Consider the following 72,089-nt stretch of genomic DNA (forward strand, 5'->3'; position numbering starts at 1 on the left):
TCTTGGAGAACTAACCACAGATCTTCTGTGGATGTAAGCTGCCTCAAATCCTTCTGTCTTCTCAAGTAATCTCAGACAGACTTTACTTGACATCTAGACTTTGTCAGAGAGAAGATGGGTGTACCTGGGTCTCACTGGTTTCTGACAGTTCTGAGCTGATAGCACTGCTGGACAGCATCTGATCGCAAAGGGAAGTAAATATTTGTCTTTCATCTGCCTTGGCTGTCCACTGCATCTGTGGTCCTCAACGTCCTGTTTCTTTGTGCTTCTTCAAAATAAATTGAACTGCACAAGGGTAATCACACCAACCCTTTATTTGTTCTGTTTGCTCATTTTGCATATTGATAAAAAATCTTTACAGCATTTCTTCACACCTGCCTAAAGCTTTTGCAGAGTACTGTGTACTATGTACTAAATATGTGTGTCCTTAATTATTTTATTTATTTTCTGAGAATAGTCTAAACCATTTCAGTAAGCCATTATGTAATGTTATATAAAATCCTAGATGCGGTCTAAGGCAATACCAATAATAATGTGTTTATAGAAGAAATAAACATGAATTATTTTTTTAGGTGAAGAGAAAAATTGATCATCGGCATCTCTCTGACTACAAGTCAGTATATTCAATAGTACTGGGTTTAAATTTTAATAAATGTTTCAGGCTTGACTTTGTTTGATACTAAGAACAAGGTGCAGCTCTAGTGAAGTGTTTCGGTTCTAGAGCCATAACACACCATCTCAGCTACATACTGTATAACTACAGACCTGCCACCAGACAGGTGGCAAATGCATTTGTTGTTTTTGCATTAGTATGTAGTTATACTTGTTATTGTTTAACCCTTAACATGCCAGTAACAATTTCCAACTTTTGTAATTGTATGTGTTTACTTTGGGAAAACTGCTTGCTATTCAAAATGTTTTACTCTTTATTTTATCACACAGCTCTGCTTGAATATTTGTACACATAAATAAAATAAAGCTGCATAGCAAAATTCTTAGCGAGAAATTGGTACATAGATGGACCCAAACAAAACTTGTCAGTTTAAGTGAGCATATTCCAATGCAACATTATATTTCTTAATCCAACACTGATACAGTTCATTCAATGCTATAAGATTTTTCAATCAACACTGAGATGATCAAGACCTATTTATGTAATTATAAATCATGTTAATTTGTCTTTTTTAATATACCATATCACAAAATGTAAGTCAAAGCTACTAAAGTGAAGACCAGAAGGCTTTTGGACATTGCTACTTTAAATCCTGAGTTTGACCCTGAGCTTTCTCCACAGTCAGGCTTATTATTACTGGGCGTCAGATTTTCTGGGTTTCCCTCAAAATGAACAGGGCGACATGTGTCTTGAACCTTGTCGCAGCCAAGGATGATGTGTTTGGTCTCGTTGCGAATGCTCCTAATGCCACACAATCCCTCTTGTACATTTACACGCACAGTCACAAAGGAGAATTTCTTCTTGCTGATGCACAGGTTGTCAGAGTGCTGTTTTCCACCAGCCTTGGTGCACACTGCGTTCACACTCTCCCTGTCATCCTCATAGAAAAATGACTGAGTAGGTCTGCCGCACGTCTTAATCTGCTTGAGCATTGCGTTCCACACATTCTGGTCCCATGTCTTTGGAACACCATCAGGCAGATGCCGCTTGAGGAAGGTGGCATGGGCGTTGTTATTCTTTGCTCGCATGCATGGATTCGGGTTGACATCGACAGATGAGCAGAAAGAAAAAACAGAGGTCAAAAGGATCAAGGTGAGGAGCGTCATTCTCATGGACACCTGCACAGAATAGAACCCGCTTGTAGATGAGTGATAATCATTCAGATGAAATACTGTAACAGTCAAAATAAAGGACCTTCTATATAGGATATCATCATGAACACAACAAAATGTTTCTATTGCCATTAGTATAGTACTTTTTTGTGACCTGACATGGATTAATATATAGTTATATAACTATCTGTAGCCACAGATAGTTGATGAATCTATTCATGGCCACAATTTACTATATTCTATAGAGTATTTGCAGCATGACAATGTGCCCGGTCACAAAGTAAAAGTCTTCTTTTTGTGTATTACAATACTATACAGTACAATACTACAATAACTTATTTAACAGACTTTTAGATTTAATGAGTACACATATATGCAGAATTCATTAGACGAAGACTTATTTACATAAATAAATGTACATATTTGAAATATATATATTATATATAGTTATAATATATATATATATATATATATATATATATATATATATATATATATATATATATATATATAATAAAAAAGAATATCAAAAAAATACAAAAATAAGTCTATAAAAATACAAGTGTCTTGCATTAAATACAATTATATAGTTATTACAATTTCCTGATAATAAAAAGTTATTTGCAGTCTATGATGTCATAATGCCAGGGTAAATATAGCCTGGCATTTGGAACTGCTTGGCTGTGATATTTAAACTCATGTGGATCCTTAATAATCATTCATCTGAATAATTATGATAGTCATAATACAAAATGATTTGCCATAAGACAGACTAGTACAGATAGAAAGGTAAGAGAAAGGAAAGGAAGGTTAAAAGCTTCACTTACTTTCAGAGTCCCGCAGTGAGCAGAATAATGCTGAGATCAGCTGGAATACAAAACTCCAATATGTTTTTCACTCCGTTTTTAAGCTCTTACTTTATTGTTGTGTGTGTGTGTGAGAGAGAGAGAGAGAGAGAGAGAGAGAGAGAGAGATATGCTGAAATTTCCATAGCCTTTTTTGTCCAGTACGGAATATAAACTGTGTTCGTACAGTGATTGGTCCATATTTGATCGTTCACGCCCCTTCACGCTGATTGAGCCTTTCCTCTGTCTGTCATATTTACTGTCTTGTATTCAGCCAATGGGCGCTTCTTTTCTTTTAAAGTATACAGCTCACGATAGCGTGATTATTTGGATATATCCAGGCTATTCAAGAGCTTGTTATTACTAATCACAGGCGTGGTTTATGTGAATGTGTTTGTTGTGCTGCTTATATTAGTAAAGTCAAGTCATGAAGCTTTTATTGTCAGTTCAACCATATATAGCTGTTGCAGTACACAGTGAAATGAGACAACGTTTCTCCAGGATCATGGTGCTACATAAAACAAAGTCAGAGCTATGGACTTAAGTAAGTTAGTCCTAAATACATAAAGTGCATCTGTGCAACCTGGTGTAAACAGTGCAGGACAAGACAAGAAGACAGAAAGACAGTGCAGGACAAAAGACGAGAAGACAGAAAGACAGTGCAGGACAAAAGATGAGAAGACAGAAAGACAGTGCAGGACAAAAGACAAGAAAACAGAAAGACAGTGCAGGACAAAATACAGTGCAAACAAAAAATACAAGACGCTACACAAAAGACAATACACAAAAATAGTGCTGACCTGTGTAAATGAGACCTTCTGTCTGGGTTATTAATTTTTTTGCTTTCTTTCTTGACAACAAATCTAATGAGGCTATAAAATGCAATTTCACTCCACTGTTATTTTTTCCTGAGCGTCTAATACACTTTATGTTTTACATAATCGTCTCAAGCGTGAGATACACTGTATGTTTTAGTTTGTGGACAAGTGGCCATCATACACCTATATGTTAGATTTCGTTGCACACAAATGTACAGGATGTTATGGAGGCATGCAATTGTGACATCTTAGAATTGACACTATATATCTTGCAATTTTAACATTTCTTAAATTTTTTATCATGCAACTGCTTACTTTGTTTCTCACAATTACGAGTTTTCATAACATATTTTTTTCTCACAATATATACTGCCACATGCATTCCAGATTCACATATCTATGTGTATTGTTTAGTTTGTCTCTTTATCTATTCTTCTTATTGCACCTACGTTTTACACTTTTCATTTTTTTACTGTATTTCTTCTCACTACAAGGAACAGTCGTAAAACACATTTCACTACATCACTATGTATGTGACAAATAAAATTTGAATTTGAATTTTTTGCAGTATCTGAAATATGACTAACTGCAGCTAACATCTTCCAGCATGACAATGCCCCTGTGCACAAAGTGAGCTCCATGAAGACATGGTTTGCCAAGGTTGGAGTGTAAGATCTCAAGTAGCCTTCACAGAACTCTAACCCCAACCCCGCTGAACACCCTTAGGAAGAACTGGATCGACAGATGTGTACAAACTCTCCTTATCTGTCATCAGTGCTCAACCTCTTGCACTCTTTTGGCTGAATATTTACAAATCCCCAAAGCCACACTCCATAATCTGGTGGAAAGCCTTTCTATAGGATTGGAGGTTATTATAACAGTAAAAAGAGAACTAATTCGCTGTGTTAATGCCCATGGATTTGGCATGTGCATATATGGTTATGATCACCAGGGGTCAACATAACATTGGAAATATAGGCTAGATGACCAAATTAATATATATTGAACTAATTCAATTAATACTCTGGCTATTTTACCTAACAGTAGAAATTTTTTTAGAGTGTTTATGTTCAGGTATGTGGTAGATCAGTGGTTATTGTGTTAAACTACTGATCGGAAGGTCATGAGTTTGAATCCCCACAACACCAAGCTGCCACTGCTTGGTCCCTGAGCAAGGCCCTTAACCCTCAATTGCTCAGTTATATAAATTGAAATAAAATGTAAGTCAATCTGCATAAGGGTGTCTGCTAAATGCCAGAAATGTAAATGTTCTTAGTCTGTGTCCTAGTTAGTGGGTATTGATGCATTCATTGATAGACACTTCTATACTGCCATGTATTTATTCTTTTTTATTAAAATATTTTAATTTAGTCTGACACTATTAAAATGGCCAATATGAAAAAATGTTACAGCTGATCATTTTACAGCAGTCTTTTTTTTTTTTATAAGAAATATGAATGATGTGGAGTCAAAGAAGGATGAAAAAGAAGTGCATAATGTTTATTTACAGTATAAAAGGAACATATCTATACAAAACTAAAAAAACTAAAAAAAAAACCAGACTGAATGCAGACAGCATGGAAGGCAAACCGACTACCACCATCAATATCTACACAATATAAGCAATATAAAATACTGTTCGGTGTGTAGAATGATTTTTTTTAATCTACAGTAACAAGCAATACTCATTTTACTGTCACAACAAGATCAGTGTGGCAGAAAACATAAAAACCAACAAAGATACATACAGAGATTTACACAATAAAGGAGAAGGAGAAAATAAGGAGAAAAGGTCCAAAAAAGCAGCTTCGTTTTGGAGCACTTGTGGTGTTCTTTTTTCTGTGAGCGTCTCAAGGCCCCTAATGATGGGAATTCTCTGCAAAGCAAATAAATAAAATTCGATTAAAAATTAAAATACACAAGAACAGAAAATACTAAGCAGTTGCTTAGATAATAATTTTCCTGTAATTGTAATTAAGTGTTCATCATATAATTACACAATCATTGTGTTGTCAGTTAGAGGACTTAAATCTAATCGAATAGAATCATTGTAATCTAGACAATAGGGAAAGAATTTGTTAAATTATGTTTTAACACATTAAATGTTTATTATATTCTTGCCAGCTCACCTGCGTAGACCTTGAGCCGCTCTTCAACCACCGGTTCTTCAGCAATTTCTTGAACGATGGTCGAGACTTAGGCTTTTGTGCCAGACACCGTGATATAAACTTCTGGCAGTCTGTGTTTGAGATAGAAGATGACAGAGAGATGGAATAAATAGCTATGTGTAAAACCATTATGCTATGCAAAAGACCTTATTTTACAGGCCTAAATGTGATGTTTCTGCACTTTCTTACCTTTAGACAAGTCAGGAGGAAAGTGCAGGTGGCCAGCAATAATTTCTTCTGGTGACTCAAAGGGCCATTTCCCACAGAGCATCTGATATAGGAGGATGCCCAGTGTCCAGATGGTGGTAGGACGGCCCATGTAAAGTCTTTCTCTGAACCACTCTGGTGGGAAATACTTTTCAGTGCCTGAAGGTACAAGAATGAGCAACAAACATCAGCACTATCTGAAAAGCGACTCACCACTGCATTTTCTTTCATTATATCACATATCTATTATGGACTTACCTGGGCAGTAGGTATAGGGCGTTCCCTTCAGCAGGTCGCCAACTCCAAAATCAATAAGCTTCACCTGAAGTGTCTCGGTGTTGACAAGGATGTTCTCTAGTTTGATGTCATTGTGGAACACTCCTCTGGCACAGCAATGACAAGCTGCCTGAACCACCTGGACCATGATGTCCCTCGCCAGGGGTTCAGGGAGCTTACCTCCATGGAGGTCACAAAAGTCCATGAGGTCCATGCAGGGGCTTGGATTTTCTAAGATAAGCACCAGATAGTTCTGGACCACAAACCATTCCAGCAGCTCAAGGATATTCGGGCAACGGCGTGGCTGGGAGACCATCTTCATCAGACCGACCTCAATGGGAATGGGAGTGGCCTCTCCAGGCTAAAATTAGAAGAGACACAGTTACCATGGGTTTGGAGTCAAAACATCTGGATAAAAGAGATTTTAAATCTTCAGGCACTTGTTATTTGGACAGTATTGCTTCTCTGTTTCTCAGAATGTACTTACGATGGTTATCATTCCCAAGTAAGGGTCCAACTGGGAAACTTTTATAGCAACCTGTTGACATTCAAAAAACAATTAGAAAAAATGTTTACTACAAGGTATAATACTTGTCATGTTATGGAGGTCGGAGCAGATGCAAGTGCCAAGTTATTTATTTATTTATTTATTTTATTTCATTTAATTTTATTCAAGTCATAATTTTAAAACTTGGCAAGCAAAAAGACATTAATTAATTGAATCAAATAATCATACATTATTATTATTATTATTATTATTATTATTATTATTACGAATTTGTAATTATTAGACTAATCAGCTTCACTTTGTATGGAACTTGGAAAAAAAACAACTTTTAGATTCCTAAAATCTTATATATATATATATATATATATATATATATATATATATATATATATATATATATATATATATATATATATATATATATATATACTGTGTATGTCCATAATTACCTCAGTGCCATCCGACAGACGAACCCCTGCATATACTGCACCTTCACCTCCTTCACCCAGCAGCTTTCCTACTGAGTACCTTGACTTGATCTCCTCCATCAAGTACTCAGATCCTTTGTGCTCACCTGTGTTGTTAATAACAATTATACCATGAGTGACCTTTTCTTTCTTAGTTTTTTTTTTTTAGGCCTGTGTGTTTCTAAGCTTTTACCCAATAGAGTTAATGTATTTTAATACTTTACAAGGCTTTCCTTCCGAAGAGCTTTCGAAGGGGTGTAAGCGTTTAACTTGTTATTAAATATGTATATAAATCTCTTTTGTTGGATATTTTATCTGCCTCTGGTCCGTTTAAAAATAATTAAGCCTAAAGACCTCGGCTTCAATTTTACTGTCTTATACTGTAAGTTGCTCTGTACTCTGACTTACACTCTGCGCTCGCGCTGTCCATCTCCAGAAAAATTGGCGTCTCCACGCGCTGGTCTTCAAATGTCATTCTCTTTGTTGGTATCAGAGATAAGGACTTTCAAATAATAGTTTTTGTAAAAAAGACGAGAAGCTTTTCAGGACGGAATGCAAATAGTCAGTCAGCGTATTTTAAAATGTGTTGTGAAGGTGATTCGAACAATGACAAATATAAACATGTGATGTCACGCTGTAAGACGTAGCACGCGTCAATGTTTTGATTTAAATTCAGCGCATTTTATTCTGTTCATATGATGACATGATATTTTCATTATAAGTTTCAATACACCGTAGTTTACAAGTTTCTTTATTTCAAGTCTATTCGGTCATGTTGGATAAAAACACTTGCTGTGTTTCCTGCACACTGTTACTGTACATATCTGTGTATTGCGATGAGATGCTGGGAATCAGTAAAACACTTCAAATATAATGGACAAATTAGGAAAAATCTGTAAACTTAACCCTATTATTGTTCAAAAGCAAATATCAACTTTTAGCTTCACTTTGTCACTTTGCTTAAATCAGTGGACTTTTTATGAATACTGTACAAACAACTACTGTATACAATTAATAATCAGTCCAAAAAGAGATTTGTAACTTACATAATATCACATTCCAGTAGCATGTGTGTGTTTGTGTGTGTAGTCAACACACAAACACCTGAACCCCTACAATAATAGCCAGTTACTGACAATAATTTATGATGCTTAACGAGCTAATTTTCAGTAATGATGTCAGTTTTCACAACAATAATTCACAGTACATTCTTACCAAAAAGTTCAAATTAACATTCACTTGCATTTGAGATTTATTTATTTATGTTTATTTATTTATTTTTTTCTAATTAACAGGTCAAAGTCCTTTTCCTTTCAGTGCATTTGTTGTATGGTGAGATCTATCTATGTTTGTCCAGCAGGTGGCAGGGTTAGGGTTAGGGTTAGAATTAGAGTTAGAGTATCGAATAGGCCACGCCTACCCGATTACGCAATATCTGTTACGCTGTTCTGAAATCCCTGGAAATACTGTAAGTGCATCCCCGGTTTTGACGCATTTTTAGGACCCCAAGGCGACATCTAGGTGTAGATATCTATGGGGTCACCCCATAGATATATACCATAGATGTCGCCTTGGGGTCCTAAAAATGCGTCAAAACCGCCGCCATGTTTGTACAGGGCTCTTGTACTTCAAGTGCATGGATGATGCCGGACTTTTGTGCTGCGTTTGGATGTTCAAACGAAAGAAATCTAAAAACCAGACAGCAAGGGATTAAATTTCACAAGTGAGAATGTGTTTTATGATATTAAACGTTAGGAAATTATATTTCTGGTTCCGTTGGTTTGTTTTAGTCCTTGGTTAACGAGCGCAGCTAATAATCCATGCTAGTTACTCATTAGTTTTTGACAGTTAGGGAAACCGACAATGTTTGTAGATTCCGAAGCTCTTAATAAGGACATTAAAAATTGACCCATGCTTTTTTGTTTAAAGGTGAAAAGACCCAACTTTATGTATGTTCTGTAAGATTCCCTTATCTGTCAAACATATTTTATTAGATTGTCCTGGACTTTTTATTAGATTGTCCTGGACTTAACACAAGCAGAATGCTCTTTTATCAAGTTACTTCACTTAAGGACATATTTAATGACATTATGCCTGAAAAGGACTTGGATTTTTTTTTATCGTATGTTAATTTAAAAAAATTGTATAACATGACTTGCTGTTTGAAAAAAATAGAATAGAATTGGAAAATAGCTTTGATTGCTGGCATGGTATTAAATAAAATAATCTGAATCCGAATCTACAGCAGAAGTAGGCTCTGAGGACATATTTGGTCTTCGTGATCACACTGTTGAGACTCAAGATGACATAGACAACCATCACTTTAGCTTAATGTCACTGGTTGTCTTTAACTTTCATAAGTTGAGACAATATCATGTCGCAAAGGTTCATACTCTGCAACTGCAGAGCAAAAGTGTCAGGAAGAAACTGTAAGGTCCTGTTGTTGCAGGGATACTAAATAAACCAATACAAATAAACCAATACAATTTAAATGTTTAAATGAACATGTATAGTCACACCATTGTAGCAGTGTTGCATGCAGTAGGCTATAAGGTAAGTAGTGATTGTTCATTTGAAGTTTACTCAAGTGGAAGAATGTAACTAATAAACTTTGCATTATATTTTGAAAAAGTAGATTATCTTAATATCAAAACCTTAAATTTTCTCTGGACTCAATAATAAATGCATGTCTGACCTTTGGAACGAACCAAAAAAAATAGAAAATTGCATTCATGACGATTTATGGTGATTTTATTTCTTTGCCTACATTGACGCTGATGCATTAAAGAGGAGGGGGTCCCCTGTACCAAGATGGTGGCTCAGTTGACGCATTCGTTCCAATGACCTGCCATACACAAGGTGACATCCGTAGATATATATATACACTAGATGTCACCTTGTATACGGCAGTACATTGGAACGTATGGGTCAATAGAGCCGCCATTGGTTCTGTAAGTCTAATTTTCAGTTTTTAGGGTCTTGTATGAATTTCAGTGGCTTGGTTATAATTATTGACAGGAATGGCTGGGCCTTATTTATACCGGTTGTCTTGTGTCTGTTTTTGGCTGAGACCTTCTGTCAGGGAACAGGGTGTCTTAACAAATAAAATTCAGACATGTATGCAGGGATAACAAAAAGGGGTTTATTAAGGGAAAAAATAACAAAGGAAACTAGAAACACAGAAAAAGGAGCAAACCAAAGACAACAAACAAGAGACAAGGACTCATGAAACAAGACAACTGGTATAAATAAGGAGAACAATCATTGAAACACAAGTAGTAGGTGTGCAGAGGCATGAACAGATTAAGCAGGGCTCTCAAGTTTTGAAGACAGGCAAGAGTGACATATTTTAAATGTCTAGCCCCCTCTGTGCTCAAAGTGATGTTGAACAATTCCAGGATATGCTTTTTTTTCATTGGTTGTTGCGTTAAATTATACTCATATACAATAATGCTATTTTCTGACTGGCTATTGTGTAGCCTCTTTTTTTGATTGGCTGATAAGTGTTAGGCTCGACTAAGAACTCCAGGGGAGACGCGCTTGATTCCTGCCCGGTTCTATAGAGACAGTGGTGCAGACTGATACATTTTGGGCGCTGCGGCATATTAAATATATTCATTCATTCATTCATTCATTCATTCATTCATTCATTTTCTACCGCTTATCCGAACTTCTCGGGTCACAGGGAGCCTGTGCCTATCTCAGTCGTCATTGGGCATCAAGGCAGGATACACCCTGGACGGAGTGCCAACCCATCGCAGGGCACACACACACTCTCATTCACTCACACACTACGGACAATTTTCCAGAGATGCCAATCAACCTACCATGCATGTCTTTGGACCGGGGGAGGTAACCGGAGTACCCGGAGGAAACCCCCAATGCACGGGGAGAACATGCAAACTCCACACACACAAGGCGGAGGCGGGAATCGAACCCCCCAACCTTGGAGGTGTGAGGCAAACGTGCTAACCACAAACCCACCGGGCCCCCCCCCCCCCCCCCCCCATATTAAATATATGATAAATAGTACTGTAAGTTTTTCTGCATGAGAAATACAATGCGTGAAAATTGAGAGCCCTGGATTAACGATAGAGTGGGGCAAACACAGGTGATACACAAAACAAAACAACAAAAAAGCACAAGGCACAAAAACAGCCAGAATGTCCCCCTAGTGTCCAGGTAGGGAATAGTCCCTGACAATAATGGCATCCTTATTCAACACCAGATTCTATGCTAAACATCAGCTTCTATGCATTTTCTAAAATGTATTTGTAAAATTGCTGTTAGGTAAAGAGTAATTCTCCTGTAATGCTGTTCTCTTCAGTGGTTCCTGAAACAAGTCTACACTTCACATCACGCTTCTTACTTCACATGAATATAGCAAAGAAAATGCTTCAGCTTATTCACCTTCAGCTAAGTTGATAGCATGAATATATATTTATTTATATTTATATTATATTTATATTGTTTATATTGTTGAATATATAGTCAAAATAAAGCCAATATTACAAGAGGATACTAGAACACAGTGTACAGGTCTGCAAAATGTGTGTGACAGATTGGATTCAAGTATTTGTGTTAAGTGAAACAGATCATGTTAACCCTACAAATCTCAAAGTCTAATAATAATCTAATTCCAATGAAGCAAAATATTTCTTTTTTGTTGCATGGTTTTATTGCTGTATTATTACCTAGACTCTTTTGAAAAAAGCAACTGCATAAAAACTTAATGGAAAACACTCTGGTAAGAGGAAGTAACTATTTAAATAACACCAGAAGTGATCTGAAATAGAAAGTAAAAAAACAAGTGGTCAAGAGAACTCGAAAGATGTTACTTTAGTCAGTTAGTCAGCACAGAGAGCAAGACAGAGCTGCTTCACCTACATATCACTTCACACTGGTAATATACTTCCTATTCTTTGTTTTTTATTTTTTTTTTATTTGTAAAATGTTAATTAAAAAAACAGACATACTGTAATATATGGTGATGAGTATAGTACAGTAAAAAATAAGGAAAGGAGAAATTCAATTTAATCATTTATTCCTTTTTCAGACAACCACAATGTTCTTCTTCATCGGGTCTGTCCTTTTCTTTTGGGAATTTCTTGTTAATAATTTCGCAACTGGTTTTTTGGAGACAAACTTTTCCCCCTGCATGTATTCTTCCAAGACTGGAGCTTACAATGAATTCTTAACTAAGCATGTACGTTCTGATGCCCCAGAAACCCTTGACCAAAACCAGTGGCAAGCTTTTATTAGGCAAGTAGGGTTGTGCAATCGACCAGTTCAGTCTTTTATCCCGTACGCCCTGAAACAACAAGTGGACAACGTCTGCTCTCCTTCAGGAGGTAAAACATACATGTATAACCTGTGTGTCAGCAAACAGGAGTTCAACTTTATTACCGTGTTCGTGGACAACAACTGTGTCGTAACGAGGGTCATGCCGGAAAAGAAGTATCTTTTATTGGCTTGTGATGAGATCGAGAATTACTGCCGTCCAGTGCATTTTCAAATAAATCCGAATAATGATGGACCAGACGATAAAAATCCAGACTGCAAAAATTTGTCTATCAAAAAAAGGCTCAGTTTAAAACGTTTAATCTCAGCCTTCTGATACTCACACTGCTGTCAGACTTAACCTGCTTTATGTGATTAACTTGACCTAGTCTGAAGGATATATACAAAAACACATAATAGATTTGTGCTTGTGCAACAGTTCTTCTTGCTGTGACACCCTTGAATGTAATCACATGAGTTTGTGTATGTTTGTCTGAAATTAATGCGCATTTGTATTAACAGCAACATAATTATGTATTAACTTTTTCAGGATAATCACAGCTGTATAAGTTACTGTGGATAGTCATGTCTAAAAATATATGTTTTTTTATGACAAAATTGTTGACATTTCTCATATTTCTCAGCAAATTAGTGTTATAGGAACTCGTGTGTTTCTTTTAGGTCACCTTTTTTTGCCTTGGACTTGCGACTGTGCCAATATTCACACCAACAATCACAACAATATTAAAAAAAACACCAAAGTATTATTGTTTTACAATACATTATAAGGCATTGTGTATACATGCAAAAACACAAAGGGAACAGATTTTATGATGTACATCATTTCAGTCTTCAACAAAGAGAAATGAAATTACATGGCATGTTGCAATCGGTCTTCTATAGTTGTAGATCTTTATCCTGTTCTGCATGGATGGGTGGGGATGTTTCCTCAACTGTCAGCAAAACTGCAGTTGTTATCATTTTCCACACAGATTCCTGTTTGAGCAAATTGTCAAGAATGACACAAAGGCATTCATCTTAACACAAGTGCATTGACCTAGTACACATTATATTACACAAACATCCGTCAAAAGTGATTAGAGAGTTGGCTGCTCAGTTGGTTGGGTGCGTGTTATTAGTTCCTTATTTCACTTGCAAGTAAGAACTAAGCAACACCCGCATCGTGTAAACACACATTATTCAAATAATGATGGATCAGACAACAAAAATTCAGACTGTCCACAAACACAGAACAAGGCATAGATTGAACAATTTTAAGTCCATCCATCCATCCATCTACTGCACAGCTTATCCTACACAGGGTCATGGGGAACCTGGAGCCCATCCACAAGACAGGGGACACAGGGATCCAGCCCATCACAGGGTACAATCACACTTACTACAGACAATTCAGAGATGCCAATCAGCCTACAATGCATGTCATTGGACCGAGGAGGAAACACCTGAAGCCAAGGGAGAACATGCAAACTCCATGCACATGACAGAGACATGAATTGACACCACAACCTTTTATATGATCATCAGAATTAACTTACCATGGTCTGAAAGATTTCTATAAAAAGATTATTTGTCATGAGCAAGACAATAATTTAATTTCTGAAATGAATTCTTCATTCAGAGAGAAAGACTTGCTGTGAATCTTCAGTGAAATGAAACGTCTTTGTATGTGATGTGTGCAGACAGCTCATCTACTATTCAGCAAATGAATCAATGCAGGTTTATTAGGGCTTCAGCTGCAATACAGACCTTAAAAGACACATCATAGTACTATCTCTTACATGATAATCAGCCATATAAGAATAAATAGCTGTAATTTATTGTCATTTTCTGTATGATCTCTATTTTTGGATTTAGTTTTACAATTTTTTTGGTTTGCTCTATTTACTAAAATATACACAAATACATATGACCCAGTAGCCTAATTTAAACCACCTCAAGTTTACTATCTATTAATATCTACAATATTTCTATTTGTTTATGACATTTAATCTGTTCAAGCTGAATAACACAGTCATCGAGTTATATGCATAATATACATACACTCAGCTACGGTGTATGCTTTCTTTATATCTAACAGAATTGTTGGAATTTATTTGAATTAGCAGCAATTTATTAGTGTCATAGGAATGTTTGTCTTAAAAAACACTGTAATACTGTTTTATAACACATTTTATTAACACATTGTTGGCAATACATTATATGTAAAAGTACAAAAAGGAGGAAACAAACATTTGAGTCTTAGAAAAAGAGAAGTGAAATTATATGTCATGTTGGAACTGGTCTTCTTGAGTTGTAGACTTTTATCCCGTTCTGCATGGAGGAGCGAGCGTGTTTAGTCAGCAGAGCTCCGGTTGTTTGCTTTTCTCCACACAGATCCCTGTTTAAGCAAACATTCAAGAATTAAACAAAGGCATTCTTCTTCCAGCAAGTGCAGTGAGGTGTAATGGAAATTACTGTATATTACACAAGCAGAAATAATATACTCATGATACATATAGATGTTTAGGCTACAACAAATATGTCATGCTTAAGCTACAGTATACAGTAACTTTATCTTGGTGGGTAAAAACAATCCAGAAATTTTATGGTACTCAAAAGTGTTGTCTGTGGAGCCTCAGGAGTCTGTGATGTATATCCAGGGATATCGGATTTTATTAAACAGTTTGTCAACTAATTTGATTGGATGAGCAACATTCAAGCAACAAGTTTGCTTATATTAAATATAAGCAATCTTGGAGGTTATGCTGTTTGTATCACTCTGCTTATCTGTGTTTGCCACGTAAACTTCTAATTTTCATAACATGGAGAAAAAATAAACACATTATTTGGTGTGGGTATTTTTTACAACAACAAATTCAAGTTAGAGAAAATTGTTCAAATGTCAGAAAAGAAAGTAACATAATACAAAAAGACACAAAATTGTTTTCTCAAGTGTTACTGACAAAATCCTACTAGCCAATTTCCTACAAAACATGTAGACTACTGATGGATTTTTAAAAAGCAGCCTTTGTTTAGTTTGTTTACTTTGTTTAGTTTATTAGTCTGCACATGTCTGTACAGAAATTTGCCTTAAAAATAATAATTATTATCTCTCTCTCTCTCTCTCTCTCTCTCTCTCTCTCTATATATATATATATATATATATATATATATATATATATACATATATATATATATATATAGATACAGTTGTGTTCAAAATTATTCAACCCCCACTGAAATTGATTGTTTTGGTCGGTTTGACATTGATTATGATCATTCAGTCATCCTGCTTACAATTAAATCAAAGAGGCACATGTAGGTCAGACAAATATAACATAACATTTATAATGAAATAACCACAAATGTCTTTTCTGAGCTCACATCATTATCAGTTTTATTCAACCCCCAAGTGACATTCAATCTTAGTACTTAGTACAACATCCTTTTACAGTTATAACAGCTTTTAAACGTGAAGCATAGCTTGACACAAGTGTCTTGCAGCGATCTACGGGTATTTTCGCCCATTCATCATGGGCAAAAGCCTCCAGTTCAGTCACATTCTTAGGCTTGCGCACTGCAACTGCTTTCTTTAAGTCCCACCAGAGGTTCTCAATCGGATTTAAGTCTGGTGACTGCGATGGCCACTTCAAAATGTTCCAGCCTTTAATCTGCAACCATGCTCTAGTGGACTTGGAGGTATGCTTGGGATCATTGTCCTGTTGAAAGGTCCAACGTCTTCCAAGCCTCAGGTTTGTGACGGACTGCATCACATTGTCATCCAATATCTTCTGGTACTGAAGAGAATTCATGGTACCTTGCACACGCTGAAGCTTCCCAGTACCTGCAGAAGCAAAACAGCCCCAAAGCATGATTGACCCCCCGCCATGCTTCACAGTAGGCAAGGTGTTCTTTTCTTGTTCTTCCTCCTCCAAACATAGCGTTGATCCATGGGCCCAAACAGTTCTAATTTTGTTTCATCAGTCCACAGAACACTATCCCAAAACTTCTGTGGTTTGTCCACATGACTTTTGGCATACTGCAGTCGACTCTTCTTATTCTTTGGGGACAGCAAGGGGGTGCGCCTGGGAGTTCTGGCATGGAGGCCTTCATTACGCAGGGTGCGCCGTATTGTCTGAGCAGAAACTTCAGTACCCACATCTGACAAATCTTTTCTCAGTTCCTCAGCAGTCACACGGGGACTTTTCTCCACTCTACGCTTCAGGTAGCGCACAGCAGTCGAAGTCAGCATCTTCTTTCTGCCACGACCAGGTAGCGTTTCAACAGTGCCCTTTGCCTTGAATTTGCGAATGATGCTTCCTATGGTGTCTCTTGGTATGTTTAACATCTTTGCAATCTTCTTATAGCCATTGCCCTTCCTGTGAAGAGTAATCACCTGTTCTCTTGTCTTCCTGGACCATTCTCTTGACCTCACCATGTTTGTAACCACACCAGTAAATGTCTAGAAGGAGCTGAGTATCACAGTCATTTTAAAGCTGCCTAATTGGTGCTTATTAGGCTTTATTGCTGCTCCCTGATATCCACAGGTGTTTTCAATACCTGATTGAAAACACTTCATTGAACCTCTGTTCTTCAGAGTGGTAGTCTTTAAGGGGTTGAATAATTATGTCAATGAAGAATTCACAAAAGAAACATTTACTACTGTATTACAAAACTAATTGATGTCATTTTAGTTGCATATGGTTCTTTAAGAAGTCCTTGTAGGATTTCATTCTGAATACAATTACAAATGTACACTAAATTCCCTAAAACCATTTACAGCATTGGGGGTTGAATAATTTTGAACACAACTGTAGATAGATAGATAGATAGATAGATAGATAGATAGATAGATAATTATTATTTTTAAGGCAAATTTCTGTACAGACATGTGCAGACTTTGGCATATTAAAAAATTACTCCAATTGTTCGTATTTACTTGTACTTTCTTGCACAGTGCCACCCACTCAAGTCCCACATGTATTGCTAAATGTAAATAGAGCTAAAGTAAAATACGTGACATTATACAGATATAAACAATTTTCACCCTACTTAAAAAATATATATAATAAAATCTGTATACAGAGACCAGATGTGCAAACAAGATGAAGCTCACCGTATATAGGGCTCTATGTCCTGCTGTGTCCACTTCTCCCTCATAGCAAAGAGAGCGTTAAAGCGCTCCAGTGTGTCCTCAGGCAAATCCTCTACTCGCAACAGTGAGATGGTCTCTGGCCTAGAGGTGCAGTCTACCAGAGCCAAGCCCTGAGCAGCACACACATCAACCACACTATAATAAGGTGTCATCTAATTAATGCTGCACAAATCACTGACAAATATGTATATGTGCATCATCTTACGCTGAGCTGGTCTAGACGGGTGCTCATGCCCTCAGGAACGCTCTGCTGCCACACTTCCTGAAACTCGAGCAGGTTGAACTTAACAGCATTCTGCAGCAACATTTGAGCCATGGCCCTGCACACTTTATCCTCATCCAGCTCATACATCACCTCTCCATCTGAGCAATGGACAGAGCGAGTGATCAATTGGGACAGACGAAATGTTCACAAGGTCAACTCTTTTACATTTATTGCTGGAAACTGTTTGAAAAAGTCATACACAACACACAACAAGCAGACGTGTATGGGTTTCATCTCTTCTGGATATCATTTCTTTGACGATATCAATAGTTTGTATACATTGGGCAAAATCAAAGACAGTGCAGACTTGGACTATTACTTTGAAATTTTCAAAGAATTTTTTTTTCTCTTTTAATCTTCTAAAGTATTTTTTCCTTATTACTGTATGTGTGTGTAAAGAGGGTCCCATCTAATCTATTTTTCATCACAAAAAAGGAGAATAAGTCAGTAGCTGAGCCACAGACAAAATTTACTGACCTTCAGTGTTATACCGTCTTCCGTAACAGTTGAGGCAGTGCTCTATCATTGCTCTGAAAATGATGCAGTACAATCAGTGCATTTCCACATAAAGAACTAACTAAAATTTGCAACTGTTATTCAATTAAATTTTACTTTTAACGTATTCCATATACAAAGATACAACATAAATTCCAAATGACTCCAGTGAAAAACTACAGAATTTATGAGTGTTCTGTACACCTGTATGAGTAAAGTTACACCCTGTGAACCACAGCTGCACTCACTTAGGCTCCAAAGGCGCCAGCTCCTCCAGACACACACTGAGAGGCACTTTACTGAAAGACCATGACTCTGAATCCACCAACTGAGTCACATGACCCAGGAGCTTCAGCTCGTAATCAAAATCCAAAATTCGCCAGTATCCTGGAAAGCAGAATACAAAAAGGAGTAAAGAGTCTGCACTCCGAGTGCTCTGATTCTTCTTTGAGTGAAACTTCTGTAACTTGTCAATAGAACTGCGCAATATGACAAAATATCCCATTACAATATTGAAACAACTGTACAACAAACAATGTTTTATGATGTAAAATATATTATAGTATTATATAATATATAGTAGATTAAAAGAAGTAAGATTTTAAAATTTATTATAACGACAGCTGAACTGAATTTGATGATACTTTTACTACCTTTTAACTTTATTTATTTTTACTTTTACCTATACTTGAAGTCTTTGCACACTTTATCTACATTTACCTACTTTAAGATTAGATAAAAATACATTATTTCAGATTCTTCCATTCAGCTCATAATAAAAAGATGAAAAAATAATAAACAATATAAGATCAGATCAATGATATTTAAGAAATGCTTGTTGTGAAATGTTATCATGATAACAATATTAAGTCATCATTGCACCCAGATGCAAAAACCCTCCCATTTCACACATTGAAAAGCTTTTCTAACCTTTCAGCATCCTCAGCAATACTGATGCAGCAGCACTTACCATCAATTTTACATGCATGGATTCCTTGAAGGTAGGCCTCAATCTCCTCTCGGCTTCCTTGAATCCTTTCTAGAAGTTCTTCCATCGTATACTGAGGACAATAAATACAACATTCAAGTCTTTGTGCACTTTTGTTCACTCTATTTAAATGGACACATTTAATACATTAGGGTCTGTGTGTGAAGCTTTCATGTACTTTGCTCCTGTACCTTGTTGAACTCTGGAGACTCTTTCTGTGCACCGATCGGTGGGCCATTGTATGGGTTCTCCATAAGCAGCTTCTTGACTTTCTTTAACTTTGGTCGTTGACATCTCAGCTCCCAGTAACTGTTAGCATAACCCCATATCTGACAATACAAACTGGTATTACATTCTGCAGATTTACTCAATTCTCAAACACTTTATATTCAGAGAAACAGCACAATCCGAGAACAGCAACACTACCCACTGTACACCTTATAACTCCACGACTGCAGGTTTTATACTGATTTTACTGGCTGCCTGGAGGTTTGCATTTTCTCGCTGTATATGCGTTGTATTGTTCTGGGTGCTCCAGTTTCCTCAGACATCCCAATGGTGGTAAGTAGACCAGCTACACTAAATTGCCTCTAGGCATGAATGAGCGTTTGAAGGTCTGTGAATCAAGGGGTTTTTCCACATTGTGCCCAGTGTCTTTGAGTTTTCAAATACACCATGAGCCTGACCAGGATAAAGTGTTTACAGATGGAAGGATGAATGAACGAATGAATGGATGGATGGATGGATGGATGAAAGCAATCCGAAAGCAAAGTTGCTAATGAAACCAACACTGAATATCACATATAAACTGATACATTGTCTTGCAAAGTTACAGACCTGTTTTACAGTTTACAGATAAAGTTTTTATTGTGACTTGTAAAAACTATAACAAACTTTAAACTTTCAGCTTGTATGTGGGAGCTGGGTCTTCAGGGGTATAAGGCCTTACCTGGGCATGAATTAGCTTCGGCTCTGATGCACTCTCAGAGAGATGCTCTGGAGTAATACATCCTGGTACAAACAGCAACAAATTAGACGTATCTGCTATTTTCAGGTCAAAGGTCTTGTCTTCACTGCACAGGACAGCATGCTCATCCTTGTCTCCTCTGATTGTGAGACTGATGGTGAAGAGGCACAACAAACAGCACAAATTGGTTTGCGAGGTGGCTGTAGGTGGGCTGTAACTTTACTTGCAACTACTTTAAGTCAGTGATGCTCAAGGTGTCTTATTATTTTTACTTGTAATGTATTTAACCCAATACAGTATCATGGTTTTCACAGTTATCACAATCAATTTATTACTTTGTTTATGACTTTTTCCAAATATATTTCTGTCTTCCCATACATGTTTTAACCCAGGCCTACTTTGGTGTTTCTGATCTCTTTTGTGTCTAGTTGTGACTGATTTTTTCTTCTGGAACCCTGTTAAATAATATTAGAGTAACCTTTGTTACTCTGTGCAGGGGATGCAACTCCACTGAAAACCCATTGGCCGTGTAAAAGAATCTATACTTTTGTATAACACAGCCATGCTATCATGGATATCGCCGTGCATTTAATGACTATATATAAAATGTATAAAGTAAACTATGGCGAAGAGGAATTCTAGTCACGTGATCTGGAGTGTTGAACATTTGGACTTGCATTACAGCGACTGTAAACATGCGCACGAGCTCTTTTACATGAAGTAAAAAAGAAAAAAGTATAGAATTATTTATTAGCAGGAAAATATTTCTGTAGCGTTAGGCGTTCATCTGCTAGTACTCCATAATATAGTATGGGTTGTCCAGTTTTAATAATTGTCCCTGCTTTCTTTGCTCTGTAATATGCAGTGTAGCAACGGTTGCTAGCTAATTAATTAAAGTGGTGTTGTATTTGTTATGCTAGTTCTGGTCACTCGAGACAACAGAATAAAACAGTGAGCACCTCCTTCCTGCTTCGATGTGTTTACACAGTGTGTCGTCCAGTTCCATGAGACAGTAATCTCCAGAGGAAACATTGCTGCTGAATGACAGACAGTGTGTTACAGGGTGAAGATCCTCTTCCTTCAACTTGGCGATTTGTAGCGTGTTCTGAACCTCCTCTAATGTCCGCATTGCGTCTCTTCGGCTAAAGTTGTGTTAGTGATTCTTTATTTTGTAATCAGACAAAGCAGAGTACTAAGCGTCAAAGCTAAGGCTAAAGGCTAATCTTATTCAGCTTGTTGTGAGCTCAATTCTCCCGCAATATTTTGGCGGAAGTCGCATTTGACCAGTGTTGCCAGATCTCTTTGACATTATAACACCCAAACTTTAAAAAATATAAAGGAAAAATAATAATAATAATAATAATAATAATAATAACAACAATAATAGTAACAATAATAATAACAGTAATAATAATAGCAATAATAAAAATAATAAAAACATAAATAATAATAATAACAAACAATAATAATAATAAAATTATTATTATTATTATTATTATTATTATTAATAAGAATAATAATAATAATAATAATTAGTTCTATAACCTTTTAAAGGACCAATTAAATTATACATTTATAAAATAAGAAAGAACTGTTTTGGGAAAGTTCTACTGTTACAGTAAAATAAAGTTTAGGTCCGTTTACTGTAGGATTTGTTTTGTTTCTAACCAGCATTTCATATTTAAACTCTAAATGTTAATCGTGCACAGAAATAAATCTACTATTTTCATAACATAAAATACAATATAACATTTAGCGTAGCTGTTGGAACTTGAGGAAAGTTTGATACGGTGAACCACCGACCAGAGCCAGTGAGAAAAATGAGTGACAACAGCGGATATGGCAACACTGCATTGGGGGTGACGTTCTCTACACCCTGTAGATGTTGGCACGCGACACATCAGACAGCCAGAAGGTGTCGCTATAGCGACAGGTTTTCAAGGCTGAATTCCAAACGCTTACATTTTATACATAAAGTGAGCAAAATATGGAGCAGAAGCATTGGTTTCAAAACTGGTTGTAGTGCACATATGTAGGAAGTAGAAAGTTTTTTAGATTTATATTTTTTAGCTTGGAAAAACAGACTCGGTTTTGTTTTTGTTTGTTTGTTTGCTTGCTTTCTTTTAATATTTCTTAAAAAAAATAAGAAATAAAAAATTCTTCCTTCAGTCAGAACAAAATAAGACAATGTGTGTGACATGGTGAGTCTGACTAAACCCCGCCTTACCGGTGACTCCCCCAGTGTCTCGCCCTACTCGCGCTGCCCGAGATAGTAAACAATCAGCAGTCATCTGGTCACAGCGGCTGATCACTGACATCCTGGACCACTCATGATCTTCACACATGATCGTTAATTCATTTACAGTCTTGGACAAAATTCTGGAAAACAAAAAATCCGCATGCATTTTTTATTTCCCACACAGAAGTTCCTTTGTGCGGCTGGAAAGAGCGAGCGCTTTGCTTGATGGGATACAAAAGGCACAAGTTTACGCCTGTCAGCTGGATTTAAACAGCCATTGAGCAACACAGTGGCTGAATGAGAGAAGCTCCAGTTATGGACAAATCAACTCAATGGTGACTTTGACCTTAAACAATTTTCGGGATTTGTTGGAAACGCTTTTACAGTCAAATCAAATCAAAAAGGTGATTTTCTTTTTCTTTTTCTTCTTCACTGTGTTATTACCTGAAGGAAGCAATTATGGTTTATTACTGTTCCACCTGTTATTATTATGTAACTCATAAGAAAATGATTGTCCTGATCAGTTAGAAACAGAGAAATGTGTGAGATTGATGTCCTTCTGTTTTTTAAATAGCAGTGATTTCAAGTCTCTTTTTGCAGTAATGTAATAACAACATACAGTAATGTGGTCATGATGTGTGGTTATAGGTGGTTGTATAAGGTGGACTCTTTGTGTTTTTTTTAATTTTTTTTTTGGCTCTGTCATGTTTAGATATGGACTCTATTGCGAACACCATGCAGAACAAGGCTGAGGAGCTGGAGCGCATGGCTGAAGTCCTCATTACAGGCGAGCAGTTGAGGTAGGTATGATTCCACATGGATATGTCCCAAACCTCACACTGCACCCTACTAACATGCATCCCTTAGCCAAATGATCAGATACTAATATTTGCTAGTGTGACCTCGGGCAGCTACTGTACCTAAACAAAGGACTCTCACTCTTGTCCAATCCTACTGTACATTACACCTGAAAGACATTTCGACATTTGACATCCTGACAGATGTGTATGCATTCTTGATGTCAGTGTTTGTGTGTGCCATCTGTGTTCACCTTTCCCTGACATCTTTAATGATTATCTCCTAATCTAATTGACCTGGTCTATTCCAATAGCAGACAGTTACATTTTCACCTCAACACTCACAAACAAGGAAAATATCCTCACAATTTCATCAGTTCCAGATGTGTCTCGGACAGTAGTGTGTACTTTGGGATGTGGCCAATGTGCTGCAATGCTGCTATCTAAACAAAGGCGAGCGAGCTCTCATGGACGTTCCACACAATTGAACATGGACTGCATTTGACATCCATGCGGGCTATGTCTGACATTTGACAGCTATGTAGGTTAGTAGGATTTCTGGGTATGTGTAATGACTGGATTGCCACTGTTGCAGAAAAGAACACAGCCATGACCCATAAAACCATAAAACTCTAAAGATATCTCTGAGCTGTGAATGGCATCTCAGTAGTTTAGCAATATGACTGTGGTGTGTCAGTGAAAGCCATGCAGCTGTCAGCTGATGTGTTGGGACTGAATAGACACTGAGTGGAGCATGCTCAGAAGGAGGTGTTGCCTGCATGTTAGATTAATTTGCATTTACATTGATTCAACTGGCAGAGGCTTTTAACCAAAGTGACATGAAAATGAGGTAGAATACAGTCCAAGTGTAAACCTTTGATAGATTGATCAACAAGCCATTAGAGCTATTTTCCACAATTGACCAACCTGGCAAATAATTCTTAGACATTATTATCAGAATAATTGCTCCACCTTACTCTGACTGCAAGATACAATTTTCTGCCTCTACTATTTTCCACAATAGTTGTCTTTTACTGTATACTTCATGAAAAAGCCTATTAAACCTTAAGACCAAAATCCAGACATCCTATAAATGTCTGGTAAAGGCGTCTCCTAAACGACATGCTCACTGGCAAAAAATGTCAAATACTGTAGTATAACTGAGAGAGCTGAAACTAAACAGACACACACACACACACACACACACACACACACAAACAGTGAGACAGCAGCAACTAAATATGAGGGATGAAACAAGTCTGTGTAATCAGAATTGATAGCGCTGCTAGTCAGGAAGCAGCCTGTCAAGCTATGAATGATATAATACTACAAGGGAAATGCAATTATGTGCATAATATTACATGTTGCCACAGGCAAAAGGGTCATAAATCAGCTTGGGGTGAAAAAGCAAAAGTGAAAAAAAGTAAACACACACACAGAGGGTAGGTGTTATGGGTGCTTCACTGTGCCTTACTATACTGTAGCCTGCACTATTTTGGGAGTTTTGTTATTTTGGATTCATACTTGAATGCATGTTGCAGACGATATTCTGGTGCAGGAATATGAGAATAGAGAATTTAACAGGGCAACTGTTAAATTCTGAATATTGTTAAAAACTGTATATTAAGTAAAACAACACTACAGGCACAAGCTCAGTGTTTTGGATGGATGTTTCATGATCACAGAATCCTGCTCTCATTTTACAGCCAAACGTTTAATATTTGAGTCAAATTGAAAATTGAGGATTTTTTAAAGAAGCTCTTTAAACACTGGAGCACAAACAAGATTTACCATTGTCTTTATTTGTATGTACTATTAACATACCTGTGTTCATCTTATACTTAGAATGCCAAATGCAATCTTCCAGTAATACCAGACAACATACAATACTATGCACAATCTGTTGGCATAATTATAGTAAGTAAGAGAAAACCAAACAACTCAGAGGAAAACCTCACACAAAGAACATTTGAAACTCCTTATCGTAACATGAGCTCAGGTTTAAACTGGGCGTCTTGGGACTGTCTTATCGGTATTTATATGATCATCTTTATACTGTAGAATACATTTTTACATTTGTAAACAAATTTATTTATCAGACCTTTTTTTAAAAATATTGCATTTAAAGTCTTTTATTCTATACTCTTTCATTGTGGAGCCTTTTCCTGAGCTTCCCAATGATACATTACCCAATTTTCCTTTATTTTTTTTAAAGCCAGCAGGGCAGCACAGTGGTGCAGAGGGTAATGTTGCCACCTCACAGCTCCAAGGTCCAAGGGTCATGTGTTTCAAACAGTAAACATTTATTAAGTATTGCAATCTTTCTACAAAAGCCTGCTTTCAAAATTCAGGACTTGTCCAATTAATATTTTGTGACACCTGCCCCATGGAGAATAACAGCACCGAACCGAACAAAATCTGAGATATTAGTAGGCGGATCCTTGGCTCATTCAGCCATGAACATTTTAAGTTAATTTATACTGATAAATGTATATACATGACCCTATACTGGTGCTTAGCACAATTCATGATCGATGTTAGATGTTTTTTCTTATGTGCTTATTTCCTTTTCATTTCTAATGGTGTGTATGACTTAAAACATTATATATTACTCTAATCTTTACACCACACAATGCCATCCATAGCTGCAGTGACAAATGGTGACACGTAAGCACTGCATTTATGTGAGTCTTTCAGCAATGGTTTCTTTCATACTGTTCTCACACACAGCTTGCTGTTATGAAAGTGCTGTTTAAAGGTTGAATTTGAAACTCAACAGCCACACAGATCAGATGTGTAAGTCTGAAACTGTGTTCTTTGGGTGTTTTCACTCTCCTTCATCAGCCTTTCGACTGATGTGGGAGGGACAATACACTCACGGGTCAAATTCCTGGCAAATTTCCAACTGTTTTAGACACCTGAATCTTTTTCTACAGCCATAAACATGGTTAATGATACTTTAAAAGGTCGTATGTGTCTTTTTTGTTGTATGCTAATGATATATATTTAACTGCTTACGTATTTTTATGTTAAATTTGCATTGAATGTTCTTTGCTCCCCCCAACCTTATTTCTAGTAAGATTTATTTTGTTTGCTTACACAAAGATAAAACGTTTCTAAAGCTCTTTGAGTAGAAAAGTTCTATGTATTGTTCCATGTGAGCGCTCATGGATGTGGAAACAGGTCAGAAAGAACAGATATTCTTCTTTCAGTTCTCTGTAAATTAAGCAAAAATACGAAAATGTCTTATTTTTATATTACAAAACCTTTTAGTAACAACAATAATTGCTATTTCAGCTTTTGTGAATTAAGATCAGTTACGAAAACTATATAAAAATTAAACAGGTAAATAATAAAGTTTATGTTAAAAATTTTAAACAGATATATGTACAAACATACTTACAGACTTGGTGTGGTTAAATGAACATTATATTGATATACAAAGTCTAAATAAGGCCATAATAAATGTTTAGAGTTTATATTATTATTATTATTATTATTATTATTATTATTATTGTTATTATTGAAGTTTCCTAGTTTAATATTAGTTTACAATATTAGACATGCAGTGTGAGAAACATTCTCTCTCAGGTCAGTTCACAGTCTGAATGAATTTATCATTAGCTTATCTATGAGTGTCAAATATTTACATGGGAACATATTAAGAAAACTGGGCAGATATTTTTCTTTAGGAAAAACTCTAATCTCTGTAGACTTTCTTTTTTTCTAAGTGCAGTGGATGATATCTTACTGGGGCAAAGGTAAAGTAACTTCCAGACAATATGTGCAACTCACTATTACTAAAGGGCTTTCAAACTGAGTCAGTGATGAGGAGTGATGATATGATATGATATGATCTCTTTACAGTTTACTTTTGAAAAAGGAAGTGACCTTGAACATTTCTCAGTTTTTATGCACTTATGCATGTATTTATTTTAGATAAACTGGCTGATTATTTTAGTCACATTAGCAGCTGTAGCATTAGCATTAGCATCTCCTGTGCTGTCAAGAGACAACATGCAATGTTCAGATAATCCTAGTAAGAATCTCTACTTTTATCTTAGTTTCTTATTTTGCTGTGGCTCTGTTTATGGTAAAAGTTAAGATGTGTGTTTATCCTTGTAATACCTTCAACAAGATTCAGACAAATTCAGCAAGGGAAACAGATCATATGGTATAGAGGACAAACATGATATAAGCCAGTTTTCAAGAAACTTATAATTGATTAAATTGAGTTTTAATTACACACCACTTACAATGTAGGTGCGTAGTATTGAGGCTCCTCAAAATCCAATATATATTTATAGACATGAGTATGCATTCTATTTGTAAGTTAAATGTGAAGACCCTTTCTAAACACTGTGTGTAATCTGAAGTATGAATATATGAATAACTATAATGAAACCAACTTTACTGTTGTTATATTAAGTCATCATTTTAAAATGCTTTCCCTTTGTTTGAGACAGAACAGTTTTCATCATAAGTTTACATAAACTTTGCAGAATCTAGAAAATGATAATAATCTTTAAAACATGAAAATTCATAAAAGTTGTATTTTTTTTTTTTTTTTAGGTTTTTTTAGTTTATTCTGCCCTGAATAAACTATTTCACATAATGGATATTTACATATAGTCCACAAGACAGAATTTACACAAATGAATCAGTTCAGTAGTACACAGGCTTGATTTGTAGCACTGGTGTTGTTACCTGGGTCATCAACAACTTTTATATGATTTATGATAGTTCTTAGTAAGCCACTTGTTTGTCCTGGCCAGTTAAACTGCTGCTCAAGGTACAGATTTTTCCAGCATTTTCAGCATCTGCAGTTTTGTGGCTTTTTCAGCATTTTCTGCATATTTGGCAGCGGATATACTGTATGATGTTGAGATCCATCTTTTCAGGCAACTGAGGGAATTGTAAACAACTATTACAAAAGGTGCAAACATCCACTATTGCTTAAAAAGGCTCACTACAGTATTTTAGGGGCCAGGGACTGTAACATTTTGAATAGGATGATTGTTGTAAATTGTTACTATTTTGTATTCTTGTGTAATTAATTAGGTTTTCCTGGAAATATGGACGTATATTATATAGCTTTTGAAGTGCATTACTAAATGGAAAAACAATAAAACCTTTAAACAAAATAATAATTATTACTTTTTGGATTTGTATGTTACACAGAGTTACTATTTCCAAAATTACTTTCTGATTTAGTAAATCACACAAGCTAAATAAGCCCTTGTGTATTCTTAGCACCCTGCGTTTGACATGTTTTATGTAGAAATCTGTATACACTGTATAGTCATTAAGGCAACCACACACTGTACAGTCATTAAGGCAACCACACAAAGCTGTTACGTTACTTTACTTGTTTCAAAAACGCAGCTCAATAGTGGACGTGAGTCAGCAGTGTTTTTACACGTGCAGACTTTTAGTAAATCAGAACTTTAGTGTTTTTGCTGATCTAACGTATTAAGAAAAGATGAGTAAATATGCTGATTTGTGGAATCAGGTATATCAGAGGTTAAACAATGAATTATGCAAAGATGTTGTACAAAGCCTGGGATGGAATATATATTTTTTTCCTGTGTAAACACCACCTGCTATACTGACTCTACTTCCACTTAATTTTTATACAGTACAAATATACATTATGCAAATATATACACTGCATATTTAGGTGGGATTTACACAGGGTATGTTTGCTGCTAACCGAATCTGTGTGTGATGTTTCCATTGCACTGAAATATTTTGGTGCCATTATGTGCATTAACCACCTTACCTCTTTTATTCCCCTGCCACTCATGGTGCACATGTGTTGTGAAAGGTAATTATGTTATCATTGGCATAAACACCTGCGCAGGTTACCTTACTTCCTGAATAAGTGTGGACCCCAGTATGAGTTGTGTTCACTTTCAAGGGAATCGTGGCACAATCCCAGTGCAACTGAACACACACACATTTTTATTGTTTAAAGCGGCCAATAGAAAGACAGTAAATGATTACTCAAGTCTTGAGTATAGACACAATGTTTGAAAGTTTGTATTTGAGCAAGTGATCATTTTAAAATAATAATTTGCTCAAACCGATTAATATATTATTACCAGCCGACATATCTATTCTTGAATGCGTAAGCAGAATATCATTTCTCACACTACCTGCAGCAGGTAGTCTCAGGTTCGGTACTGCAGTGCTTTTTCCGGTCCATATTATAAAAGCTTTCACATTATCAATTTTTCATGTGAACCATGAGCTCTTTCAGATGAAACCGCCAGTGTGAAAGCCTCTTAACCAACTTAACTCATTTTGTTAACATTAAAGTCTAACCATCATGCCATTTAGTAAATCAGTTTGTGGCATTTTCCAGACTGCGGCTTCATGAGGGCAAAGTCATCAAAGACCGGAGACATCATCTCCGTACCTACCCCAACTGCTTTGTGGCTAAGGAGCTTATTGATTGGTTGATTGAACACAAGGAGGCCACAGACAGAGATATGGCCATCAAAATCATGCAGAAGTTGTTGGACCAGAGCATCATCCATCATGGTGAGTTCTTCTTAAGCTCCTCAAAGCTAGATTGGATTCCTTTTAATAAAGAAACACACTTACACGTACACACACATACGCTCTAAAATATTAAAGGTTCCAAAAATGTTTTGGAATAATGTTATAAAAGAAGCAATTTTTTTCCATGAAGAATCTGTATTTACATGAGTTGTCAACCATTTTGAAATATATTGCAACAAATCCAACAATCATTTCATGCCTCGAAATGATTCTTTCATATAATAGTCATTTATGGTTGGATTTTTTGCATCACCAATCAAAATGGTTATAAAGCCAACAATCAAATGACAAAAAATATTCTACAGATCTCCAGCAGTCATGAAACTAGGCTAAAGAACATGTGCCTTCTCAGTGGTGGATGCTAATTCACCCTTCATCGTCCAGATGTTGACCCAGTGTTTATTTTTGTCTGTTACAGTTTGTGATGAGCACAAGGAGTTCAAAGACATGAAGCTGTTTTACCGCTTCAGGAAAGATGATGGAACGTTTCCTCTGGACAGCGAGGCTAAAGTTTTCATGAGAGGCCAAAGGATATATGAGAAGTAAACCACATTTTTTTTCTTCTTAAAATCTAACCTAATAATTGCAACAACCATGGTCAGGTCAGGTTTTTTCAATTTCCTCTGCCTTGCACTTTGTTTTTGTTTCCCATTTGCAAGGTGTATCAGTACATATTGTTGTTTTCGGCCATTTGGGTTCTTTCTGGTAAATTAACAGTCTCCATAGAAACACAGGCTTCCAGCAGGTTGAAAGATGGGACCTGTGCCAACTTGATTCATTAATCAGTGGCTGCTTTAGTTGCAAGTTGTTGCCTGTAAATGTCTTTTCTCCATGAAACCACAGACTCTTGTCTACTGCAACATCCTGCAGTATATTTTGATAGCTAGGTTTTGTTCTTTTCAGTTTTGACTTTAGAGCAATTTCTACTTGAAGCATGCTAGGTTAGCTACAAAAATATACACGGTCAAAGTGCAATGTAACAAATAAATTTTGTATTAAGATATATATAATATTTAGCAAAATATCATTTCTATTATTTGTGAATGGCTTTTGTTAGTAAAATCAGGATTAGCCTTGGGGTACCAAAGCTAATGTCAGAAATGCTGGGACCTGCACAATCTAGTCAAGAATTTCTCGAGGCAGTGAAAGAAGACATTTATTTTAAAGGGCAATAATGAATGATAATGATAATGATAATGATGCTCAGTTTTTATAAAGAACTGAACTGGAATTGGAAAGGATAGAGCAGGCTGCTCGTAAACATTCAGGAATGTGATACAGTTCTATCTCAGACATTTAAACCTTGACCTGTGAGACATTTGCACAGCTTTAAGAATATGGTTGGTAGGCATTTAAGGTTTGGACTCACAAATTTCCAACCATTGCAACACATGGATGGGTGGGATTACAGTACAGAAGAGATAGACTCCGTTTCAGGATTGCTGAAGCAGAGGCAGAGCCAGAAGGAGCAGCACGTTGCCTCACTCTCCTGCCGTCATCCAGCCATTCTTCTGTGATCATCTCCGCTCATGTGTAACAGAATCCAAATGAAGTTCAGCAGGAGACATGTGCTGCTCAAAATATTTCAGGCTTCTTTTGCATAATCACCTCAGTGATGCTGGTGCTTGTGCTCGGCATGGAAAATCTACACTGTACGATTTTTTTGGCCTGATTTTTCTTGTGCAGAAAAAAATTATATTCCCTTGTCTTAGAATGTATATGTGACATAGATTTTATTGCCATTATTACTAAAATCGGCCGATGATAAAAATTCTGGAAGTCTCGGAAATGTTAAAATCTCATCGTGTGACTGCTGCAATGACTATTGTCTAAAACATGACAGTACATGATTACACAAGTCTCATGGAACGTTTAGACACAACATTTGAACGTTTATATATGAGTAAATGAATTTAAAATGAGAATTTGCATAAACTTAATTATATAATATTACCATGTCTTTTTTTTTCTACATATCTTTTTTTGATTGTGTAAGCAGGACAGCATTTTTTTTTTTATCACAGGCAAACATTTATAGTATAATTTATTTTATACAATATGAGGTGGAGAACACACTATCACAGTCTATTATAGAATTTAGACAATATTCTATTGGGATCATCTCAAATAGTGTGACAAGTAGTAATCATAAAATGCCACAGAACCTGCACAATACCTGCTCCTGTACTGCATCTCAAGATCAAGACTTCCTTTGCCTACTTTTATTATAAACACGTGACATTTAGATCAAGTTGGGGATGACTTTGGCCTTGGAATTACATCCAGCTGTAATTGTTTTGTGACCTGTTCCATAGTAAACAAGATTAGTCATCCTAAACTGTTGCTTGTCATACTTCCTGTCCTGCTTTTTTAACAAAACATTTGATATCTGACCTGGTGTTGCTATGACCAACCACAGAAGTTCATACATATTGTGACCTTTTCCCATTTGGATTCATGATTTCCTGTTGTATCTCTTGTGTACTGTATTTATGTCTGTAGAACTAATTAACAGCATAATTTAGTGACAGACCAAAACCTAACCTTTGCATTATCCACCACATAATTCCCATTTCTTTCTCCCTTTTTCCTTTGCAATATATCTTACAATAGAGATGCACTAACACTTTGTTTATGGAAATAGATTCAATTATGAAAGAGTTTATTCATGATTCAGAATGAATAAACAAACCCTAATAAAACTGCTGTTCCCTCCAACATGGGGCAGCATGATTCCTACTTCTGTGGAGCTCTATTAGTGCTTGTTGCAGTTCCCAGTTCCCACATTAATACAGTAACTCTATGGAGCTACAGTAAATGAGACAGTGAACATGCTTCCCCATGATTGATCAACATCTAGAAAGTTGAGCAATATTTTTAATTAAAGTATTTATCAAAATACTTAAAGGCTCCTTCATTCAAAAGTGATAATTAGTATTTCAACATAATTTAAAATGAAGGGAGTTGAAATGCTGATATATGTCGTGATTAAAAGCTACGGTTATCGATAGTCGTCCCAACACACACACACAAACTTTAAAGCTGTTTTTATTATATCTTTGAATTAATTGTTAATAGAACAACAGTATCACAGGAACTCCTAATGCTACTTAATGTGTGAATATGTATTATACAGTAATGCTCTAAACTCTCATAGCTGAGTACCTCTGGTGCCCTGCCAAATGGCCTGTAAAATGCTGGTGTGTAAAGTAGTGCAGGTTGCATATCTCCATTGCTCACGGTCAGTCATAAAATCTTGACTGTTCAGCTGCTGGTTGGATATCACTCTACAACACTGTGATAAGAAAGTTCATATAACTAATATGGAGATTGATTGTTTTGTTCCACGTATTTCTTTTTTGTTTGTACTTTCGGGTTTATATTTTTGTTTAACTCTGACCACTATTAATTTTTAGCAAATATAATAGAAATAATAGGATATAGCTAGGACGGTGCAGACAGATTAAGGGGTTGAATATTAGTCATAATACAATTGTTTTTGAATAATGTTTTATAAGATACATGGATTTTGGTGCCTTCACTACAGCCACTTGGAAAGTGCTTGATGTTGTGTCAACTTAATATTTAACATTGGATATAAATATCCTACATCCATGTAGTAATATAATGACTTGCTTGGAATCTTAGTTCTGCAAAAAAAAAAAAAAAAAAAATACATCTGCAATTTAATAAATATCACATTAAATCTGATTATATTTCAAAGCAATCTTATACCTTCCCCATGTTTAGAAATAAAATGACGACAAATTTATATATGACAATAGCAAAGGTAATAAGTCACAGGCAAAATTTACATTTATAGCAGTTTGTTTAAATGCATTAATAGCTTTAATGGAATTGATGGTTTTCTGTATTTTTTTTTTTTTTTTTGTGCTTTTTTTTTAAATAATCAAGTCTCTACAGCTTGTAGACATAAACCTGCCTGGTGATGTGTGGTTGATGTCAGACTGCAACTGCTGCTTTGTTCACTGACTTGTAATCTGACAGTGTAATCTTTTTTTTTTTACATTAATTGGGAATATTCTCTTTCAGTCATTTCCTTAAAAATGAATGAATTGTTTTAACCCCTTAAATGAATTTTAAATGTCAGCAAGTCCAGCATTTTATTCTTACATCATGTACATTTAAATACGGTGATAGTGGATGAATTTTCCACTATCCACTACATTTACATTTACATTTACAGCATTTGGCAGACGCCCTTATCCAGAGCGACGTACATAAGTGCTTAAATCTCTAACATTGAATACATTAATGCTGGCTCACACTCATGAGTTTAAAACATTTGTTCAAAGTGACACTTTTCAAATGCTGTAAATGTAAATGTAAATGTAGTGGATAGTGGAAAATTCATAAAAGTTTCTGAATAATAAAGCATAATAAACCGTGGGTATGGGGGACTAGTAACCTCTTGACCGGCACATAAGTAACAGCAAAGGCTGTTTTGTTTTCCCAAAAGATTTCCCCAGAAATTGACCTCACTTCCTCATTTCAGAAGCTACAAACAGTCCCTTTTTTAGCCATAATTGCAAACAGAGTACTACAGTTGTGCCCTTTGAGACTAGCTAATCTCAGAAATTAGTGCACTGTTTTTATTGTTACTGCTGCACTAAGAAGTCAGGCAGTTAGTTGTACACAGAAACAGCACTACTTACAAGCTGCTATGAATTGGAGCTCTTCTTTTGGACGCTACTCCAAATCATAGGTTTTCTTACAGTCTGACAAATTACAGGCTTTTCTGCTGAATGGGCCGGTTAATGAAACTTAATAACTGCAATTACAACATTGACATTATTATTTACTCTTATTGCATCATATGTTTGTTCAAGTGTGGGAAAAGTCCACTCCTGCACTGAATAGAAAAAAGTGAAGAAATTAAAACAAAAAAAAGTGGAGCCTATCGTTGCTTTATAACCTAGCAACTCATTTTGTCTCCAGATTGATGAATGTAGAGAACAGCCTAATTAAGACACGTGAGGAGGACAGCATTCCCTATGAGCGGACACTGGTGGCTTCTGAGTTTATTGACTGGCTCTTGCAGGAGGGGGAAATGGCCACCAGAGAGGAGGCAGAGCAACTTGGGCGGAGATTGCTGGAGCATGGAATTATTCAACATGGTGAGTGCAACTCAACTGGTGATGGCAGTAATTGAATTAGTGTTGGCTCCTTTATATGGGTCATTTAGATCAGCCATACAACAAATGTTGATCTTCATAAAATCCTCATTCACAACTCATAAATTGGAGTTATAAGTCAATGCTTTATTAATTTGAAGGCAGTGGTGGCTTAGTGGTGGATGCTGTGAGTGATCATGTCTGTCCCTGTACACTGATCCCAGCTTTCTAACAAACTGATGTATACAAACTAAATTAATGTATAGTACAGCAATAATGGCTTCTTCTTTTTAAATTGGTCACCTTTCTAGTTGTTGCACAATCATGTGGAAATGTACTTACTACTCCATTTAACTTCAGCAAAGTTAGCATTTAACCTATATTACAAATAAGAACTGCAACAAGCAGTAATAGAGGTCTGTTGGTGTAAGACTTTCTCTGCCCCATACCTCAGGTAGCAGGAGTGTCCAGACAGCTAAATACTCTGTATCTAAGGTTCTCTGTGACTTTAAAATACTCTGCAACTGCCAAGTTCTTTTTTATATTATACAAGACAATCAGAATAAAACTTTATAACTTTCCAGAAACAGCAAAGTCTAATAAGTATGGACCATTTCTAAAGTATGATTATATAGCAAAAAGGAACGGGAAATGTGGATGTTAGAATGTAATATTTTTTGGGATGCAATTAGACTGGATATTTAGCTGAAACCTATGTATCTTGATGGCTATTGACCTAAGCTCTTCTGTGTTAATCTCACACATGGGTAACACCAGAGGTGGGAGTAAGTCACACATGTGCAAGTCACAAGTAAGTCTCAAGTCTTAACCTTCAAGTCTCAAGCAAGTCCGAGTCAATTTTTGTGAGAGTCAAGTCAAGTCAAGTCAAGTTACTGCTTTATGTCAAGCAATTCAAGTCAAGTCGTAGCTTGAGTCAAGCAAGTCACTGGCAAGTCATACAGATGTTTGATGATTTAACTACAGTAAATGTATATATTAAACAAATATATCATTATCATCACAAAAATCATTTTGTTTTATTTGCAACAAAAAATGATTATATGCATTTGTTTTTAAAAGGTGTCCACATACAGGTGAGTTGTAAATACAATAAAAATCTAAAAATGAATAAAAATCAAAACTACAAAGAATAAGATGTAAATGTAACTGAAATAAGGCCAACATAAAAGCATGAAAAGTTTCAATATGCCTCAAACATGTCAGAAGACCATGGAAAGTATATATAAAAAAGTACAATGGTTTCTATGCAACCAAATGGCATTTTTTGAACAGGCATTCCCTTTTAATGGGACATGAACACATCCTTAAATTAGATTCTTCCTTTTTAACAACAGAATAACAACAACAATCAATCACGTCAATCACAAAATGTAAATTATTGAATCACACAAACCTCGAATTGAATTAACTATTGGAGAGAGAGAGAGAGAGAGAGAGAGAGAGAGTATAATGTATTAATATTAAAGGGATAGTTCACCTAAAAATTAAAATTCTGTCATCATTTTCTCACCCTCATGATGTTACAAACCTGTATAAATTTCTTTGTTTTGATGAACACGGAGGAAGATATTTTGAGGAATGTTTGTAACCAAACCATTCATGAGCCCCATTCACTTCCGTAGTGGGAAAAAAGAATACAGGTTTGTAACATCATGAGGGTGAGAAAATGGGTGAACTATCCCTTTAAATTGAATGTGTGTGTACATAGTGTGTGTGTGTATATATATATACATATATATATATATATATATATATATATATATATATATATATATATATATATATATATATATATATGCATCCCCATAAACGATCCATACAATTTGGGTAAAGAAAATTACAGAATTTTAACAGATGTCAAAAAGATGGAAGGAGCAGTATTGGAATTGACAGAATCTGCTAGAGAATATATGAAAAAGGTTAGAGGCAGCTATAAATGGTGGTCTTGTTAGTCATTAGAGGTTATTTATATCTTAGTCAGAAAAGGAAATGCAACCTTTTGAGCGAATTGAACACTCACAATTTCAGCCTTTATACACCAGTTCACAGTTTCTCTTATTTGTGCCTTTTACATTTTAGTATTGATTATATTTTAGTATTGATAATCTAATACTTAACCGCATTCCATTTGCAGTTATTCTTAATGAATTACAAAAGAAATAGTCTGTGTATGTTTTGAATGTTTTGAAAATGACTATTGCCAGAACTCTGTAGTAGTAACAGACTCGGTGATGATCTCTAACAGATGGACATACCACTGGAGCGCTTCCTGGCAAAGCGCTCTGTTTCAGACAAGCTCGTGATTTATAAATTCATGAAAATATTCTGCAAAAAGCGAAGAGTGTTAAGATTCATTTTTCTTATTTTTGCAGAGTGTCAAGCTTCTGTGCTTCAGGCCACAAAATCTGCCTTATTTCAGCTTGACTTCATTAGCAATCAAGCGAACAATTAAAAAAACTAAAATAAGTCATTAACAAAATGCAGTTACATTAAAGGGACAGCAAGTGTTGTATTGTGTGTGTAACTGACTGTGTTTTTAATCTTAGTTTAGCTGATTACAACTTCATAACACTTCATTTGTCTTCACCTGTTCCTCAAACCATCCCTGCTCCAGTAAAGATAGCAGGGCAAGTGACACGGTGACACAGACTCAGTATATGACTATTGCAGCTACAATCTATCAATTTGTGCCTTGTACAAAATAGTAATTCTGATAATATGATCTACAGCTAGAAAGGTGTTATTTTATGACAGAGCTCAATCTAATATATTTTTTGGGCATCAAGACTTAGACATTCTGTTTCTGTTACATATCTTGTATATTGTCTTCTGGTTTATTTTCTTCTGTCAGCAAAGTTTATTAAATCTCAACAACACTAGTATAATTTTTCAGCTCATATAACAAGATAAATAATAATGAATACTGATCCTAAAATCATAAATCATCCACCGAGATGCATGTCTTCAATCCAGAACTCAATTTATCTATATTTGTAGAGATAACAAATTTGACTGGATTGAATTAATTCCAAATTCGGATTAAACAAATAAGAATCAAATAATTGTGAATAAAAACAATGCAATTTCTCTTGTAAAATATTTGGCTGTTAAATTGTAATAGCCACTGCAGAAATCAATAAAGTCTTAAAGGATATTATGGGGAAAATGTATAATTCCCTTAAGACTGGGATACAAGATATTGTTTTTCAGTTAACCGTACAGTATGATTTTATTTTAAATTCTAGAAGAGAGTAAACCATTTGACGGGAAAATATAAAAGTTATCATTAGAAGATATTGTACAGTAGGTGATACTGGTGCTATGAGAATATTGGGAAAGAAACAACAAGAAATAGAATCCTTATTGAAATATATACTGTACAAACCATGCACTTTATTAGGAACACCTATAAACCTTCAAATTCATGCAGTTACAGTATCAGCCAATCCTGGAATACTCGAACCAGTCCATTTGGCACCAATATCCACACCATGGTTAAAGTAGCAGAGATCACACTTTTTCTTTATTCCGATGTTTGATATAAACATTACCTGAAGCTTGTGACCTGTATCTGCATGCATTTTACACTGTGATATTTTTGCAGGTAGTTGGTTGATATGACTGATATGATGATATGATATGATGATACCCATACTGTATATGGGTAGGTGTGCAGTCTACACCCACAGAAATGTCAGTCATTCTCCAAGTATATGTCTAAGAGGACAATCTCTTTATCTACGAGAGTCATATGACTTCCAAAGCCAGTAAGGCCAAATTTAGACCTACAGTACAACACTAAAGAGGAACAATATGTAGTCCCGAGGGAGATGGGGTTTCGATGGTGGGCAGGAGGACATGCGTGTAATTGAAAGCCTCCATTTGCTTTGATAAACGGCAAGGGTTCGGCATCAGCTCAACTTTCAAGTCGACAGGAGACAAGAACAACAAACTAATAATGATTAAGATGAGATGGAGGAATTGAAGGGGATGAGATGGGTGTCAGCTAATATCAGAGAGTTAAAAGCACTTGCTCAAGTGTCTGTCCTTGCAGATTTGTGTGCTAATTTGCTTATTTACGCTTTTTAACAAAGACAAAATAAGACTCTAAATGTAAAATGTTTACAGGCTAGCAGGTTGGCTGAAATATAGCCATTTATTTGTCTGTAAAATACTCTGAGAAGATCTAGCAAATTGATTAGTTAATGATTGAGCAGAGACATTTTAATAAAGATTTTGGATGCATAGCATTTTAAACACACAGACGTTTACAACCAATCCTCAGGTAAGCAGCAATGAATGGGCCTAATTGACAGCAGTCCTGATTGCAGAGCTGTTTTGGATTAGTGCAAACAGAACATGTGTTATGATGTCAAACTTATTTTTCCATGACACTGATGTTGTCTAAGCCATACCTATGTTTTCACCGTACATATGTTTACAGTACATACGATTGTGTATAGTTCCATAAGTGTAGGAAATTACGTAAACATTAGTTGTCCGTTTTTTGGATCCTTGGATCCCTGAAAATATATTTCATTAATATTTTAATGCATTTTTTTTTACCTATGCCTCATTCATGTTTGGACATCTTGCTTTATGCTACTAAAAACATCACTTTAACATTCCTGCCATTTGCCGCTAGAACAGTCTCCACTCTTCTGGGAATGCTTTTCACTAGATTTTGCAATGTTGCTGTAAGTATCTGCTTTAGTCACAAGAGCATTATTAAGTTTGTGCACTAATATCAGATGTTGAGGCCTGGCTTTCAGTCAGCCTTCATCCCAGTTCATCCCAAAGGTGTTCAGTGGGGTTGAGGTCAGGGCTCTGTGCAGACATTTGAGTTCTTCCACTTCAAACTTGGCAAACCATGTCATCATGGAGCTCACTTTGTGCACAGTAGCATTGTCACAGATTTGAACCTCTTCCAGCACAGGCAATACTCAGGCAATTAGGAAAGGCATTCTAGGCAATTGTGTGCTTCCAACTTTGCAGCAACAGTTTGGGAAAGGTGCGTGGAAAGTTTGGGAAATATGGGTGCGTGTTCAGGTGTCCACATACTTTTGCTAATATATGCAGTGTAGTTTTTCTTTAATAGCTTTTTCCTGTTAATCGTACAAACAGATGATGTTCCTTAAATATTCATGTTCAGGAACTTAAGCCGCTTTTAAGGTCTGTCCATCAGTTGGTATATTTTTGTGCAATATGACAAAAGTGGTTAAAAATAGGATTTGCAATGACTGATTTTGGCATTGAGCCAAACATGTCAGCATACAGATAAATGACAGGAATGACTAGACTTGTTGGCAGCAGCGGCATCCCCGTTGATGCTGTGGGCATCCATACTGTATCTACTTTGTTTGATGCAAAAAAATGTCTCAACAATGATTGAGATGTTCCCTGTTCACTTGTAGTATTTTTTAAAAACCTTATTAAAAGAATTTTGTTATCAAATGACATTTAAACTCAGCTGCAGCTTCATTTTTAGATAATTAAATTGAATTATCTATCTCTGAATTACCTTTAAGATGTTGCACATTTAATGTTTAGTGCTTTTAAGTGTTTAAGTATATTTTATAAATGAATCCTACATTTTTAAAATATATAGATAAAGTCTTGCATGTCTTATTGGGCGTTTCTCCTAAAGCAAATATGGGTAGGTGCTATTTATTATTGGAAGATTTTGCTCTTTGTGAACTGATTCCACAAACTGTTCTTATGCTCAACAATATCTGAATGTAGACAGTGCAGGAATGCAACTGTAAATCCGTTGGCTGTAAATGCAGTCGTACCAGTTGCAGCCCTGTTCTGCTGCTGTGCAGTTGTTGAGCCATTAATGAGCATGACAATGAGTGGGCATAGTGCACATCTAGTCACATGAATACAGCTTAAGGCAGAGTGCATTTTCTGCTTTTGCAGCATGTGTTTATGTCTGTGTGTTTGCAGTTTTGTGTTTACTGGTATTGTTAACATGGCCTGGGGAGTCTGGTTAAAGAACCATGTGATTCTATCAACTGTGTTTTGTTGTATGAGGCAAGTGGGTAGAGGACAACTGGTCTGAGTGTAGCAGGCTTTGTCCAAATGAAGGACACACACTAAATTGCCAACATTTTCGTAATGCCTGCAAACCTTAGCTTATGCGTGGTTTGCAGTCATTACGCACACACAAACACACACACACACACACACACACACACACACACACACACACACACACACACACACAGCACATCCTCTATATGCTGTCCTGATCTTCTATTATCTAACACCATAATTCTATTTTTAAAATGCCTACATTCAGATCTCTACAAAAGATATAGGCAGAAGGAATGTATTCGCTGAGAGGAATATGAAGCATAACATCTTTGATTATGTGCATAATGTAACAAAGTCATTTTAAGATTTATGAGAAAGTTTTTGACAACAACTATTATCATTTGTCTTACCTTTCTTTTTTTAACCTTAAATTCATGCTCATCTCATCCCAGTCACCAACAAGCACTACTTTTCGGACGGTGACCTCCTGTTTCAGTTCCGGACGAATTTCAGACGGCGGCGACGACTAATGGAGCTGCTGAACGAGCGAACTCGTGTGATTCCAGAGAGCCATGACAGCCCGTTCTGCCTGCGCAAACAGAACATGGAGGGCAGCACCAACAGCTTCCTCTCTGGTCAGTGTCATAGACTGGGATTATTGGAGAGTAATGGGCATCTTTACCATTGTAAAGAACAGAGTTGAAGCCCAGATCTAGAGTTAGTTACATTATACCAGAATACATAACTCATGACAAAATACCATTGTATGTCTCAGTGTGGATGACTACAACTCAGTATCCTACAACCAGTATAGAACATAATTCACATTCACAGTAATCTGTCCTAGTAAAAAGAGGCACAAGGGCTTAACTTGGAACAGTGGCACAGTGGTAACCATTCAAAAAGCTGAACTTTAGGTTTCTATGTTTATAAAACTTTCCGGAGCCTTGGTTCTCTTTCCTTCAACCTTATCATCCTCATGCTGACAAGCACAGACATGTACAGACAAGCACACTCGATACACAAGAGCTCTATTTATCTTGAACGTCACAGCCATTACATTACAGATCGTTCATTTACAGGGGTGTCTCTTTACCACAATTGCTTCAGTGCAGTTAACACATTTAAAAGAAAAAGACAATTGTGACATAGTGAGACGTGTAAAATCAAAACAAATGAAATGAAAAGGTGACGCTTGCTTTTATACATAAACTATAATCATCAAGTGCCTACTGATTAAAGCAGGTTTGTTTATTGTGCATAAAAAATGTTGTGATAAGGGACCTGTTTTTTTTAGATTGTTCTGTATTACAAATGCTTGACAAATGTAAGTTTCCCTGTCCATGAGGACAAACCTTGCACAAAAACCCCCATTGGGGTGTGAAAGAGCCTGATAAACTTGTTTTACTGTACCATCATTGCTTGCTATCAGTTTTTATAGCCCTGGCACACACTGAATCCTTTTCATTTTTGTTCTGCACAAAGTAAAGTTAGCATTTAAAAAAAAAAAAGATGACTTAAAGACCGCTTTGATGAATGATTATTGATTTTGTTTTTCAATATGATTTTTTTCCAATGATTTTCAAATTACTAACAGCTAAAAAATTAGAAAGTTTCTATTTTGTCAACTCTTAGTTTAGCGCTTCATCTCTTATATGTGTGAAACTCACCACCTACTGTTTAACACTGTCTTACTTTACACTTTCAGCCAGGCAGTACAGATTTACAGTCTGCAATAACTCCTAGTAATAACTACTGAATCTACTGAGTCCTACAAAGGTCTAACTCCCCTCTTAATATAGAGAGAGCAGTAATGGATAATTGTAATAAAAGCCCCTCCTTGTAAGTGACTCTTTTAAAGAGGGTACTGCAGGGGCCAAAAAAGGGGTCTGCAACATGCTATAGCATTTTGTAACAGAGGAAATGAGATCAGTGTGTGGTGAGATGTTGCCTCTGCTTTTCCTCTTTTCTGGCTGCTGGATTTAGACCTTTGTCTTCATTTTGTGAAAACTTACTATAGTGACTAAAACTCTCCTGGTCACATGAGCATTGCATGATTAGTTAACAAAGACTTTCTTAAAACGAATTACACTGTACCAGCGTATATATGTGATATGTGGGTATTTGTGCATAATATGAGTAAAGGTCTGTACAGTATATACACTGTATATTATACACAATCAGCACCTTATTAGGAACATCTGTGCATGTGGACTGCAGTTATCTAATCAGGCAATCATGTGGCAGTATCGCAGTGCATAAAATCATGTAAATAAAATCCTTCAGGTAATGTTCACATCTACCAACAAAATGGGGGAAAATGTGATGTCTGTAATATCTAGTTTTAGTATTTCTATAACTGATGCTCTCCTGGATTTTTCACATATTATAGTCTCTAGTGTTTTCTGGTGCAATAAAAAAAATTAATTACTGAACAAAAGTTCTGCAGATTAAGAATGTAGATGCATTAAAAGAGACCAATGAAGAATTGCCCGACTAGTTTTGTGATGGCAGAAAGTCTACAGTAACTCAGAAAATGTCTCTGTACAATTGTGCTGAGCAGAAAAGCATCAACACATTGAACCTTGAGGTGGATGGGCTACAATAGCAGAAGACTAGTTTCCACTCCTGTCTGCCAAGAACAGAAAGCTGAGGCTGCAGTGGGCACAGACTCACCAAAATTGGACTGCTGAAGACTGAAAAAATGTATCCTGGTCTGAAAAATCATGATTTGTGCAGAGGCACACAGATGGTAGTATTAGAATTTGGCACCAAAAACATGAATCCATCGAGCAACCTGCCTTGTCTCCATAGTGTAGGCTGGTGGAGGTGGTTTAGTGGTGTTGGGAATGATTTCTTGGCACCCTTTATGATGCTAATACTAATCAATTATCACTTAAATGCCACAGACTATTTGGGTAATATTGCTGATCATGTACATCACTTCATGCCTACTATTTACCATTTTCAGTGGCTACTTCCAGCATGATGAAGCAGCATCACAGATAATCAGAAAACAAAAATCGTCTCAATTTGGTTTCATGATCATGACAATGAGCTCAGTGATCTTTAGTCTTTGCATCTTCTCAGTCACCAGATCTGAATCCAGTAGAATACAAATGTACATGAATTGCATGTTTCTAACATCTTGTGAAATCCATGCCATGAAGAATTGATGCTGTTTGAAGAGGCCCTTCTCAGGGTTAGCATAGTGTGTGTGTGTGTGTGTGTGTGTGTGTGTGCTGATATTTCCTGTTTGGAAACTAAAACACATATTTCCAGGATGTAGTATGTAATCAGTTTGCTTCTTCTTTTGGTACATGTAGGTGTATTTGTTGTCTTTGTGGCTGAAAGTGTATCTCTCTGTTTCTCTCTTAATCAGTCTCATTTGCTTTCCCACTCTTTCTTTTGTCTCAAGTGAGCCCCACTAAAGAGATTAAGGTGCTGTCTGCAGTGAGGCGCAGCAGTATGAGCAGTAGCTGTGGCAGCAGTGGGTATTACAGCAGCAGTCCCACTCTGAGTAGCAGTCCGCCTGTGCTTTGCAACCCCAAATCTGGTAAGAACAATCCTTAAAATCGTATTATTCTCTCAATGGCTATTGCTTCATACATAGGTATCACCCTAAACCTGTATGTATTTAAAGCTTGTTAAGGCTCTTCTGGTTGAGTTGGAAGGTTTTGGAAGCATCTCATGCATCACCAAGAAGTCTGGATTCACACAATCCTAGTGGTATCAAGCTAACAACCTAACCTTTGGCAAGGCAGAAACCACAGGAGCTGCTTCCCAAATAATGTACTACACACTATGCACTTATACCAGGCCCTATGTACTTTACCATCTAGTGTATGAATTTTAGAAGAGTACTATCATCTCAAAAGGAACACCAATGTTTTTTCTAAGGGAGAATATAAGTTGATGGCAAATTATGCCAAACGAGTGTAATGCGACATCACGACAACTGTAGCAGAATATTGCGAATTTGTAAAATGTTGAAAAATAAACCGTGTAAATCATGTTGGCTAATTTAAAAGACACTTGTAAGTGTCTTCTCCACCAGTGCTATCTTGAAGGTTTTTCTCATCCAGGGTCAGTGCCTGATAGCCCCCTGATATTTCCCGCTATGTAAGCAAAGCAGGTGAAATACACATGTCATCTGGGTACTTGAAGTGCATTTGTTTTTGTTGGAATTTTTCAGTGTTAACTCACTACTCACACATTTATACTACAAAGTACATAGGTATTTGATACGGGACACACCTATACGGGTATTTGATACGTGTTTACCAAAATATACCAAAGACACAGATTGGGAAATAAAAATAAACACACAGTTAGAGCTCAGAATTCTTTCACCTATTTAGAAATCTCTCTACCATTAACTTCAGTGTAGGCAGTCTGTTGCCTCTGGATTTTGTGCTTTGATTAGCATGGAACAAGCACAGTACAGTATGTACACTATGTGTCAGTGATAGAATCAGGGTGGTGACATATGAACTGATCGCTGAAGGATCAGAATAGTCATACTGCCATCAGAGCAGTGTTAGGTCCAGATAGCTTGACTATGCACAGCTAAAGTTATATCTATGATCTTTAAAACTCTTTTACTCTTAAGCTTTTTTCCCGTCAGAGTCAGAGTGGACATTAGGTGGAAGGCAGAAATGCACCATGGGAGTATTCAGTGCAGGGTTGCATGTGCACCCATTTTAACACATTCATTAATTCATTCACACTTAAGGGTAGTTAATCAACCTATCCACATGTTTTTGGGAGGAAACAGGAGAACCTGGAGGAAACCTGCACAGACAGGGTTAAAGATATGAAACTCCACACGGACTTGAACTTAAGATTGAACCAGGGTTGTGTAAGACAGTAATTCTACCGACTTTCTTTTATTACTGAAATTTTCAACGCTAACCGACCATACAACCAATACCAATGAACCATGTCTAGGAATAGCAATCTTGTAACCGAAATGCATTCAGCCATGACTGATTCTCTTAGCTTAGTTTCTACAGAGCTGCCTGGGTGGGTAAGGAGGGTGTTAGTATGTTTGCTTTCAGGCCATAAAAGTCATATTAGCACATCCCCTTCTGTTCTACTGCATTGTAATTGGGTAATGAAAATGTTGACAGAAATCCCAAGTGGAGTCGGCCTCTTTTCCCCATAAACGACTTCCTTTCCTGTCTGAGACTTTGCCAAAATTTGGAGCCTGGGCTTCTTCTTAAACAGTGTTGGTGATTTTGTTCTGAATTGTTGCACAGTTTACTGTGGCATTTGCGTAGGTTAGAAAATATGTGGTTCAGCTGGAAGCATGAAATTCCTTTTTTTTTTAATCAATTTAAACCAATGATGAGGAGTTCTTCTGTATAGTATGGCTATCAGCTCTCTTGATAAGTGTACACTGCCTTTTGTTTATCTGTCCTATGCTCTTTCTTTATCTCTATTTTAATATGTGCATTACAGCTCCTTCAACTCTAAAGAGGCAATGTGTTGTATCAGAATCTGTGTGTGTGTGTGTGTGTGTGTGTGTGTGTGTGTGTGTGTACCTGGCAAGCACATTCAGTCCCTGAAAGGCAAAGACAGCCAGCAGGCAAAGACTCAGGACTGAACTCTTTCCACACACACACACACACGCACACACAGGCACACAACCACACACACACGCATACACCAAATTTGACCATCAGCCTGCATGACATTCCAAGCAGGCTTAAAGTTTAAAGGTTATCATAAGTGTGACCATGGGTTTAACTCAAATAAATCGCCTTTTCACTATATACTGTTTCCTGCACTCATATCATGTCACTGGGAAGGAAGAGTAATTTTACTGTCCTTTACTTATGTGCATTTTGAGGAAAGCATTTTGGTGTTTGGTTGGAAAAAGCAGTGGTTGCTTGCTGATGGCTCAGACACTTCACTGCACTTCTTGTAAACCTTTGACATGAAATACTGGTGTGGTTTTGTGTGTGTGTGTGTGTGTGTGTGTGTGTGTGTGTGTGTGTGTGTGTGTGTGTGTGTGTGTGTGTGTGTGAGAGAGAGAGAGAGAGAGAGAGAGAGAGAGAGAGAGAGAGAGAGCATGTGTGTAAATGTGTGTGCCTGGGTTTGGCAGTCATGTACCCTTTTTCTGATTGGTCATTGGACTTTCTGTTCCTCCAATCCCAGAGTGCCTCAGCTTTCCACCCATAATTAATAAGAACTAAGGAAACACTTCAAATCTAAAATGTGCTTCAACTCCTTCAGAGCAGGGAGAGCAGAATTATGAACTTATAACTCATAAGCAATTTTAGAGCTGATATGCACTCGTACACTTAAGAAACCCAGGCTTAAATTCACATTTATGATGAGAGTAAGACAATAAACTTATCCTTCCTCTACTGATTTAATCATAGACACTTGTTTCCTACACACCACTGTCCTGTTTGGGTCCTTAGAGTTCTGTACACTGGGTATTGATTAATGTAAGACCAGATTTCAGGATTTCAGGACAACATGGTATCAATTACACATTTTCAAAGAGGGCTTCCTCAAATGAAATGCAATACAAGCCACACTCTTAGAAAAGAAGAAAAGGATAAATGTACAAATACTTCTTTGTGTGTCCCTCTGTATAAAACCCTGCATGCAACATTGCAAGATGCTAAATGACTTGCTAAGAGTAATGTTGTAATACTTTCATTTTTCTGGGTCTAAAACCATCACAATAAAGTTTCAGATAAATAACAAAGCTTGAACTGGATCAGTTGTGGTTAGCAGTAGAAAGTTTAATTTCTTTACTTTCAGAATTTTCCCTACACCATACTCCATTTATCTATAGGTTATATTTGTAAAGTTCTGGCTTTTTAGGATCAGGAAGCTTAAAGCTGTACTTTCCAAGACATCTAAAATATAAATAAGGAGTGACAGCAAGAATGAGACCTGTTTTCACTTAGTGTTATAAATCAGTGTATTTATCAAGCAGTATGTATTGTGCCATTTATTATTAGAATTATTAGTATGTTAGCTAACACTGAGAGATTCTCCCATGTTCCTTGTTAAAACTATCACTAATTTACCATCATATAACTAGTGTGTCATTTGAGGCTGACATGTTTTGTGAATCTATCTTGTACACTACCATTAATAATTTAGACATTTAAGAGTTTTTACTTGTGTGAAGATTAAGACGATTGAGTTACACTTTTACTTGAGTAGAGAATGCTCGCAGTGACTGTCATTTGATGTGCATAACTAATATCGCAATGAACAGACCCACCGCACCCTATAACAACCTGCTTATCTCTCTCTCTCTCTGTCTCTCTATCTCTATCTCTCTCGCTCTTTCTCTGTTTGTGTGTGCGTGTGTGTGTGTGTTTTTCACTCAGTGCTGAAAAGACAAGTAAGCCCAGAGGAGCTGCAGTCTCCAGGAGGCCTCTTCATAAAGAAGACATTCACAGTAAGTCACATAGGTTTCATAAAATGTTTCCTCAAAAAAGTTTCCTCAAAATACCACAGAAAGTCTAAATTTAAAGATCCTTTATTTTTAATTCAGCTCCCACATGCATGTGATTCACTCCAAAAGAAAATATCTATCTATCTATCTATCTATCTATCTATCTATCTATCTATCTATCTATCTATCTATCTATCTATCTATCTATCTATCTATCTATCTATCTATCTATCTATCTATCTATCTATCTATCTATCTATCTATCTATCACAATATGCATTAACTATGCACTGTTATGTTTCATTCAGCTTCCTGTACACGTTACTAATGCATTAAGCCTTAGCCTGAATGTTACTGAACATTTAGTGCTGTACAAAGCATAGTTATTTAACTTATTGTGTATGTGTGTTCAGATCATAGGTGATGCGGTGGGATGGGGTTTTGTGGTCAGAGGAAATAAACCCTGCCACATCCAGGCTGTTGACCCCAGTGGCCCTGCTGCAGCAGCAGGGATGAAGGTAATGCAACCATGACATCAGGAGAGATCACAGATTCTTATCAATGCGCTGACTTAACAGATACAAGATACATCAGTTGCAAGCAAAATTATATACAAACTCACTAGCCACGTGAAAAGCCCAGCAGCCTAGAACTACAAGGTGACAGATGTAAAGTTGAAAATTAAGTGTGCATAATTCTTTTAGTAACTAAACCCACCCTGTTGTATTATTTTAACCCTGAAAACCCACGCATGCCCTGTGGCTTTCTCAGCATGCTCAATTTTCCTTAAATAACCACTGTTTGTGTGTGTGTGTGGGCACGCGTCGACTAATGGAAATTTATGCTTCTGCAACTGAATAACTTCCCCTTTAGCCTTCAATTTTGAATGTTTTTTACATAAGAGCATTTTTACAGACTGCAACAAAATACTCAACAAAAGCTTTGTTTACACAGGATATTTGGGGATTTATTTTTTTTACACATTTATAAAAAAAAATAGATCATTGTTATTTTGTCATTTTTGAGAAAATTGCTTCTGATTGTGATACCAAAGTACTGTTTAAAGATAAGATTTACTTCCTATAAGTTTACACAGGGCAAAGAACCTGAACTAAATGGTCATCACGTCACTGACACGATATAGGAGTAATGAAATAATTCACATTAATAATAAAAAAAGGCATGTTATTGTGGTTTCAAATCATAAAACTATTATTTACCTATTAGCTTTGTATTACTCTGTGGTGATAGACCGAAGGAAACATAGATTATTAGGTTTGCTTATTGTCACATAAGAGTTAAGGACAATGTACATTGTGTACAGAGTGTAAACAGCAGGACAACTAACTCTGACAGTATAACTAAAAGAAGAATACACAGACATTAGGGCTTTACCAGCTGCTCCACCTCTCACTATTCGTGTATATACTGTAAAGTTAGACACAATTTTCTTCATAAATGACAATAATTACAGTGAAATGTGCAGAAAAAAAAGTTTCCAAAATGGACCCACACAGGAGTTTAAGTGGTTTTGGGCCAATTGTTAAAATAAAGATAGATAGATAGATAGATAGATAGACAGACAGACAGACAGACAGACAGACAGACAGACAGACAGACAGACAGACAGACAGACAGACAGACAGACAGACAGACAGACAGACGGGTGGGTGGATGGACGGACGGATGGACAGACATATACTCCTCTATGAATATTTATGAATAAATAAATAAATATATAAAAAAAGTAAAAGAAAAAAACAAAGAGGAGCCTGACATCTTTACATGTAGAAAATGAGAAACATAAGAAAAGAACTTTTCCTGGCTGTGTTTTGTTCAGCTTGCTGCAAAACCAGTTTAGCGTGGACCACCCACCTCTGTTTTTCCTCCCAAGAATGTGCCAACTACTGTATGTCTGTTGAATCGTACTCAGTATACAATTAATTCAACACTATTCTTTGACTTTATCTACATATACATTTTATTATAATCTCAAATCAAATAGGAAAGAAAGGGTTAACAGGACTGACACTGAAGGCCATCTGCCTTGTTCTTCAGATGAGGTTCTTAACGTTAACCCTCTGTGTGACGATCGTGGCATTACAGCTGGCGCTGTGCCAAGTCAAGCAGCTCAGTATTTTAATGTAATTACTGTGAGGGTCTAACATTCCTGCTCACACACAAATTAGAACCAGTTGATCACACCCACCGTTCCTGTGTTCTCAGCACACTCTTCTTTATGTTATACTGCTTATCAGAATTCTTCCTTGTGTAGTTTTTAAAATAAACTTTGTGCGTTGTCTGACATTATATCTTGCTAATTAATTATGTTTTTAATTAAGTTGCATTTAAATCGCAAAAGTTCACATAAGTTCAGGCTTTGTTTTAAGACGGTTTCTAATCTGGTGTTCTCTTCCTCTTTCCGTTGCTGAGTTAGCATATGCAGAGAAACAACAAATATGTACTACATAAGGCTAAAAGTCTGTAGAGAGCTGATCATCACACCAATGTGTGTTGTGGTTGCCTTTGTTGCCATACAAAGTTGTAAATCAGTCACGCTCCCACAATTATATTCCAAAATCTAGTAAAAATCCTTCCTAAAAGAGTGGAGGTTATTACAACTGCAAAGGGATGCACATACTGTATGAGTGCATGTATCCACAAATATTTGGCCATATAGTGTAAATGTGTCTGTGTTTAGGATTTAAGACCATTTCATTACATGATAATAGATAGATAGGTAGATAGATAGATAGATAGATAGATAGATAGATAGATAGATAGATAGATAGATAGATAGATAGATAGATAGATAGATAGATAGAATACTTGATCTTTAATCACATCGTTACTTTATGTTTCAACATTTAATATATTCAATCTAGCTTAATGTTACAAGTAAACATTGTTGTTCTCATAGCATTTTGATAGTTCCTGTTTAATAATGTTTGAGACAATTATATTTCTGAAATATTTCAAGTCTGTGATGGTCTTTATCAAGTTTTAACATCATGACATGTCTTTTAAAGTCCAACCGTTACTCAAATGCTTTAACAATTATTTACAATATCACATTAACCTTCGGTCCCAGTTTCTACTGGGTAACTCATTGGCTTGTTCTCTGTTTTACAGGTGTGTCAGTTTGTGGTGTCAGTCAACGGGCTGAATGTGTTGAATCTGGACTACAGGACCGTCAGTAACCTCATCCTCACAGGACCCAGGACTGTGGTCATGGAGGTCATGGAAGAGGTGCGGAATTAAGGACGAGATTTTCAGCTTTTTCTCCTTACGTTCTTTCTTTCTCTGTCAATCAGTCACTTGTTTTTTTCTCTATGCATAGTGTCAGTGAAAACCTGTTGGTGGAATCTTCAGCAGAATGTTCTAGAGAAAGACAGAGATCCAGTCATCGGATTTCACATCACTGGTTTTATCGCTATTACACCTAAATTTGAGTTCGGTGACACTGCTTCCTATTTGTGCATCATATCATCTCCAAGGGACTCATTATGAGGCCATGATGACAAAGGGAAAAAGGGAAGTGTGTCAAGTCATGCCATTGTAACAAACGGTGTACATATTGGAGACATTGTTCTGCATAGACTTAAGATATGCTTCTTGAATACAGGAATCCATTCCTAAACATTTTCTGTGACCAATAGCTTTGTTTGGGCTTGAGTGAGGTTTATGTGTAGCTGAGCAAGGCTAACAATAACCCACTGTAGTGTTGCAGTGCAGTCGAATATGGCTAACAATGTGTCATTTCCACACATTTTCAGGGCTAGTGTCAATATTTTGAGACACCCGAAAGTTTTTTATTAGGATCTAAAAGGGAAAAGCTTTACCTCGGCAGTGTCTGAAATATGTTTTTTTTTTCATCCGTAAAATTTAATGAACAAAAATGTTGACATTCAAAAGAAGAGCACTTATATCTGTCTGTATTTTTGTAGGTAATTATACTGTAGGACGCGTGTAAAAACATCATCATGTAACCAGTATTTACACTGCAAACATTGTTTTTTACACTGCATTGAAAAATATCTTGAAAATAATAAATTGACCTCTTATTACAAGATTACAATTAACCAAATATAAGATTTCAAGCTTTAAATTTTCTTATTTTATTAGCAGATAATTTTGCTTCTTTCTAGAAATAAATGCTACAAATGAGCAAAAAGTATCTGCTGATAGAACAAGACTTTTACTTTTTTCAGAGATATTTTCAAGATATTTCCACTTTCTAGGATGACAATTTTAACAGTGTATTAAAAGTGAAAGTGTCTGATAGGCAACTGGAAGGCTTTTTAAAGCTTTTTTTCATAATGTGAAACATAAAGTAGCAATAGTGGAAAATCTTTTAATATTAACTTTCCTGTATTTATTTCATTTATTAAGTCACACATGTTAAACCTAGCTGTAATACTCCAAGTAATTTAATTATAACTGTTAAATATAATGGTATTGACTAAAAATAAGTCCAAAGAAATGAGCAGAAATATAAATTACTCCATGCACCTAAATATTGACATTTTACAGAAGTGTAGATGTGAAAACTGAAGGTTGCTACTAACTATTAACATGTTGGTTTATTTGTTCAACACACCTTATATATATGTATGTGTGTGTATAACACACATAACTTTATGTATATGTATAACTATAACTGTATAAATGTATAACTTTAACAGCAGCCAAATCATGTTTTTTTTTTTTTTTTTTTTTTTTTGGTATAGTGTATTAAGGCTGAAAATCGTATTAGTTACCTTTATGTAAAAAATTACCTCAATAGTCAATGTTCTAAATATTAATAATAATATATTATAGCCATATTGTCTGATGTCTTAATAATGATCAGTAATATAGTATTTGATGTCACTTGCCAAAGTATGCAAGTGTAGCCTGCTATGAAACGCACATTTTTAAAAAAAAATTCTTTTAATAGTTTGGAAATGTAGAATGGAATCTGAATCAGTTCAGTGCATGAGATTAGGTGGAAGTAGTGTGTGCTAACAACTAAAAAAACTATTAGGGGAAATTAGCAGCATTGGACTCACAAGAATGATTCATACTTGGCTTAAATAAATTAGTGGATCCATCCAATAAATTTAGACAACCAATCTATTTCCGGTCCATATTCCACATCTCACTTACGGTGGATTTGTAATGATGTTCCTTGTTCAGTTGATGACTCATCCTGGAAGTATTGTATCACAGATGGCACTGAATTTGCAGTGCTTTTTGCCTTAATGTCATTTATTTTGCTGCTAATCCTCATGGCTGGTGACCACCTAACTCTCTTCACCAAACGTGGATACTTTTTGTCTCAAGAGCTCTATGTGATGTAGGTGTTTTACTGATTCCTACTGACAATCAGCTTCCTATTTCTGGGAATAAGCACTCAAACTATCAAGCATGTTTCCCCAGGCACATTAGGGGTATAGACTGAGAACTGATATAAAAGTAGAAGCTCACGAGTGCATAAAATGTACAGATACATCACAAAAAATGTTTTATACACTAAAAGTGCATCTATCTAAGGGAAATAAGCTGAAGGTACCACATGTTTTTTTTTTTTTTGAAACATCACACCATGTATGTTGAAATATTTTTATTAAACACATTGATTTGAATGAATTACAGAACTGTCTTTTGTTTTTGAGTGGTGTTAAAGTGGTTCCAGTCACAGTGTTCTACTCTTTACCTTAGTCTTGTTTATTTCATAATCCTCTTTAATTTGCATCTAGGTCTTTGATTTTCAAAAATGTTTATTTGCAGTAAGTCATCTCTAGATAATTTCCACCCTTCAAGGACTTTGAGGCCAAATGAACACTGCAGAAAGGAGTTGAGGCTTCATTCTGAATACACGGAAAGAAATGGCGCAATAGTGCCACCTTGAGACTAAAGTAAATACTTTATTTATATTTTGTGATTATACAAAATAAATCTTTACAAAATAAATCTATACAAAATATATTTCTTTAATTAGGAGTTTAATTACTTTAATTAGAATTTAGAAATTTTACAGCTGAATGTAAGAGGACATTTTAAGTTTGTGAAGAGGACAATTTTATAATATATTTAAAAGTAACATCAAAAGCAGCAACATCGACAAGATGATGAAGAAGAAGAGGAGGAGGAGGAAGAAGAACAAGAAGAACAGTAAGAGGAAGAAGAAGAAGAAGAAGAAGAAGAGGAGGAAGAGGAGGAGGAAGAGGAAGAAGAAGAGGAGGAGGAGGAAGAAGAAGAGAAAGAGGAGGAAGAGGAGGAGGAAGAGGAAGAAGAAGAGGAGGAGGAGGAAGAAGAAGAGGAGGAGGAAGAAAAAGAAGAGGAGGAGGAAGAGGAAGAAGAAGAGGAGGAGGAAGAAGAAGAAGAAGAAGAAGAAGAAGAAGAAGGAAAACAAGAATTGAATCCACAATATGGAGCAAATTAACAGAAACATTATTTAAAAGTGATTTAAATGGTGTTTAAATAAACCTATTTAAATCTTAATGCTGTTCAGAAAATGTGACAGATTCCTATTACAGAATATTTGTTCAGAATATATAGTGAGCCTGTATCTGTATCTGATTTGATACATTTTTACACAATATTTTTTTTTAAATATGATTTTTTTAACATAATGTGAAAAACACCGGTTTAAAGATTATCATCCATGCCATGGTTAATATTTGTTTAGAGAATATCAGCTCTAGGTCTTATCTGCTAATGTCTAACAAAATTCTCCATGTTTGTGTATGTGAAGATCCTTTTCAATAATTCAGGAGAGAGGTTTTTTGTTGAAAATCACTTTATCTTTGAATCTTAATGTCCTGGCAAAACCATAAAACTCTAAATCATTAATGCTGCAGAATGGGTATGTAGTCTTTCATCTATGGACTGTACAGCCAAAAAGGTACAGTATAATACTTGACATCCCCAACAATCAACAAAAGATTTCAGACATTCAAAGCCATTATATTATGACCTTTATTTTGTTTAATGATATTTTAAATGCTTATGTATTTTTTGTATTGATTACTACCCTTTTTTTTGTTTTTCTTATTTTGCCTGCTCAGGGTTTTGGGGTCATTACATTAGATCATCTGGTCCATATATGTGATTTGGCAGATTAACAAATATCTGTTTAAATACCCCATTCCAGATTTCCTCCCTCCTCTGCTGTTATAATAACATCCACTCTTCTGGAAAGGCTGTCCACTAGATGCTAGTGTGACTGTCAGGATATTTCCTCATTCAGCTACAAGAACATTAATGAGGTCAGGAAATGATGTTGAGTGAGGAGGCCTGGGGTGCAGTCGATCAGTGGCCTGGGGTGTTCCTGTTCATCCCAAAGGTGTTCAGTGGGGTTTAGGTCATGGCTCTGTGCAGGACAGTTGGGATCTTTCACCCCAAACATGGGAAACCAAGTCATCATGGAGCTCATTTTGTGCACATGGGCATTGTCATGCTGGAACATGTTTGGTCCAGAGAAGTGATTCTGTAATGTTACAGAATATATCGACATCCTGTATAATTGTGTGCTTCCAACTTTGTGGCAACAGTTTGGTGAAGACTCACATATGAGTGTGATGATTAGGTGTCCACACTGTTTTTTTCTCTTTTGTACACTTTCATAGACATACACACTAAAACACCAGCTGACTACACTTTCTAGTGTGTGGGTCTATGTTTCACTACGTATTGACCACAAGAGGTCAGCAGTGTACTGCATACAGAGAGGAATGTTCCCCAACAAGCAGTTATGCAGATATTAAATAGCAAATTATATGCAGATATAAAAGCAAATTATATGCAGATATAAAAGCAAATTATATGCAGATAGAAAAGCAAATTATATGCAGATAGAAAAGCAATTTATATTTTGCATATTCATGGTTTGCATAATCATGATGTTTTGTATATTTCAGGTTTGATGCTAGGAAGCTAGTTCATGCATTCCATGCACCAGACCTCCAGACTGGACTATTGAAATGCATTACTAGGTGGTTGTCCTGCATCTTTAATAAACATAACTACACTCAATTTAGTCCAAAATGCAGCTGTCAGAGTTCTTACCAGGACAAGAGAATATGATCATATATCCCCAATTTTTTCATCTTTACACTGGCTACCTGTTAAGTTTATAATTGATTACAAACTGCTGTTAAGGCTCTAAATGGTTTCCCATGTATCTCACCAGTCTTCTAACATGCTACAATCCATCACGGTCTTTGAAATCACAAATCTCAGGACTTCTGGGAGTTCCTAGAATATCAAAATCTACCAAAGGCAGTAGAGCATTTCCATATTTTGCTCCCAAACTTTAGAATAGCCTTCCTGATTGTGTTCGGGGCTCAGACACACTTTTCCAGTTTGAATGTAGATTAAAGACATATGTCTTTAGTCAGGCATACACACAATACATCCCATAATCTTGTGTTTTAGTACATGCACATTATAATCTAGTGCTTGCTAATATTACAGTATGAACAGCAGCTACACTAAATCCTCTCCACTGCTTCCCCTTTTCTACCCATCACAAGGCATCCAGAGATTGTACCAGCTCCAGCTGTGTTCCATATCATGAAGATTTTAGACCTTCATTGAGATGAGGCCAACCCTGTGAGGATCCTAAGACATCTAGAGATTTACCAGCTTCAGTTGGACTCTGCTTCATGAAGTATTCAGACATTCTATGAGGAGATGCCAACTACATGTGGTCTTTGAGGACAACAACTTCCTCATCAATACAAAATTGTCAGACAGTACATTTTTAATCACCCCAGTGTCACCCAAATGAGTATGAGGTTCCCTTTTCAGTCTGATTCCTCTTGAGGTTTCTCCCTCAAAGGGAGTTTTAACTTGCCAAAATCACCTCTTTCACCTCGGACTTGCTCATTGAGGATAAATACAAACACATTTAAATTATAAGTCTAATATCAATCTTAAATTTTCGTATTATATTCATCTTTGTTCATTTTTTTGTATTATATTTTTTATGTTCTGTAAAGCTGCTTTGAGAACATGTCCACTGTTAACAGAACTAATACAAATAAATTTGAATTAAATTGAATTGGATTATATTCCAGAATATAGTATTTGTAGAAAAAAGTATTTTTACAAATAGTTTTTATATTTTCTATTGTATTTTGGTGGTGAAATAGAAAAGAATTAAAATCCACTGGATGGATCAGTTCCCAGGACTGACAGATTGACCCTAGAGCCACCATGACCCAAAGAGAATTTAAATGCATATTAAGCTTCTATTAAATCTATTATGTCCCAAAGAACCTTTTAAAGCACATTGTTTTGTTTGTTCCAGAAACATATTACACAGAAGCAGTGCTTCAGTAATAGCTTTTATACCTGTATATAACAGACAACTCCTGTCTCCTTGAGTTTTTGGTGGTGCAATAGTACAGACTGAAATTTTACTGGATGGAGGTGTGAAAAGTGCTGACAGCATGAAATGTAACAGGATTGTAAATCCCAGAATTCCGAATGAAGGTCTCAGATCCTTGAAGGTCTTAAAAGCTTTTAGACTTTAAATGCCTGACTCAAGTTCCTCCTGGGTCACTTTACCTTCCAGCACTTTTAAAAAGCCCTTCTGACTTCAGTTCAGAAATGTGAATGCACTGAGTATAGGAGAAACAATGGAACTGATTTGTTCATTACATCTATTTTGATGGCAATAAATCTTGTAATATAAACATACACACTGGATTTTGGGATTCCTCCTGATGACAGGTATGTGTTAACAGGTGTAAGTGCAAAAAGGAACACACCATTTTCCTACAAATTGTCACATTCAGTATAAAATTATTTGACAGTTATGATATTCAACATCTGCTCCTGTTTATTGAAGGATTTTACCACACAAAATTACATTAGAATATTAATCTCAAAAGAAATTATTATATTAAGATATTAGAAGTAACTAAGCGTGGTCAATAAAATGGATTCAAGTGGAAAGGAGAAAACAGCAGCGTACTGTAGTACACATAACGTATTGGGAGTCTGGCAGTTCAAAGCATAAACGCAAAACAGAAGTGTTTAGCATACTGGCGTAAATCTCAGCAAATTAAAACAAATTAGAGAGCTCTTAAACCATCACAATTGTGTGAAAGTCAACAGTTTCCAAGATGAAAGCTTGACTGTATATTTCTCATGTAAATCTTGGTTGTCTGAAAAAGTGGTTAGTTTAATTTGAATTTTTCAGTGAGTATTTACACCATCCTTGTTTCATCACTTGTAGAAAATCCCTTTTATGGTCTTCAGTGTTATAACATGGTCCTGAAGGCATGGTATTTTTCCCAAGTGGTATATGGATGCAATGACAAAGAAAATCGAATTGACTTAAAGCATGTTATAGACTATACAATGCTGTTCCACAGTCAAGGTAAAGGGGTGGACTCAAGTGCTCCCTGTTCAATAGGCCTCAGAGTCACAGCTACAGCCGATTAGATGATTCTTATCAGATGTCAACCGTTGCTCGTACTGACAGTCTTTTCTCTCTCCTGTAGTTCTCAGATACATTTGGCACCTCTCTGAAAACACTTTAACCCAGCAAATTATCTCTTGGCGTATTGTCCTGTCAGCTCGCCTTCACCACTGCCAGGGTGGGCAAAGAATAAAATATTGCACAAGCTATAGGTGGATGGTTCTGAATTTAATGTCCTTTACTGTTTGCTTGCAACTTTTGACTGATGACTTTAGAAAAGTTCGATGAAAGGCAGACTAGACAACAATTGCCTTGTGTCTCTTAGCACTTCACAAGGTGAAGACACTCTTAAAGGAAAGCTTTATGAAGATGATATTATAGCGCAAACTCTGTGTAGAGCATAGATAATCTTTATTGTGCTTGTTTGTGAAACGTTACGTTTGGGGTTGTTATATGCTGTGGGTTGAAATGATTTAACTGTGGGATCATAACATTTGAGTGATGGTTAAAGAAAACATGGTGGGATAGCTAGAGGAGGATATAGTTCAAATCTCTTAGCTTTCTTTTCCTCTTAGATATCTCAGCTCACCTTGAGTGCTGAATATGGATTATCTTTATTGCACATATTTGTGAAATGTTACACACGAGGATAGTTTTCTTGACAATTATTAAACCTAGTCATAAAATGTATTTTACAGTGGAGAATCCTTGTTTACTGTGTAAGTCTGAGATTGATCTGCATTTAGAGAACTGATCCTAAATGACTGATGAACTCCTGTGGGTAACTAACTTGAGACTGGATCATAATTATCATCTGAGGATAAAGCCATCAAATACCTAAAAATAATGCATTAATGTTATACCTTATATAACTTTTTTGAATTTAATCATGAACTTGTGCATGGCCTTCTGCTGATCTGCCTGGTGTGTGTGTGACTGTGCTGTACATTTTGTGCTCTGCAGCATCTCGAGTCATGCTGAGTGCTATTGACAGTCGTCCATGCTGTGTCCCACGCTTAATTATAAGACATAGTGCAGCGCAGGGTTCTTTTTGAGCCTGATGAATGCAGCCACTGATTAGCCCCCAATCCTTCATTATGGCCTGGTTTGTCATTTAGGAATAGACCACTTAGGAGTGGTTAAGCTTGCAGCTTCAGTGTCTCAGTACAGGAACCAGGTGTCACCAAGCCTGAACTTTACTGATGTGTGGGAAGTACTTCATGTAAATGTGAGCTGTAACTGAGTGAGCATGTGGAATTAAAACAAGTACAAACCTATCATGACTTCAGGAACAGTCTGCTCCTGTTTTAGAAGACTTTAAGAAAGTGTCCCTTAATGATAACTCTGAAAACCAAGAGTTAGGTTCTTTTTGCTTTTTTTATATTAATGAATCTAGTTTAGAAAACTTTTTTCATTCATTGCTCAACAGTAAGCACTCTAACCTGGTCAAAGTTGTGGTGAATCCAGAATCTATCCAGTGATCACAGAGCACAAGGCAGAAATTACAACCTACTGTAAATGTGACTCCAGTCTTTCACAACACCATGTTCACGCACACATTGACACCTAGAGGCAAATTTAGTGTGGTCACTCCACCTGCTAGCATGTTTTTGAGTGGTGGGAGAAAACCGTAAAACACAAAAGAAACCACAGAGACATGAAAGAGACATATGGAATCCACATACATGGTCTCCTGATTTCAGGATAAAACTGAGGATCCTGGAGCTGTCAACTGCACCACCATTCAGCCTGCTTCAGAAGACATTATTAAACGTGTAATTAAGCATAGAAACCATCTATATATGTGTATATTGTATTAATGTTATGTCTTATAAAGAATACCAGAAACTTTACCATCAGTGCCATTACCATCAAAGCAGTTATTAAATATTAATGCATTAAGAACATGTGAACGAATGTGATTAATACAAGATTAATCACAGTCTGTTTTCATTAGGACACTACATTCATTTTTAGGTAGTGCCACTTTAATTGAATATCAGTATCAAACTACTTGTCTTTTCTTTCTAGAGAGGTTCAGTACCACCTCATGCATACACACACTCTGAATCAAGACTTATATTAGCCAGATTTATGCATCCTTCTAATATTTTTATTCCTTAAGAATTCACTGAAGACCATATGGTGTGTCTTCGTCCACTTCTGTTCAGCGCTGAGACTCCTGTTCATTGTTCATTTATTAGGGCCATGAGGCAGAGTTAATGTGATAGGCTCTAGTCTCAGGAGACTCCATGTAACAGTCGCTGTAAAAGGAAACAGATTGGATATATTTTATTCTGTAAAAATCAGAAAGGTAAAATAAAGATTAGAATATAGGAATATGGCTCTGGACACTCATATCTCAACATGGCGACTTGATTTACAGTAAGTGTAGGGTAGTACAGGGATTTCATTTTCCACTTCTTGCTTTCGCTTTTACAAAATAATGTTTTACTAACATATTAATCTTTGTATGATAATTAATTTGTATACTTAAATGGAATTCAAAATTTATTTCATAAGAAAATCTTTGATTTGACTTCAGTTGTCATGGCAAGTTTGGCTATTAAGCTCAAGTTGAAAAGTTTTAAATAAAAATAAATAAAAACAATAAAAAAAAGTAAACCAGAGTCTTCACTACTTGTTAGCTGAAACAAAGGTTATCTTCAAGTTAATATTACTTGTGCTTTTAAGGCAGCAGGTGAACTTTAATTTAGAAGATTAACCATCCTGAAATGACTTATAGTCATTCATTGACATGTGGGTCTCTTTTCACTTAACAGTTTTGATGCCTTCTGATTGTGATGCTTCCTTATCTGAACACTCTGCTCAAACAGACTAGGGTCCCAAAACCTCAAGTGCCTCATGCTAACACCAACACATAAGCGTTTGCATTCATCAACTTGTAGATAACTAAATAACAAAACCAAAATCTCTACTTCTCCATTGTATTTCTCAACAATATGCCACACCTTACGTTTGATTTTGAGATTTCCTATTAAGCAGTGCGATTCCCACCCCAAACATGGTTCAGCTGATGGTCCATTTAGAGTTAGCTTGTTAGCTAGTGTTACCATTAACAAAGTCTCTCATGACTGTCATGTATTAAAGTCCAGTTACAAATATGTAAGTATGTAATGTCTCCTCATAAGACTTTATGCAAACGTAAAGGAGCGTGTCTATAAAATGACTAACAATGAGCCAATATACATACTAATAAACTTTCCATACCATAAGGCAGGTTTTCAAACAGCTTTTTTAGCTATGTAATACATGTTCGGAGACAATGGCTTAGGCTATTTTTTATAATACCTATTTCACCTTTAAACTGGAAGAACACATAATTACAAATCTTAAAGAAAGTTAACAATGAATAATATATTACTATTACTGTATATATTACTATATATAATATTGATATATATAATATAATGTTATATATTACAATATATATTTATTAAAGTCACACTTAGCAAAACACGTATAACTAAATAATAAATCTATAGAATAAGACAGTAATAAACATGATTGAGGATGTGGTGAGGTTTTCTATAGCTCAAGTTTTGAAGCTCCCACGTTTTTACATCTCGCGCGCTAACTGTTCACGCGCGTTTTTTCCCCGCTGAGCGCGAGCGAGGATGAAGCGAGGTGAAGTACTGAGGAGCTGAGGAGGAGACATGGATAAGTAAGGACCGACCAAACACACACACACACACACACAAATATATATATACACACACACACGGACACACACAGTCACAGTCTCACCACGAAGCTGGCTTTCGGAGCTAACTCTGGGGCACAGAAACGAAAGAAGGAATACAAGCCTGACCGTTAAAACCTCGGGGTTATTTAGCTCAGGATCACATTTGAATGCAAACGGATTTATTTCCCTTTCAGCTGAATGGTGTTGCAGGTAAGACAGCTCATGGAACCGACTCTGTTAGACTGTGATCAGAGAGAAAAACTGCAACAAAAGGCAGCTTCATTTACATGTTTCATCATGAGAGAAACTGTGTTAGCAGCTTAGCGATAATGAACAAGAAAAATATCTAAAAGTTGCAATTCAAGCAACAGGCTTTTGTTAGATTTTATGGGTTCAAGTTAAAGATTAACCCTTGTTGAACTGCTGTCCTTTTAATAAGCTTATTCTCCAGGGGTAAAAATGGTCATTTTGGGAAATAACCTCTATTATTATTATTATTATTATTATTATTATTATTATTATTATTATTATTAGTAGTAGTAGTAGTAGTATTATGATGATGATTATTATTATTATTATGATGATGATGATGATTATTTTTGTTGTTGTTGTTGTTGTTATTATTATTATTATTATTATTATTATTATTATTACTATTAATATTATTACTATTATTATTTGAGGTGAGTGAAGCAGGTGACTATTATACTGCATTTTAATCTGCAATTTTCATATTTAACGCTCTACACCAATGCTTTGGGTTCACTGTAACCATATATAAGGTAACCAAATATAATAACCATAATATATATATCATACAATATATTATGTAATGCTGAACTAAATAATTTTTTCTGTTCTATTTTTTGCTGTTGTTTTTAGATTTAATTTAACCACCCTGCCTTTAGGCAAGACGTTCCCCTTTAGTTTACTGAGTTCCCCTTTAGTTTACTGAGTTAAAAATGTAATGCTCTGTTCACTTTTTACATTGTTTTACATTTACAGCCTGTAATGTCAATAAAACACACAAATGTATATGTTTTTTGGTTGCTGCTTTCTCATCATCATCATCATCATCATCACCATCATCGTCGTAGTCATCATCATTACCCGACCCTGATATAGTCCAGTGTTGAAACTTAAGTAAAGGTAGTCCTCATGAGCAAGCCCAGGCATCTGCATTTACAAAGCTCCGTCCAGCCTTCAGGCTGAATGACAAGAGCCTGTACAGATCTGCTTGGTCTTGTGAACAACAATAGCACTCAGGAAGTGGATTCTCATTGCCTGTTCATCACAACAAAGTCCTCAGTGTTTCTGCCCCACAGAATGGCGTGTCCCTGCCCCCTTCCTTGTCTCTCCTCAAGGCAATGTCCGGCAGCTTTAGCACTCCTCACTCTTCCTTTCTTTCTCGCTGTAGGTACAGAAGAGGCTTGCTGTCTCACTCGTCTGAAGGAATGCAGGTAGTCAGACCGAGAATGACCGTGTGGTGGCTGCTAATATTCCTGGCACTGGTGCAGTTTCCAGAACCTACAAAGGGGCAAAGTAAGTATTTGTTTCTGATCTTTAGCCTGCTTTCTTCCATGAGCAGGTTCACTTGAGGCATTTCTTTCTCACATCATTCATCATGTGGGCTGCTATTTTTGTGTCCAAGCACTTCTGTTTCCAGCACACTCTGTGTCATGGGCTGTAGGTGACCGTTTCTGACATATACTGTACCTTGATTGAAATCTGATTTAAAAGAATTCTCTAGAATCTATAAAGTGGTTATTTTAGTGGTATAAATTCCTATTGACTATTGAAGAGTCTTTGGAAAGTCCACATACACACACACACACACACATACACACACACACACACACACACACACACACACACACAGAGAGAGAAAAAAATGAAATCCCTCAGGAGGACTTAAGTATATAATTGGTTGGTCTGCTTGGAAGGAGTCTTGTATTCTTGCGAGAGGCCAGACTACTGCAAGGTATAAGCCAATCTATTATTTTCAGTCATTTTCACTCTTCAACCTCTCTCTCTATCTTTATCTCTCTCTCTCTCTCAGTATCTGCAGTCTTGAGTTGACAAACAGGTGTACAGTCGTCTGCCTATTAGTATGGAGCACACTGAATAACCTACTCCATTTCTCTGTTTCACTTAACACTGCTGCATTTCTGGCAGGGTTTTCTTCACCAAAATAGAGAAAAAAGTAAGAGACATTTAGTGTGATTCCTGTCTGTATATGACTGTTTTGTCATGGCTCTGCAAAAAGCTTTTTCATATACTGTAAGTATATAAAGTATCCCCAAGATAACTGAGAGAAAGCAGCTCAAGCAGCAGAAAAACAAGGAAAGTATAGCATATATCTTATAGACAGTATAATGGTATGTGTGGCACTTTGGCATTCTGAACAGCAGCACCTGATTGAAGTCAGAGAGCAAATCTGCAGAATGGAAAATGTGTAAAAGTACGTAGTGCAAAACTTGCTGAAAATGAATGGGGAGTATCAGATGTTGATGAAAGCCATTTTGAGCAGAGTGTGATGAGGCTGTGTGGGAAGGCTATTATACTCGGCAGTATCTATCTTCAAGTTGTGATGAAATATGACACTATTCAAAGTGAACATCATCTCTAAGCAGACTGTTTGGAATCTAACCTAAACCCTAAAATGTTTTAAAACCCTGCACATTTAGAAATATGATTTACTTCCCAACTGGTTGACTCAAATGGTTTGATTTTACACATTTTTTCTGGAGCTAGGCTAATCTCCTCTCAGCTGGGTCGGTTTTAGGGAAAGTGAGAATCTGTCACCCATCCCCTTTGCCTGGCGCAGCAGCGCAGATTTACACTCTTTTTGCATCTCATTAATACCTCTGAATATGTAGTGAAACAGTCATGAACCGTCTGTCTTGTGTAGGCGTTAATATTTTAATTCCTCCAGCAGGGATTTCCATGTTGGTAAAAGATTAAAGTTCAAAAGAGGAACATGTCATTTAAAGTGAGCAGAAGAGTGATGATAAAAGGAGTCTGTGGATTTGGAGTAAGTGCTCTCTGCAAAGTCTTCAAATGGATAAAAAATAAGCACATGAAAGGCTGATGGATTTGTGCCAGTGTGTCTTCTAATATACAAAGTTACACGACCTCCTGCTCGTATCTTTTCGTTATCATTTCAATAACCGGTTGTCACTTGTACCATTAAGCCACGATGGCAGAAGAGAGTTCTCCAAACGCTGTCACTTTTTCAGGAGCATTTTAACGTCAAAAAAATGGGCATAGACACTTTTATGAGTAATCCTTTACGAAATGACCTGCTTTGCCATGTTCCCTACTGCAGCAGTTTTAGGACTCAGGAAATGGCTATGACAGTTATGTACATTTGTATCCCTCATGTCCGTTCATCCAAAATAACAGCAGTAGTCCAGAACTGCTCTTTCAGGCACTTACCCCCACCACTTTGTCTTATATAAAATGTTTGCAATGCGCTCTTATACAAGCGGATTTCAGTTCAGCATCCCTCAAAGGCACAGGTCCTTTTTGAGAGTGCAAGAATGAGTGTGGAGGTGATGGTCTCTTCAGAAATGAGTGTGGAGATGATGGTCTCTTCAGAAATGAGTGTGGAGTTGATGGTCTCTTGAGAAGAGAGATCTCTGGCCCCTCAGTGAACAAATTGCAGCAGAAATCCAATCCTCAATTTCAGGTTGGTGAATTTAGAGCAGTTGTTTTTTTTCCCTCTTTTGTCCTTCTTGTTTTCCCTTCCAGATACCGCTGAGTAGTGTTCATGTCAAACTTGACTTTCTTTTTAAAAATCTTTACATGCCGACATGTAGCATATAGTACGTTCCACATTCTTACATGTGTGGCAGCATGTAAAGAAATGATGGGGCTTCCTTAATGTATATGTGTGTAGATTTAGTGAATGAAACAGTGCTTTGGGATTTCAGTGTGATTCAGCAGGAATGTGTGTGTACTGGGTGTGGTGGCTAAGCCCTTGGTTAACACTTCACGGCTTCTTAAAACTGATTCATGGTCAGAAGGATTAGCACTCCTCTAATGGTTAATTATTTTTGGAGACCTGACCTTTTATCAGCTTTTAAAAGGCAAACAAATGTGTTACTAATAAGAACGGTTGTGAAATGGTACACTCTTTACTGGCTTTCCTCTTTTCAGAAATCAGTAGCTAGGGATGGGTATTAACTTAATGACAAGACACAAGCTATAGTTTTCAACCTGAATTTGCTCAATTTCTTGTTATGATGAATACATTATGAATCTTTGAATTGGAGAGAAAAAGCACACCCCAAAGGAATTTTATCCTGTCTTATAAAACAGTTTATTCAGGTTTTTGTATGTGTACTAAAATGGTAGAGATTTGACTGTAGAACTAAAATGATGATATTGTTTTGAATAATACCCATCCCTGGCTATAAAAAAACAGCATTCTTTTCTCTAACACCAGCTTCTCGACGCTTCTCCTGGTCTTGCTCGCATTATAATGTGCAGAAATTAATATGGTATAAAAATATATGCAAAGGTAAACTAGACTAAGAATATGGAAATATCTGTTCCATAGCCTTTGCCTCTTCACTTGAAATCTATCTTTGGTTCAAATGCACCCGATATATAAATGCATGCTAGTATATTCCAAAGGTACGGGGCAAATTTGTTTTTTATTACAAAAATATTGCTTTATAACAAAATATAATTTTTTGACATGTTTCTCTTACAGTTGCAGGCCCACGAAGACTACGATTTAAAGTCATAGGTCCTGGCAAGTTGCATGTGTTATGGAAAGAGCCAAAGGGAGAACACGATGGCTATAGATTTATATACAGCAGTGAGCCAGGTATGTGATTAATGCGTCTAAGGATAATGATGAATTGCTTTTCATTCCTTACTTTTAAGTGCCTGTTTGCAGTTGTTTGTACAAACCAGGTACAAATCAGAAAAGATCCGATAACACTTACAAGCCTGCAATTTGCACACATTCACATAAAATCCTGACAGTTTCCCATTTAACCTGATGGCTTATATAGAGCTGCACATTATCACAGCTGGTTATCACAGTGAAGGCCTCTGAAAAAAAGGAGGCTTTAACAAAGTGCAGAGATGTCTTGTGTGTGTCATGTGTGAGATCAGCTCATGATACTGCAATGTAGCACGTGGTGTAATATATAAAATACACATCATATTACAACTGAGACATGCAGCATTGTAATCAAAGTACAACATTTCTTTTTTCTTTTTATGTAACTTTTATTTTGCCAGGAAAAACACATTGAGATTAAAAATCACTTTTACAAGAGCATCCTGGCCAAAATAGGCAGCATGTCCACATCATGTGTCCTGTATTACTGGGAAGTTTCTGTTTTTAAACACTTGAAGCAGTGTTCTTGAAGCACTTGAAGCTTGTTTTCAACTAGCTTTGAATAACATAGACAAAGACACAAACCTTGGCTTGGAGAAAAGCTTTGTGAGGATCAGGGGCTTATTAGCCACCAGCTCTCTAAGGTCACCTTTTGTTAAAGACCACAAATCCTTTTCTGAGGGACAATACCAGGCCATGTCCAAACATGCTGAGAGCATTCTTTAGCATTCCTATGAATATTGAACCTGGCAGGACTGAACGACCATTCCTTATTACCCAGTTCAGCAGAATGAACAGATGGGAAAGACCATCATTTCTGTTATTGAAATTTTTTTCTCTGTGTCCAAAGTGGTTTTAATCGCTGGAATTAGTTCCATTGAAAGAAGTGAGGAGTTGATGAGATGGAAGGGGTTGAATGAGGACATGTGATAGCGTAAGTCAGGCAGTTAGTGCAGAACGCAGTGTGATTTTAAGGGGGGGTTGTTCTTGGCCTGGAGCGATGTGCCGGAAGCAGAGCAGGTCAGAGCGAGGTCACCATAATATCCTTCATTTACAGTATTAGATGTCAGTTGGGTGGGTTTGAAATCCCATAAATATACTGTCATCCCTGAGAGAGAGACAACACAGAGAGATAGAGGGGGAGAGAGAGAGAGAGAGGATGCATGATGTTTACCTTATGCAAAAAAGCCAGATTCAATAGTTTATGGCTTCATGACTTCTTTGCTTTAAGCACAAAAGGACCTTCACATAGCTTAATGCACTTTGCTTGTAAGATGTGGCCCAGATTTCTGCTGAGCACAAAACTAAACAATGAAGGTAAAACCTTAGCTCATAATATTGCACTCATTGTTGTCTTTCCAGATGAAAATATCGAAGATTCATTTTCTCTTGAACATTACAGCAGGAAGGATAAGTGCTATTGTATCTATTTAGTCATTGAAGATCTGCTCTATTCCCTCAAAAATATTTCTTCAAATTTAAAATGAAAGTCAGGTGTATACCATGTAAAAAATCTATATTGTCCACAGGAAAAATTCTGAATGCTCACAAAAGCAAAATGAAACTTTTGAATTGATGTCCTCTCACCAAGTATTACTTCTTGGTAAAACTTTGCTGCCTGCAGCATTTGTTGTAACAACATGCTGACACATCAGCAGAAATGAAAGTCTTCAGCCCTTGAACCTCTTCGGTCTTCTCTAACCCCAATCATGCTCCAAGCTGCTGCTGAGCAAGCACAATTTAACCCACTCCTCAATCGAATTGATCTCTTGGTGGGCCACAAGGATTTAAATCAGTATCATTGGTCAGTGGTCTGATTAGGAGAAGCAATGCCAGGAGAAAAGGAATTAAGTGGAGTCATAGCAGAGCCCATTGTGTGCAACCAATGGAGAGGCGTGTGAGGTTAAGCAAAGCGGACAAGTTGTGAAATAGAACCTTAATAACACGTGAAAAAGACTTGTTCAGGGCCGATACCCAGTATGTGTAAGAAATACAACATGTCATTTTCAGTCACGTGTTCATAGGGACTGTGAAATATTGTACTGATCTAGCATGTTTCCATTACACCTGTGTGGTGTAATACGATACATTCATATGCAGCCTACAGCAGAAAGAAGCTGGAAATTTCTTTATGAGCATTTCAGATTGAAGACTTGCACCACTGAACTGGAATCTACATCATATTCAGAAAGCTGCCGCACACTGGTTTCTTACAGTTTGACATCGTCAGTGTAATCGCTGAAATTAATCTCCATAAGAATCGACAGAAAGTTTTGTTACACACTCCACTTATATGAATTATTGTGAAAGGGTTATAAAATATAAATATAGAAGTGTCGCATTTTGTATTTTACCAAATTGCTTTCTATTTTTAGAGGGTATTAGTTGGTATTTTTTATTTTGGATGGACTCCATTTTAAATTGGTTATAGACTTTTAACTGTACAATGAAAAATTGAGTAGTAATTAGTAAAACAATTTTCTAGAGATTTTTGCTTTAATTTCTGTACCAGATAAATTCATGTAACTATCTATCTAAAACCCAATGTATGTATTTTATTTAGCCACAGGTTTAAATTTATAGTAAATTTATTGCTCATAAGATTATACAATTGAATTTCCAATACAGGGGATTAATAAAGGTTTATCTCATCTCATCTCATCTCATCTCATCTCATCTCATATCTCATTCATCTTTTAAAATACATAAGCATATTAGTAAAAGTATCTTTGGAAAATAATGTGTTTTCAAATGTGTACAGAAAATAGTAGATGTTTTGTCCTGGGTATTGATAGTAAAAAGTAGCTTCACCAAATTCATTTTAACACTAGTTTATGATGCAAGGATGTAAAATTCACTAAGATGTATACTTGTTTTAATTATGCAGAATTTACTTGAAGTTCAGTTTACCCCAAAAAAACAATATCATAACAAATGAAGTAATATACTATAGAATATACTATATACATATAATATGCTAATTTTATATTATGTTAAAATATATAGAGAGTTGTTTACCAACTAAATTAACACATACCAACAGCAACAACGACTAGCAAACAGCAGGGAACAAGCACAGATGGACTGAAAGTTTAGTGGGCCAAGAAAGGCAGAGAATAAAAGAATGTTTTGAGCCTAGATTTAAAAGCACTAATGGAAAGAGGACTTTTAACGTCCAGTGGCAGTTGGTTCCACAGGCATCAAGCTACGACTGCAAATGCTCTGTCGTGTTCTGGGGCGCCTTTTACAATAAATAATGAATACTGCAAAAATCTCCCTTCTACTCTTGAATTAACCCACAATTCAGTCTTATCTTATGACAAATTTTAAAGGATTTCATCAGTTCTGTTGAACTTGTTCCATCAATACAGACATAATCATGTCCTTATAAATCATTAGGCTGATAATTGCATCTCAATTCTTGTCAGCAAACCTAAACCCACCAGAATCTTTATTACAGAATTGTCCTGTAAACAGATTGCTTCCACACCAATCTCGTGACATTGAGACTCGAATAGGCAGTTGGAATAAGGAATGAGCTTTGATAGCTTTGTTAGCGTTAATGAAATGGCATAGTAATGCATGCTAATGAGCCTTCTGTCAACGGTTTCTCTCTAATCGTAGACGGAGAGAGGAATGAGCTTCGAATTGGAAAGGGTCAAACCAAGGCGATAATAAATGACTTCAATCCCACGAAGGAGTACACAGTCAAGGTTATAGCTGTGAGTGGTAGTCAGCAGAGCAGAGCACTTGAAGGAAGCTTTGCAGGTATGGAAAGCACTCGCAGCATCATTACAGTCTTCTTGTATTTACTATTTACTGTTTGCCAACATGAATTATGTTTGTATGTCCTGTACCAGCCTCCATGTATATTAATGCTTTTGCTGTAATAATTGCCACATTAAAAATAAATGGTAATTGTAGGTCGGATAGATTTGTTCATTGTGTTCACTTACGTTACTCTTGAAAAATGCTTTTCTGTTTTTTGAGCCTCTGGCTACAGATGTGTGATTTGAACATGCTGAAATATTTATGTTTTGCAGCTCAGGCCCATGAATTTGACAGAGAAAGCACCCAACCACAGAGAATAAAGGAGATGCCTACAGAGGATGGTTCTGAACTATCAGGAGGTAAATCAAAGAGCAACATACAACACTGGTCTTTTTGTTTTTCTCTCACAGACACATTTTCTTTTCCACATGCTCTTTTTTCTCTTTTAAAATTATTATTTCATTTTTGCCAATGGGAAATGCCCCTCTGTCAAGACCTTTGAGACAGGCTTTACACATCGGTGGAGAATAAAGATAGTCAAGTTTAGTCAAGTGCATTTGTGGAGGTCATTGCTTTACTCAAACACCTCTGCCTCCAGCTCTTCTGTCTCCTGATAAAATAATGTGCATGTTCACCACATCAGGGTCAAAGATAATGATCGAGTTTGAAAATTCAGATGTCTCTGAAGGCCCTGCTTCTGTCAGTTATGTGTGAAAGTGTTTATTTTCCTATTTAGATGGGTTGTTCTTGGCCGATTATCCTACAACAGTCTATAGGCATTTGTGTTTCTAATATTATTACAAGGTACTATGAAAGCAGAAACTTTAATATATGGTGTTTTGAGTGAGTATTACAGAGGATTAAACTTTCAATATCTGTGTGATCATCT

At 36.3% G+C, this 72,089-nt stretch overlaps 5 protein-coding genes and 1 long non-coding RNA gene across 11 annotated transcripts in view; 3 read left to right on the top strand and 3 right to left on the bottom strand.

Moving 5' to 3' along the window:
- Positions 1–296: 296 nt before the first annotated feature.
- LOC132845965 (uncharacterized) lies at positions 297–2,768 on the bottom strand. Its single transcript, XM_060870411.1, has 2 exons — positions 2,613–2,768; positions 297–1,791 (listed from the first exon to the last, which is right to left on the bottom strand). The coding sequence occupies exon 2, from the start codon at positions 1,783–1,785 to the stop codon at positions 1,198–1,200; it is 588 nt and encodes a 195-aa protein (XP_060726394.1). The 5' UTR covers positions 1,786–1,791; positions 2,613–2,768; the 3' UTR covers positions 297–1,197.
- Positions 2,769–4,209: 1,441 nt separating this feature from the next.
- On the bottom strand, positions 4,210–7,549 carry LOC132846043 (serine/threonine-protein kinase pim-1-like). The gene is made up of 8 exons (XM_060870556.1): positions 7,483–7,549; positions 7,057–7,181; positions 6,587–6,637; positions 6,082–6,460; positions 5,806–5,982; positions 5,578–5,687; positions 5,271–5,324; positions 4,210–4,302 (listed from the first exon to the last, which is right to left on the bottom strand). Exons 1-8 carry the CDS (start codon positions 7,547–7,549, stop codon positions 4,210–4,212), a joined length of 1,056 nt encoding a protein of 351 aa, XP_060726539.1.
- A 4,332-nt stretch (positions 7,550–11,881) lies between these two features.
- Positions 11,882–12,972, top strand: LOC132845328 (uncharacterized). The gene is made up of 2 exons (XR_009648414.1): positions 11,882–11,977; positions 12,131–12,972. It is a non-coding gene; the product is annotated as an uncharacterized LOC132845328 (long non-coding RNA).
- A 1,592-nt stretch (positions 12,973–14,564) lies between these two features.
- Positions 14,565–21,493, bottom strand: dscc1 (DNA replication and sister chromatid cohesion 1). The gene is made up of 9 exons (XM_060869277.1): positions 21,184–21,493; positions 20,207–20,375; positions 19,449–19,586; positions 19,240–19,330; positions 18,518–18,656; positions 18,252–18,304; positions 17,715–17,872; positions 17,471–17,619; positions 14,565–14,752 (listed from the first exon to the last, which is right to left on the bottom strand). Exons 1-9 carry the CDS (start codon positions 21,351–21,353, stop codon positions 14,641–14,643), a joined length of 1,179 nt encoding a protein of 392 aa, XP_060725260.1. The 5' UTR covers positions 21,354–21,493; the 3' UTR covers positions 14,565–14,640.
- Positions 21,494–22,509: 1,016 nt separating this feature from the next.
- On the top strand, positions 22,510–53,152 carry deptor (DEP domain containing MTOR-interacting protein). 4 transcript variants are annotated; one of them, XM_060870413.1, is made up of 11 exons: positions 22,510–22,866; positions 23,174–23,263; positions 29,628–29,806; positions 30,246–30,369; positions 34,787–34,965; positions 41,472–41,654; positions 44,474–44,575; positions 48,381–48,451; positions 48,862–48,966; positions 51,581–51,697; positions 51,789–53,152. In XM_060870413.1, the coding sequence occupies exons 1-11, from the start codon at positions 22,796–22,798 to the stop codon at positions 51,795–51,797; spliced, it is 1,230 nt and encodes a 409-aa protein (XP_060726396.1). In that variant the 5' UTR covers positions 22,510–22,795; the 3' UTR covers positions 51,798–53,152. The 4 variants fall into 4 exon arrangements, with proteins under 4 accessions (XP_060726396.1, XP_060726397.1, XP_060726395.1 ...); XM_060870412.1 differs by having other exon boundaries at positions 22,511–22,866; positions 44,438–44,575; positions 51,789–53,149; XM_060870414.1 differs by lacking the exon at positions 51,789–53,152 and having other exon boundaries at positions 22,510–22,867; positions 23,176–23,263; positions 44,438–44,575; positions 51,581–51,709.
- A 9,322-nt stretch (positions 53,153–62,474) lies between these two features.
- Positions 62,475–72,089, top strand: part of col14a1a (collagen, type XIV, alpha 1a) — an 81,842-nt gene continuing 72,227 nt past the window's right edge. Inside the window, exons 1-5 of one of the 3 annotated variants that reach the window (XM_060870419.1) lie at positions 62,475–62,550; positions 63,989–64,113; positions 67,292–67,408; positions 71,054–71,197; positions 71,473–71,559. In XM_060870419.1, coding sequence (XP_060726402.1) covers positions 62,543–62,550; positions 63,989–64,113; positions 67,292–67,408; positions 71,054–71,197; positions 71,473–71,559 — 481 coding nt within the window. In that variant the 5' untranslated portion in view covers positions 62,475–62,542. Of the gene's footprint in view, positions 62,551–62,617; positions 62,782–63,988; positions 64,114–67,291; positions 67,409–71,053; positions 71,198–71,472; positions 71,560–72,089 lie in introns of those variants that run through there. The other 2 variants (XM_060870417.1, XM_060870418.1) reach the window with 2 other exon arrangements.

This window comes from Tachysurus vachellii, chromosome 5 (genome assembly GCF_030014155.1).
Source record: "Tachysurus vachellii isolate PV-2020 chromosome 5, HZAU_Pvac_v1, whole genome shotgun sequence".
Classification (NCBI taxonomy): domain Eukaryota; kingdom Metazoa; phylum Chordata; class Actinopteri; order Siluriformes; family Bagridae; genus Tachysurus; species Tachysurus vachellii.

Coding starts and splice junctions, on each gene's coding strand:
- LOC132846043 (XM_060870556.1), bottom strand. CDS start 7,549: ATGACATTTGAAGACCAGCGCGTGGAGACGCCAATTTTTCTGGAGATG. Junction 5,983..6,081: donor GCCCTATACCTACTGCCCAG/GTAAGTCCATAA, acceptor TTGTACCTTCAG/GCACTGAAAAGTATTTCCCA. Junction 5,688..5,805: donor TCCTCCTGACTTGTCTAAAG/GTAAGAAAGTGC, acceptor TCTCAAACACAG/ACTGCCAGAAGTTTATATCA.
- dscc1 (XM_060869277.1), bottom strand. CDS start 21,353: ATGCGGACATTAGAGGAGGTTCAGAACACGCTACAAATCGCCAAGTTG. Junction 18,657..19,239: donor CCATGCATGTAAAATTGATG/GTAAGTGCTGCT, acceptor TCTGCTTTCCAG/GATACTGGCGAATTTTGGAT. Junction 14,753..17,470: donor GACATAGAGCCCTATATACG/GTGAGCTTCATC, acceptor TTGCTTAAACAG/GGATCTGTGTGGAGAAAAGC.
- LOC132845965 (XM_060870411.1), bottom strand. CDS start 1,785: ATGAGAATGACGCTCCTCACCTTGATCCTTTTGACCTCTGTTTTTTCT.
- deptor (XM_060870412.1), top strand. CDS start 22,796: ATGGTGACTTTGACCTTAAACAATTTTCGGGATTTGTTGGAAACGCTT. Junction 22,867..23,173: donor CAGTCAAATCAAATCAAAAA/GGTGATTTTCTT, acceptor TCTGTCATGTTT/AGATATGGACTCTATTGCGA. Junction 48,452..48,861: donor TCATAAAGAAGACATTCACA/GTAAGTCACATA, acceptor ATGTGTGTTCAG/ATCATAGGTGATGCGGTGGG.